Source organism: Neoarius graeffei, chromosome 4 (genome assembly GCF_027579695.1).
Source record: "Neoarius graeffei isolate fNeoGra1 chromosome 4, fNeoGra1.pri, whole genome shotgun sequence".
In the NCBI taxonomy this organism is placed as follows: Eukaryota; Metazoa; Chordata; class Actinopteri; order Siluriformes; family Ariidae; genus Neoarius; species Neoarius graeffei.
The window spans coordinates 62,749,409-62,821,497 of NC_083572.1; the positions used below are offsets into that span (position 1 = coordinate 62,749,409).

The 72,089-nt window shown below is 44.0% G+C and overlaps 1 protein-coding gene across 1 annotated transcript; it reads left to right on the top strand.

Moving 5' to 3' along the window:
• Positions 1-36,073: 36,073 nt before the first annotated feature.
• LOC132884598 (monocarboxylate transporter 1-like) lies at positions 36,074-58,463 on the top strand. Its single transcript, XM_060918445.1, has 4 exons — positions 36,074-36,287; positions 37,386-37,529; positions 37,644-38,429; positions 58,213-58,463. The coding sequence occupies exons 1-4, from the start codon at positions 36,074-36,076 to the stop codon at positions 58,461-58,463; spliced, it is 1,395 nt and encodes a 464-aa protein (XP_060774428.1).
• The last annotated feature ends 13,626 nt before the right edge of the window (positions 58,464-72,089 follow it).

The following is a 72,089-nucleotide window of genomic DNA, read 5'->3' on the forward strand; positions in this document are numbered from 1 at the left end:
CGGAGCACCCGGAGGAAACCCATGGGGAGAACATGCAAACTCCGCACAGAAAGGCCCTCGTCGGCCACGGGGCTCGAACCCAGACCTTCTTGCTGTGAGGCAACAGTGCTAACCACTACACCACCGTGCTGCCCCGACTTTATCTCATCTCTCATTCATCTCATTATCTCTAGCCGCTTTATCCTTCTACAGGGTCGCAGGCAAGCTGGAGCCTATCCCAGCTGACTACGGGCGAAAGGCGGGGTACACCCTGGACAAGTCGCCAGGTCATCACAGGGCTGACACATAGACACAGACAACCATTCACACTCACATTCACACCTACGGTCAATTTCGAGTCACCAGTTAACCTAACCTGCATGTCTTTGGACTGTGGGGGAAACCGGAGCACCCGGAGGAAACCCACGTGGACACGGGGAGAACATGCAAACTCCACACAGAAAGGCCCTCGCAGGCCACGGGGCTCGAACCTGGACTTTCTTATTGTGAGGCGACAGCACTAACCACTACACCACCGTGCCGCCCGGAACATAACATACAATCTGTATTTGTGAAAGAAGGCAACTGGACTTGCTTGAAATCTTTGAAGATGTTTCACCTCTCATCCGAAAGGCTTCTTCAGTTCTGTTTGACTAGTGGGTAGTTCCAGGTATTTATCCCTTAGTGGACCAAAAACAACCCTAAGGTGGGGTTTACATTAGACCATATCAGCGGACCATCAGATTAACATTTTTAAAACGATTAGCGTGCACACAGCAACACCAATACACGATTCGCGTGCACACAGCAACACCAATACACGGATACGCTCGGCTCCGCAGGCATCCTGCGCTCCAAATCACTCCGCCCTGAACAGCGAGTGCCCTCTGGAGGGTGCGCACTCCGGCCCTGCGCAGCTCACAGAGCGCGCAAGTGAAGTGCACGAGCCACGATTCGGGACTGAGCCGCTGTGTGTGTGATCCCAGCGCATATCACTTATCACTTGCAAGTGGAAGGATGGCAAGCCTAAAGACAATCATAACTACACAATGGGCAGTATTTGCATCAGTATTTGCAGTATTTTGATACTTTTATACTCTTTAATGAAAGGTGATACAAGGCGGAAGTCCGCGCCGTTTTTCAGCAGTCGCGAATCAGGAAGGTGGATGTCACAGTGACGTTGTCCAATGACGACGCCAGCTAGAGCTCAGCACAGCGTATCCGCGTATTCTCAATGTTTACACTGCACCGGACCAGACACGATCTAGACTGAATACGTGGACCCTGGCGGATTCCCATTTCCCGGCGTTTCCAGGCGGATTAATGTAAACGGACAGTGCATCTGTGAAAAAAACGAGACAGATACGGTCTAATGTAAACTTGGCCTAAGGAGAGTCATTGAGGTCACATGGGTCGCTGACCCCCTCAGTCATCCTGTAGGTTGTTAGGGTCACTGGAGGCTGGGTGTGAACAGTGTTAGCAGCCTAGAGAGTCATTAGGGTGATCTGTGGGTCATTGGCTCTCTCTACCATCATGTGAGTCTTTGCAGTCAGCTGAGCCTTAGGGTGGATGTGTATTCAGTTGTCTGGGAAGTGTGCCAAGGACTGCATTGTAGGTGGCTGATAAATGGTGTCTCAGGTGGGGTTTACATTAGACCGTATCAGCGGATCATCAGATTAACGTTTTTAAAACGATTAGTGTGCACACAGCAACACCAATACACGATTCGCGTGCACACAGCAACACCAATACACGGATACGCTCGGCTCCGCAGGCATCCTGCGCTCCAAATCACTCCGCCCTGAACAGTGAGTGCCCTCTGGAGGGTGCGCACTCCAGCCCTGCGCAGCTCACAGAGCGTGCGAGTGAAGTGCACAAGCAGTGATTCAGGACTGAGCCGCTGTGTGTGTGATCCCAGCGCATATCACTTACCACTTGCAAGTGGAAGGATGGCAAGCCTAAAGACAATCATAACTACACAATGGGCAGTATTTGCATCAGTATTTGCAGTATTTTCATACTTTTATACTCTTTAATGAAAGGTGATACAAGGCGGAAGTCTGCGCCGTTTTTCAGCAGTCGCGTCACATGACCAATGCCAGCGAATCAGGAAGGTGGATGTCACAGTGACGTTGTCCAATGACGACGCCAGCTAGAGCTCAGCACAGCATATCCGCGTATCCACGTATTCTCAATGTTTACACAGCACCGGACCAGACACGATCTAGATTGAATACGTGGACCCTGGCGGATTCCCATTTCCCAGTGTTTCCAGGCGTTTTAATATAAACGGACAGTGCATCTGCGAAGAAAATGAGACAGATATGGTCTAATGTAAACTTGGCCTCAGACCATCACCTCTGTTCAGTGATCAAGTCAAGTCAACTTTATTGTCAAATATGCTATACATGCTCGACATACAGCACAGATGAAATTTCAGTCTTCTCTGACCCATGGTGCAAACAGGCAATGCAATAAATAAAAATAGAACACTCTAGATAAGAACTAGACATAGACTAAACACTCATTTATATATATATATATATATATATATATATATATATATATATATATATATATATATATCAGGGGTGATTTCTCAGAGACAACAAGGGAAGCTGAGCTTCCCCAAAAATTCTCTCCCCAAACTGCAGCGTCTACGACGTTGAATTCTCATTAAAACAATAACTTGCATAACATAATATATGCCCAAGATTGTATTTATGTTCATAACTATCCTGTAACTTATTTGAGTGATGTCTGACGAACTTGCAGTTCGCTACAAGAATCACCTTTGCTGCCTGGCTGTAACCTTTCTTATTTCAATGGGCTCTATGGACTGGCAGCAGTGTTGCCAGATTGGGCGGTTTTAAGTGCATTTTGGCGGGTTTTGAACATATTTTGGGATGGAAAACGTCAGCAGTATCTGGCAACACTGACTGGCAGCCAGGTATCCGTTGCAGTCTACGAGACGGCTCTGAACAGCCAATTTTGGCTAGTTGTTATTGGTTAAAATCAACAAAATCGTCACTTCCAGGGAAGCCGGGCTTCTCTGGGACTAAACGAGACAGTGGGAGGGACAAGAAGTCGGGCTGATAAAGGATTATTGGAGGTAGTGTTTGAAAGACATGAGGAGGGCGGTACTTCGGCGAGGAACACGGAAGTATGATCAGTCAGTCCCTAGCGGATGTCGAGAAAGTGTAGTCGTGTGCCAAAGTGCTGTCCGAATTTCTTTTCATATAAACGGTTCTTCTCATTGATGTCTCTGTACATTACTCTGTAAATAAATGCAAATATTACTCGTTGTGCTCCTTTAACTTTCATCCATTCTATCAGTTTGATCATTCGTGAATTCACTCGTTTATTTCATTTGTAGTTCATTCTGGTTGTAGGCTAGCTTGAGCCTTATTGGGATCTGCAGTGCTAGCTGCTAACAGAAATTGGTAAAGTCTCTGGAAAGCACAACTAGCTGGTATGACAGGGTCACAGACCATTTTCTGGAAAAGGAGCGGAAGGCAGAATTTGTGTATAAATAGTGTTCATGTTCATGAATCTGAAGTATGTATATTGTTCAGTAATGTTAAGAGAATGGTGGGCTCTGTGTTATAGGTTATACCTGGGTATAATATTCAAGGTTCTATGTGTTGCATAGCCTACCTGGTTATGGATTTACAGACTGTGTTGCAGAAGATGTTCAAGGATGTATTGCACAGCTGGGTGTTGTGTTAAAGACTCTGTGTTGCATATCAGGGTATGATGTTCAAGGCTCTTCGTTGAATAGCCAGTGATTTTTGGATGTTTGATATTTTTGATTAAGGATATGAGGCACTAGCCTGGCAAGCCAGACTATAACATGAAATGTACAAGCAAAAATACTTTCTGCCACTAGGTAGGGTTGTCTAGTTCACTATGCTAATGGGGCACACCTTTCTATGCTTTGATATCCGGCCTACAGGTTTTACGATGAATGCGTAAAATGGGCTTCCCCTGTTTTAAAAACCAGCAGCCGCCACTGATATATATATATATATATATATATATATATACGGGCGGCACGGTGGTGTAGTGGTTAGCGCTGTCGCCTCACAGCAAGAAGGTCCTGGGTTCGAGCCCCGGGGCCAGCGAGGGCCTTTCTGTGTGGAGTTTGCATGTTCTCCCCGTGTCCGCGTGGGTTTGCTCCGGTTTCCCCCACAGTCCAAAGACATGCAGGTTAGGCTAACTGGTGACTCTAAATTGACCGTAGGTGTGAGTGTGAATGGTTGTCTGTGTCTATGTGTCAGCCCTGTGATGACCTGGCGACTTGTCCAGGGTGTACCCCGCCTTTCGCCCGTAGTCAGTTGGGATAGGCTCCAGCTTGCCTGCGACCCTGTAGAAGGATAAAGCGGCTAGAGATAATGAGATGAGATATATATACACACACACACACACACACATACCCACACATAAATTGGAGCAAATAAACAGTCAGGTAAACATGAAATAAGCAGTATAAACAATAAACTAATAGCTGTTAAGGTGAGGTAGTATGGAATAGTGCAAATGAGTGAGGTAAATGAAATGTTCAGTCCCTGAGTTCAGTGTGTGAATGAACGTTGAGAGTATGTGTGTGTGTTGGGGGGGGGAACTGTGAGGGTGACATGTCAGATGCTGAAGGGGGGGCAGGGGGGTGTGCGGGCAGAATCTGTGGCAGGGGGCAGAGGGGGGAAGAGGGGCAGAACAGGGAGGGAGTTGAGCCTCCTGACCGCCTGGTGAATGAAACTGTCCTTGAGCCTGCTGGTTTTGGCACGGAGACTCTGCAGTCTCCTCCCCAATGGCAGCAGACTGAAGAGGCTGTGAGATGGGTGGGTAGGGTCACCTGCAATCCTGATGGCTTTGTGGGTGAGGTGGGAGTTATAGATATCCATAAGAGAAGGGAGAGAGACACCAATGATCCTTTCAGCTGCTCTCATGATGCGCTGCAGAGTCTTGCAGCAGGACACAGTGCAGGCACCGTACCACACGGTGATGCAGCTGGTCAGGATGTTCTCAATGGTGCCTCTGTAGAATGTGTGCATGATGGGGGCCGGGACTCTTGCTCTCCTCAGTTTGCGGAGGAAGTACAGACGCTGTTGGGCTTTTTTGGCCAATGATGCGGTGTTGTTGGTCCAGGACAGGTCTTCAGAGATGTGCACATCCAGAAACTTGGTGCTGCTCACCCTCTCCACTGCAGCACTGTCGATAGTTAGTGGAGCATGCTGGGTGTGCGCTCTCCTGAAGTCCATAACAATCTCCTTCGTCTTCTACACATTCAAGTGGAGATTGTTGTCCTTGCACCACATGGCCAAGCAGCTCACCTCACTCCTGTAGATTGTCTCATCGCCGCCATTGCTGATGAGACCCACCACAGTCATGTCATCCGCAAACTTAATGAAGAGATTAGAGCTGGATGTTGGTGTGCAGTCGTGGGTCAGCAGAGTGAAGAGGAGGGGGCTCAGCACACAATCTTGGGGGGCCCCCGTGTTCAATGTGATGCTGCTGGAGGAGTTGCTGCTGACCCATACAGCCTGTGGTGTCCCCGTCAGGAAGTCCAGCAGCCAGTTGCACAGGGAGGTGTTGAGTCCCAGCTGGTCCAGTTTATGAATGAGCTGCTGAGGAATGATTGTGTTGAATGCTGAGCTAAAGTCTATGAACAGCATTCTGACATTCGAGTCTTTTGTCTCCAGGTGGGTGAGGGCTGAGTGGAGGGCAGTGGAGATGGCATCATCGGTCGAACGGTTGGACTGATATGCAAACTGGAAAGGGTCCAGGGTGGGGGTGGCAGACTTGATATGCTGCATGACTAGCCGCTCGAAGCACTTCATGAGGATGGGAGTGAGTGCGACAGGGCGGTAGTCATTGAAGCAGGAGGGAGACGGCTTCTTCGGGACCAGGATGATGGTGGTGGCTTTGAGACACATGGGGACAACAGCCTGACTCAATGAGATGTTGAAGATGTCTGTAAAGACATCTGTGAGCTCCTCGGCACAGTCTCTCAGGACACGACCAGGAATGTTATCAGGACCCGGGGCTTTCCATGCATTTGTCATCCTGAGAGCTCTCCTCACACTGTCTGGGGACAGCATCAACACCTAGTCACCGGGAGGTGGTGGGGTCTTCTGTGCCGTGGTGCTGTTGTCTGCCTCAAAGCGAGCGAAGAAGTCGTTCAACTGATTCAGCAGAGAGGTAGAGTTATCACAGGTCTGCAGCGAGGGCTTGTAGTCTGTGATGGTCTGAATCCCCCGCCACAGGTTCCTGGTGTCTCTGCTGTTGTTGAAGTAGACAGCAATGTTCCTGGAATACTGTCTCTTGGCCATCCTGATGCCTCATGACAGGTTGGCCCTAGCTGTCCTCAGGCCCACCTCATCCCCAGCTCTGAAGGCGGTGTTCTGAGCCCTCAGGAGCCTGTGGACTTCCCCTGTCAGCCATGGCTTCTGATTGGCCTGAATGGAGATGGTTCTGGTGACTGTAATGTCGTCCATGCACTTCCTCATGTAGGCAGTGACGGTCTCCGTGTACTCCTGGAGATCTGTGGTGTTGTTTTAGGTGGCCGCCTGTCTGAACATGCTCCAGTCAGTGGTGGAAAAACAGTCCTGAAATGCCTCTGAGGACCCCTCTGGCCACACACGTATCTGCTTTGTAGCTGGTTTGGTGACTTTAACCAGCAGCCTGTATGCTGGCATTAGCATAACAGTGGAGTGATCTTAGGCCCCAAAAGTGGGGGAGGGGTTGGGCTTTGTAGGCGTCTTTATGCATGGTGTAAAAATTGTCCAGAGTATTGTTTCCACGTGTGGGAAAGTTGATATGTCCATAGAGTTTTGGAAACATGCTCTTGGGGTTTGCATGGTTGAATTCCCCAGCCAGGATGAGGAAAGCATCTGGGTGGGCTGTCTGCTGCTCACTGATGTGCTGATAGAGTTAATTCAGTGCTTCACTCCTATTGTTAGTGGGAGGGATGTATATTGCTACCAGCAATATGGCTGTAAATTCCCTCAGCAGGTAGAATGGCCAGCACTTAATAATGATAAACTCCACCAGTGGTGAGCAGTGTTTGCAGACCACAACAGCATCACGGCACCAGGCATCACTGATGTAAACACAGAGTCCTCCGCCGTGAGTCTTCCCCCCCCTCGACTAGCACTCTGTCTGACCGGTAGCATGTTAGCCAGGCTAGCTGAATGGTACAGTCCGGGATGCTGTCGTTAAGCCATGTTTCCACAAACATGAGGACACAACACTCACTCACAGACTTAGAAGATGAGTGGAGTAGGCGGACATAATCCAGCTTGTTGTCCAGCGAGCGTACGTTGGCCAGAGTGATGGTAGGGATAGCTGGCCGGTGAGGGCTAGCTGCTAGCCTAGCCCGGATACCTCCGCGCTTGCCCCTCTTCTGCTTCCGCATGTTCCGCCTGTGGCGCCTCCACTGTGGGCTGGATGCAGGAGTGGGGGTCAGCGGTTGAGCAGGCCTCCGGAGCAAACCATAGTCACATAGCACTTCCGCGTCCACTGGATTTATATCTGTGAATATAGTTCTGTGGATGTCGAGCAGAAACTCACGGGAGTATGTGCGCCTTAAGACTGATGCATGCAACAAAGACGAACAGATTAAAACACAAAAAACATGAAAACACCATTCTGTCGGGACAGAGAGGAGCCGCTGCGTGTGTACGCGCCGCCATCTTGCAAGTAATTTTGCAGCTTACAGACAAAGTTGTTCCAGGTTGACAAAGATGGCTTCTTTTACTCCTCTTTCATACCACCATTCTTCTCTGGCTAAAATGTGTACATTGCAGTCCTGAAACAAGTGTCCTTTGTTATTAAGATGAAGCTAGACTGCAGAGTCCTGGCCTGAGGAATTGGCTCTCCTGTGTTGAGCCATGCGCTTGTGAAGTGGTTGTTTCATTTCCCCAATGTACAGGTCTGTGCATTCCTCACTGCATTGAATTGTGTACACTGGTGCCCCTTTTCCACCAAAGCAGTTCCAGGGCTGGTTCGGGGCCAGTGCTTAGTTTGGAACCAGGTTTTCTGTTTCCACTAGCAAAGAACTGGCTCTGGGGCCAGAAAAAACAGTTCCAGGCTAGCACCAACTCTCTGCTGGGCCAGAGGAAAGAACCGCTTACGTCAGTGGGGGGGCGGAGTTGTTAAGACCAACAACAATAACAAGACCGCGAAAGATCGCCATTTTTAAGCGACGAGAAGCAGCAGCTGTACAAACGCGAAGTCATCCATTATTATTATTGTTGTTGTTGCTGCTGCTGCTTCTTCCGCGTTATTTTTGCTTCGATATTCGCGCCAAGGTTTATGCAAACGTAGCGACATAACTGACATATACAGTGACGTAATGACGTGTACAGTGACGTAACTGATGCATACAGCGACATAATGACGTGGCACCGCGAGCTATGGAAAAGCAAACTGGTTCTCAGCTGGCTCGCAAGTTGAACGAGTTGTGAACCAGCACCAGCACTGGCCCCGAACCAGCCCTGGAACTGATTTGGTGGAAAAGGGGTATATGTTGTTCTGTTTGTGCCCAGGTATTCTATCCTTAGTATGGACCAATTTCTGCCTCAGAGTGTTACTAGGTCTGAAGTGTATAGGGATGTTGTATTTGTAGAAGATCCTCCTGAGTTCCTCAGATAGTCCAGAAATGTAGGGAATGACAATGTTCTTGCATTTGTTGCTGTTTTCTTCCCTGTCAATTGTGTTTCTTTTCCTGGTCTTGATGAAAGCCGAGTTGGGATACCTGCTCTTCTGAAGTGCGTCTTTGATGTATTTTTGCTCCTTCTCTTTCTTGACGCCCGGGAGGATGTCAGTGGAAACAGCCTAGCCTTTTTGGACTGCGGCATGCACACTGAACAAGACAGAAGCCTTAGCATTGAGGTCTACTGGAAACCCAAACACACAGACCAGTACCTACTGTTTGACTCTAACCATCCACTGGAACACAAAATGGGGGTCATTAGGACCTTACATCACAGGGCTCAGAAAGTTCCAACAATGCTAGAGGGAAAAGAGAAGGAGCAAAAATACATCAAAGAAGCACTTCAGAAGTGTGGGTATCCCAATTGGGTTTTTGTCAAGACCTTTACATGGGATTCAGTTTAACTTGTCAGCCAGTTTTCTTGTCTAATACAATCAGGATGAGGTTGTGAGTAAAACACTCACCAAATAAATAAATAAATAAATAAATAAATAAATAAATAAATAATCACAAATTAATAATGCAACAAGAGGAGTTTCCATAGCAAGTAACACATAAATATGGCCTGTAGGGACAAAGCTTAAATTAACATTTCAAGATAGGTCTCCAGGCAGCAAAATAACAAATCACAGGTCTCTGTCATTGTAACAGATGTTGGTTATGCAGATAGAATTGTTAGGCATTTTATGTTTGTTATTGTGAGGCACAGTCTCCTGTCCTCAGTGCATGATGGCTAATTCCATTATGAGAACTGACCCTGACCAGAATAAAGGGCACAGGTGAGGGCTGAGTGAAGAAAAGGTTTTATGATCACAGTACAGTAAATGTCAGAACAATAACAAAGATTTACCATGCCAAACAGCAGTGTCAGATATTTCATTCACATTTACAGCATTTGGCAGATTCTCTTATTGAGTGACTTAGTGTTTCTCTCCATCAGTAACACATTGTCATTGTAGTATAAATTTACAAATACATAGATCAGGTATCAGGAATACTATCAAGCTAAAGCCATGTAAGAAAGGAATTAGTACACCAAGTTAATACAGCAAAGAAAGCAATACAAGTTATTTTTTAATTTAAGAAGAGGTGAAGTGTTTTTTTTTCTTTTGAAGTCAGCCAGGCGGAGTTCAGTCCACCACTTGCATTCCACACCTTTAATTGCATCAAACAAATCACTGTTATATATGTTGCTCATGTATGTTTTTGTGATATACTGTAAGTGAATAAAACATTCAGTAGATAAAGATTTGACCACACAATTTTAACCCATAGAGAGAAATATAATATTTATCAGTTAGTGGCTTCTCATTCACCATACCATGCTGCAAAACAGTGGGTGGGTGCATGCGTGTGTGTGTGTGTGTAAGTAAATGGCAGCTTTGCACTTCATTTGCATCAGCTGTACTGCTGTCTATCAACTTATGTGTTGACAAGTGGAGCAGTGATAGCTCCTGCACCTGCAACTCACTTTCGTGATCCCTATTCATGTAAAAAAAAAAATTTAAATAAAGCGAACCTACTGTGCATGGAAACAGCATTGAACCAATTATGTAAAGCCCTCCATGCAGAAAATAAAGAAGGTTTAGATTAGAAACAAATGCACATCCCAAACTGTGTTCTGTTTTTACTTTATGATAATGTGTGCTACCATGAAAAAATTAAATCACATTGCCACTGAGCCAATAGTAGTGATGGGCAGTATTTCTGATACATGCACATATCCAAACTACACATTTAAATGCATGCAAAATACTGTATACTCAATGTTGTAATTTGCATTTTTTTTTTAAATCATATAAAATGCTTTTGGCGGCACAGTGGTGTAGTGGTTAGCGCTGTCGCCTCACAGCAAGAAGGTCCTGGGTTCGAGCCCCGGGGCCGGCGAGGGCCTTTCTGTGTGGAGTTTGCATGTTCTCCCCGTGTCCGCGTGGGTTTCCTCCGGGTGCTCCGGTTTCCCCCACAGTCCAAAGACATGCAGGTTAGGTTAACTGGTGACTCTAAATTGACCGTAGGTGTGAATGTGAGTGTGAATGGTTGTCTGTGTCTATGTGTCAGCCCTGTGATGACCTGGCGACTTGTCCAGGGTGTACCCCGCCTTTCGCCCGTAGTCAGCTGGGATAGGCTCCAGCTTGCCTGCGACCCTGTAGAACAGGATAAAGCGGCTAGAGATAATGAGATGAGATAAAATGCTTTTGTGTTCTGTATATTTTCTTTCCTTTTTTTTAATGTACCAAAAATACTTTGTGTGCTGTCATCATGTGATTTTTGTAGATTTTAAAGTAGACTGGCATTGCTGACTCTCATTTACCTCCCACTGTGGTGACTGAATAATTCATAGTGTTTTATGAATAATGTGCTTTAAGGTGAATCACTGAATGGTAAATTGGGATTTCGAGGGCTAACATTTTGTTAATTCAATTGGTATGTCACTGGAGTTAGAAATTCAGGAGCACACATCATTACAAACAGTTTTGTCTCAGTTTTACAAAAAAGGTGATTCTTGGTTACGGTACTTAAGAATACAAGTATAATAAATATGGGATTTTCTGGGGGAATATTTAGAAACACAGCCAGAGTTAACTTAGTATCAAATGGATATTTCACGATTTATTTACCTCAAAAACAACTGTACTAGCAGTTCTGTATTAAATGTGAGGCTATGCGCTACTGTGTTTAAACATAATGTTTCGAATCTCAGGCAGTAAATGCCAGTCACACATAAATTTCCTTTGTGAATTAGAATTTTAGCATGACCCTGACCAGAAAATGCAGTTACTGAAGATGAATGAATTTGAATTTGAATTTTTCAATATGTAGGAGGTTATCAGGGTTTTTGGATGAAGCTAGACTATCGTATAGAGTCCAAAGGACAGCAGCAATACAATGATTAAATGAGTTCCCCAGGGTTTTGTTAAATACCCTGACCACAGGGTGAACACTTATCCCTGTAATAGGGGAACAATTTAATGCCAGTGTGGGGGAGTGGAGGCTGGTAATTGCTGTGCTAAGGCAGGGGTATATTAAAGTACTTAGAAGAAATGAATAATTAGGTTACATGGGGAAATAGTAGTTGTGGTTAGAAGGGAATCTAATATTCTGTGAAGGGAATATAATATTTTGGCATTACACAACTTTTTCAGTCTTTTGAAGCCCCTGTCCCATTCAGAAATTCAAGTGAGCATATATTTTTTTCAAAAAACAATAAAATTTCTCAGTTTCAACATTTGAAATGTTGTCTTTGCAGTATTTCAATAAAATATAGGGTTTCCATGATTTGCAAATCATAGCATTATATTTGTATTTAAATTTTAAACAGTGTCCTTTTTACAGGTATGTATAATTTACACAGGATATTCAAAGAACACAATTTTGGAAGATTCCACAATAAGCAGATTAATTAGCAACAGGTGAGAGTATCATTGTTTTGTATAAAAGGAGCACACACCAAAATTCGTGAGACAATTTTTAGTCAATTAAAAAAGAACATTTCTGAATGCAAGCTTTAGGTCTTTCAAAATGTGCAGTACATAATATTGTGAAAAGATTCAGGGAATTCAGAGACGTTTAATGCCAGTGTGGGGGAGTGGAGGCTGGTAACTGCTGTGCTAAGGCAGGGGTATATTAGAGTACGTATATTAGAGTGTGTATATTAGAGTGCATATATTAGAGCTCATAAATGGCAAAGTCAGAAACCACTGTTGAATGTGTGTGATCTTCGAGCCTTCAGGCATCGCTGCCTAAGAAACCATCATTTTATTGTGACAAATAGAGCCACATGGGTTTGGGAGTACTTCAGCAAACTGTTGTCACTTAACACAGTCCGCCACAGCATCCAGAAATGCAACCTGAAACTGTATTACACAAGGAGGAAGCCATTCATCAGTTCTATGCAGAAACATTGCCAATTTCTCTGGGCCCAGATTCATCTCAGATGGACTGACAGACAGTGAAAATGTGTGCTGTGGTGAGATATCAGCTTGTTTTCAGGAAAACTGGATGTCAAGTTCTCAGTGCCAAAGGTAAACATGACCATCCTGTTTGTTATCAGAGAAAGGTACTAAAACCAGCATTTGTGATGGTATGGGGTGCATCAGCACCCACGGTAAGCGTGAGTTGAATGTATGTGAAGGTACCATTGATATATTGGGGCATATATTCAGATTTTTGAGACACATATTCATCAAGGCAACGTCTCTTCCTGGGAAGTCCATGCTTATTTCAGCAGGGCAATACCAGGCCTCATTCTGCATGGGATACAACAGCATGGCTTCATAGACACAGAGTGCGTGTGCTTGACTGACCTGCTCCCAGTCCAGATCTGTCTCCTATTGAGAATGTATGGTGCATCATGGAGAGGAGAATCAGATAATGGCAACCACGGATTGTTGAGCAGCGGAAGTCTTGTATCAAGCAAGAATGGACAAAAATTCCAATTGCAAAACTGCAATAATTAGTATTCTCAGGTACGATATGATTAAAAAGTGTCATTAAAGGTTTATTAAAGTATTAAAATACAGTGGCAATAATGCCTCTGTCCCAACTTTTTTTGAGTGTGTTGCAGGCATCAAATTCTAACTTTGTTTATATTTACAAAATACAATTAAGTTGGTCAGTAAAACTATTGAAAATCTTTTCTTTGTGCTTTTGACAGTTAAATAAAGGTCCACATAAATTAACAGATTTTTGTTGTTATTGCATTTTGGAAAATATCTCAATTATGGGTTATATACACACACACACACACACACACACACATTTTATATATATATATATATATATATATATATATATATATATATATATATATATATATATATATATATCCAGTATCCTCACTAGTGAGGATATTGATGAATTTTTTTGATTAACTTGCATAGTTTTTGTTTGTGTGTCTACTACATAATAAAAAGAAAATTACACATTGGCCTGAAGATATGAAGTTCATCTCCTCATGTTGAAAAACTCATATTTTTCACACGAAATAAATCCCGGACCTGAGTAACATTTTCCATATTTATCCGTGAGGATATCAATGATGTCACTTCCAGTGTTTTCCTGCTGACTTGACACATGCTGTCAAAAGGGCAAACCAGTTCAAAATAAAAAATTTTTTGATTAACTTATATATATATATATATATATATATATATATATATATATATATATATATATAAATTTTTTTTTGTGGATGTGTCTATAGAACATTACATGGTGGAATGAAGATATGAAGTTCACTCATTAAATACTTAGACTATTCATTGATAAACTTCATATCTTTGTGCCATCATACACACACACACACACACACACACACACACACACACACACACATTATATATACAGTAAATTTCACTGGCCCTTTCATGTTGCTCCAAAGCATTATCAGAAATAGAGATCTAATAGTGAAGTCCCTCTAAGCGCATGTGGAGTGGAGCCCCATACTTAAAAGAAATGCATTGTAGTATTATACCAGGTGGGTGTAGCACAGAAGCACAGCAGGCCAGAACTGAGTTCTCAATAACTTTTATTTTCAGCTTTTCAGCGTTTGCTCATACACACATACATGTGTTCTGATAGGGAGAGCTTCCTTCCTCTGCTCTCCCTCTCCTCTTATAGGGCGCGGTCACTGAGGAAGACTAGGGTGACCAGATTTCCCGAGTCGAAAACCGGGACACTTTGCGCGTGACCATGATACTCGTGCACGCACACGCGTTTTGATGTAAACATGCGCCGGCTCAAACCATGGCTCAGACAGGTGTTTTTATCATTTTGTAGAAGCTCACTTTTATCAACATTTCAGAGAATAATCAAGTATTTTCTTGTTATCTACATGTACTTCTATCACAATTCAGTTAAAGTAAGAAAATCAGACAACAGATGTGATGATAGGGAATAGGCCAATAGCCTAAATTTCAACTGATTTATTTCACCTTTGTGAAAATGCCAAGAAAATGCATTGCTTGCATATTAACATCAACATTTTATGCAATGAACTTTTTTTTAAACAATAAGCTATGCATTGTAACAGGAACGAGCGCATGAGTCTAATCATTGTCACCTCCGAACCTTTAGCCCCTCATTTCACAGAGTACGATCTGGAAAAATCGCACGCGACCACGCGTGACTATGATCGCAGCTATGTTTTCCCGTAGTCGCTGGCAAAATCTGTACAACCTAAACCCATTATTTTCTGTGTACGCTCTATGTTCGATGTTATCTCGTTCGACCTTCAATGTGTATGCTCTACCTGCGTCCTATACGCTCTGTAGACGCTTTACATACGCTCTACTTGCATCTATCCACTCAATCTGATGCGATCTTAACGACCAAGTCTCGTTCTGTCCGACCAATCTGCGACATAGCGTCGATCTCTCGGTAATCTATCCTCGTAAGTGCGCGACCTCGGCCGATCAAGGCTCAATCTTGGCCGATCTAGCTACGTACGAGTTGCAACGTACCCTCAATCAATACGATTTAGCCTGCAATATAAACATTCTAGCCTCGCTCTGTACACTCAATTCTCGATCTTTTCTAGACAGATTCTTGCCTGAGCTACGCGCAAATTTGTCAGTCGCCCGGATTTGCGTGCGACCCACTGTGACCGTATAAAAAGGCCCGGTGATCGGTGGCCGACCATCAGTTTTTGACCAACCTCCGAAGGGACAACATGGACCCAATCGCTCTGCATCATGCTATGTTATTACAGCACCATCAGGGGTGAAAGTAACTTTTATTTCTTGCCGGTACTATTATTTTGAGTCATAGTGCGTGCGCACAGCATGTGCCGGAAAATACACCTAATTATTTATTATTGTCTACTTATCAAGCATTCACTAGGACTTCTTATCACTCAGTAGTACTAGTATAGTACTTTTTTATCACACTATCACGCTTTCATCCACCTGTATCAGTTTTTGATTACAAATAAATTGCCAACACATCATTTCAACAACACAATTTAATAATATTTTTTTTAGCTGAACAGTTGAAAACTAACTTTTCATTTTAGACATTGGACACAGAACAGTGTAACAGAACAGAAAAGTGAAAGTTTTTAGGTAAAACACTTAAAATAAATTCCAAAGAGGCTTGAACGTTTGAGAAAGTGCATGCATTCTACAGTAAGTGTGTGTGTGTGTGTTCTCAGTGCGCATGCCATGCATTGGTAGCCTAGTTACTATGCTCGCTCCAACCAGACAGTAATCTAGAATCTTTTCCCCAACTTCCACTCGATTTACGAATTCTGATCAAAGTAATTTTTAAATAGTCTATCATGAAACATTAACATGTTTCTTTATATGCCTTTTTATTTGGGAGACTTTGCAACTAACGTCTGTCTGCTAAAACACTTTGATTACCAGCTATTACCACATTATAGCATAAGATCTGGTTAAGCCGTATGCATGCTGTAACCAGCGCGCGTACGGCTTAATTTTTTTTTTTAAGTTTTAAAAAAATTTTTTCAGAGACAGTATATTTTTCTTTCCGGTACGGCCAAATCTTTTAGTGGTACACCGGACCAGCCAGGACCGGCTTACTTTCACCCCTGAGCACCGTGCCCTGCAACTGCAGCAAGACTCTCTGGTTATGCTTAATGCACCCTATTCATGCGCCCTATTTATATGACATTCAGGACGCATAGCTTTAACAGGATTAGGCGAAGGTAGGTCGCAACTTAAGCGATGGTTGATCTTTATTGGTTGTAGAAGGTTGCACCTTAATCCTCTTTAGAATCCAATCGTTCCCATGGGAAGAATAGGGAGCGTACGGGTCTAGGGAAGGTCTGGGACAGGTTGCGCGGAGCGAGGCTTGATCGCAAAAGGGTGAAGCTAGATCACACGGATCGAGTGAGTGTCGAGGACGGGCTGAGCAGCACAACCATGCGCGCAATCAGTTCTCGCTGGAGAAGACTGAGCACCGCTCATCCCCGTTCGAGCCTCAATTGTCTCTCAACCAATGCATCCTTTCCTCAACCTTGTTCGCTCTTTTGACGCTCTCTGTGCGACTTTTAGGTCGAGGCTCAGTATTTTGACATGTCAAAAAACTGAGCTATGATCTCTTTGTCAGGGAGACCATTCCTCGACCACATGCAACCACGGAAGACCAAGGCGTGACCAACCCTCGGTCAACCGTCGACTGCGTACGACCTGCGGCAACCAAGCCGCGCTCTGAGATCGCAGCTCGGTCTTCCGGGAAGATTTCTCGGTCAAATGACCCCCTTACCCAAAATGCCTCTGTTTAATCTTAACTATTAACTATTAACTATTTTGAAAATGTGAACCCTGAGTTGACAACAGCATCAAACAAGTCAAGACAATCTGTGATACAGATTAAAGACAGATGAAACAGATGAAAGACAACAGAAAATGTTTCAGAAACACAGCCACCCAACCCACCCACCCTAAAGAAGATGCCATTTTATTGCATATATTTACATGATGAGTGAATTTGCTCCAGTAGCACTTTATTGCCAGAGAGTCTGCTGTGAAACTGCGAGCAAGTAGCATCGAAATTGGCCCGGGTAATGAGCAAGGCTTTGAGAGTAGGCACAGTCATGCGATTCCTCTCGTCAGTCCAGGTGTTGCTCATGAGTGAAAATATTTGCTCAGCTGGAGCATTGGTGTCAGGTAGGCACATGGCAAACTGGCAAAACTGGCTGACATTGCTGTAAGGAATCTCCCTGCTCTTGAAGTGTGTGAACATCTCCGCCCAGCACTCATCTGTTCGGCATTGCCGCTAGCGAAAAAAACGTTATAACGCAGCCTCTATATTGCAACATTGTACAAATAGATACATTGTAAGGTTGACTGCGCACACACGCACATTGATGCTGAATTGCTAGAAGCTTTATTGACATCTCGTTGGCTATATATGATCGCTGTAACCGGGACAGTTTGTTAGTGTTTGGTGTAAACCAGGACATTTCAGTGTCCCGACGGACCTTTGTCGGGACTGGGGACACGCAACTCAAAATAGGGACTGTCCTGGTCAAACCGGGACGTTTGGTCATGTTAAGGAAGACACACAAACACAGGTTAATTACCATCAGGTGCAGTGATTCTGCCACTTATCTTCCCTGACTCCACCCACTCTTCACAGACCAACGCTTGACCACGCCCCCGCTGCCACATACCCCCACTGCCCGACTCAGGCCAGGCAGCCGTCCGGCCTGCAGCCGACTCCCCCCCCACACACACACCTTGACGGGAGAGAACGTCCGCCACGACCATCTGCGCCCCCGGCCTGTGGACCACCTCGAACTTAAATGGCTGGAGTGCCAGATACCAATGGGTGATCCATGCGTTGGCATCCTTCATGCGATGGAGCCACTGCAAGGGCGCGTGGTCTGACCAGAGGGTGAAAGGGCGCCCCAGCAGGTAGTAGCGGAGGGTGAGGCATTCCTTCTCTATGGTGCTGTACCTGCCCTCGCGCACTGACAGCTTGCAGCTGATGTACAGCACTGGATGATCCTCCCCCTCCACCTCCTGGGACAGAACAGCCCCCAGCCCTCTGTCCGATGTGTCTGTCTGCAAAACAAAGGGGAGAGAAAAGTCAGGGGAGTGTAATAGTGGCCCCCCACACAGTGCAGCCTTTACCTTAGAGAAAGCCCGATGGCATTGCTCCATCCACTGGACTGGATCTGGTGCTGCCTTTTTAGTGAGATCAGTCAGCGGGCTGGTGACGTCCGAATAATTAGGCATAAACCTACAATAGTAGCCAGCCAGCCCCAGGAACTGTCTCACCTCCTTTTTGGTCTTAGGCCTCAGGCAGGCCGCAATCGCTGCTGTCTTATTGATTTGGGGACGCACCTGCCCATTGTCCAAGTGGAAGCCCAGATACCGTACTTCCACCCGCCCAATTGACACTTCTTTGGGTTGGCTGTGAGTCCCGCTCGCCTCAGCAAACCAAGGACGGCCCTTAGGTGTTCTAGGTGCCGCAGCCAGTCATTACTATAAATAATGATGTCGTCTAGGTATGCAGCCGCATAGGTGGCGTGGGGCGGAGGACCCAGTCCATAAGCCGCTGGAACGTAGCGGGGGCCCCAAACAGCCCAAAAGGAAGTGTGACAAACTGGTGTAAGCCAAATGGTGTGGAAAAGGCCGTTTTCTCTCGGGATAGCGGAGTCAAGGGGATCTGCCAATATCCCTTTGTCAAATCCAGTGTCGAATAAAAGCGAGCCGTGCCTAGTCGATCCAGCAACTCGTCAATACGAGGCATTGGGTACGCGTCAAACTTAGACACCACGTTGATCTTTCTATAGTCCACACAGAACCGGACCGACCCATCAGTCTTGGGAACCAAGACCACCGGGCTGCTCCAGTCACTGTGGGTCTCCTCGACGATGCCCATTACGAGCATGGCCTCGAGTTCTTCCCGAACCACCTTTTTCTTGTGTTCGGGCAGTCTGTAAGGGCAGCTGCGCACTACTACCCCCGGGGGCATCTTAATGTGGTGTTCTATGAGGTGGGTGCAACCAGGTAGGGGTGAGAACACGTCAGAAAATTCTGTTTGCAACTGGGCTACCTCCGTGAGCTGGGTCGGGGAGAGGTGGTCTCCACAGGGGACCGGAGTGGTGGGCGATGTCAATTTTCCCTTTTGAACTTCCGGCCCCAGCTCCGCCTTCTCTGGAACCACAGACACCAATGCCACGGGGACCTCCTTGTTCCAAAGTTTTAACAGATTGAGGTGGTAAATCTGTAACGCCCCACCCCTGTCCATTCGCCTCACCTCATAGTTGATGTCCCTGACTCGCTGTGTGACCTCAAAGGGTCCTTGCCACCTGGCGATTAATTTGGAGCTCGATGTGGGCAACAACACGAGTACTTTATCTCCTGGTGTGAACTCCCTAAGGCGCATGCCCCTGTCATACAGACGGACTTGACGTTCTTGGGCCTGCCGCAAATTCTTCTGGGTTAAGTGCGTGAGGGTGTGGAGTTTGGCGCACAGGTCGATAACATGCTGAATTTCATTTTTACTTGTTGAATGTCCCTGTGGCAGTGGGGGCGTGGTCAAGCATCGGTCTGTGACCGGAGGGCGGAGTCAAGGAAGGTAAGTGGCAGAATCACTACACCTGATGTGAATTAACCTGTGTTTGTGTGTCTTCCCAGCAACCACGCTCTATATAAGGAGAGAGAGGGCAGAGGAAGGGAGCTTTCTCCCGCACCAGAAGACTTGTGTGTGTGTGTGTGTGTGTGTGTGTGTGTGTGTGTGTGTGTGTGCGCGCGCGCGCGCGCGACTGGGAGAGTGTGAAAAGTTAAAGCTGAAAAGCAAAAATAAAAGAGTTTTGGAACTCAGTTCTGGCCTGCCGTACTTCTGTGCTCCACCCACCCAATCTGACTTTTACAGTGGTGCTGAAACCCGGGACCGGGCACAGAAGAGAATAGCCCCATGGAGTCCTCCCCCTTAGCAGACCTGATCCACGCCCTCACCACAGCCCAACAGAGCCAGCACCAGGCGCTGCTCACCCTCCGAAAGGAGCAAGAACAACGGTTCGAGGCCCTGGTGCTGGCGCAACAGGAAGATCATCAGGCGTTCCGGCACCTCCTCACGTCGGCGGGGGCCACCATCTCCACCGCTGTGGGCCCACTCCACCTCACCCTGACGAAGATGGGCCCGCATGACGACCCGAGGCCTTCCTCACGCTATTCGAACAAGCAGCAGAAGCCTCGGGGTGGCCGGTTGAACAGCGCTCGGTGCGCCTCCTCCCCCTGCTAACAGGCGAGGTGCAGCTGGCCGTGATACAGCTCCCCGCCAAGAAGCCGGCTGGTCTACACGGACCTGCGCCAGGCCGTCCTCCAGCGTGTGGGGCATACCCCCGAACAACATCGTCAGCACTTCCGCGCTCTGCGCCTAGAGGAGATCGGCCGCCCGTTCGCGTTTGGCCAGCAACTCCGGGACGCCTGCAGGTGGTGGCTGAGGGCTGACAACCGCGATGCTGAGGGAGTCATCGACCTGGTGGCGCTGGATCAGTTCATCACACAACTTCCCAAAGGAATGGCGGAGTGGGTCCAGTGCCATCGCCCGGCGTCACTGGATCAGGCCATCGAGTTGATGGAGGATCATTTGGCGGCTGTTCTCGCAGCAGGATCACAGATCCCCTCTTCGCTTCTCTCCTCTCTCTCTCTCTCTCCCTCCCCTTCTGTCTCGTCCTTGCCCCGTTCCCCCGCCACGGAGGCGGGGGCCGGCTCCCTCACAGCAGGTTAATTCCCGTCAGGTGCAGTGATTCTGCCACTTATCTTCCCTGACTCCGCCCTCCCTTCACAGACCAATGCCTGACCACGCCCCCGCTGCCACATGCATCTATTGCATCCTATGTCTTACAGTAGAAACCAATCTGACTCAGGAATCTAGAATCTTGCTTTAGATTAAGGCTGAATCAGTTGTTGGCCATAATTGCTTGAAATGATAGCAAGCTGTGGAATTTTCCATGTCTTCTTCCATCCATGGTCATTTAATGAATAATGCATGCAATTGGCATATTCCAAGTAATATTACCAAGCATGAAAATATTGCCAGTGAGGGCACAACATGGACATTTCTAAACAAATGAGTATTTATTCTTAACTGACATGAAAAGGCCACATGACTATGCAGTGATTAGCACTGTGGTGGATTTGAGAAGATATGTGCTTCACCAAAAAGCCAAGAGGTTTGCTTTTTCAAAACATACAGTGGCAGGAAAAAGTAAGTGAACTCTTTGGTATTACAGTACCTGCATTTATGTATTTATCTGTGGAGGCTGAACCAGGTGGAAATTGCTGTGTTCAGGTAGGGGTATATTATGTAGAATAAGTGAATAATTTGGTTAAATTTAATGGGGAAATAGTAGTTATGGCAGATTGATGGATAAATCCTGACTACAGAAACATCTGTTGTAAACATACTACAACATCACCAGTTATCTTAAATCATCTGATGAAGAAACTTTTGCTTTTTAAGTGTGAGATTTACCAACATTTTTTTTTTGGCTTCTTACAGCAAGTGTTTTAAAATCATTTTAAATTATTAAATATTCAAGTTGTTTATGGGATGCTATTTTCTGGACACACATTATTTCTCATTTAGTATAATCGCTGAAGGCTTGATTTTTCACTAACAATTTTGGTTAGAAGGGTATGGAAGCCCATTTCCACCAGTAAAAAAAAAAAGGTGGTCAGAAAAAGTCAACTTTATGAGATAAGTCGAAATTATGAGATAAAAAGTCGAAATTATGAGATAAGAAAGTCGAAATTATGAGATAAAAAGTCGAAATTATGAGATAAAAAGTCGAAATTATGAGATACAAAGAACGCATGCTCTAACTGCTGCCATGGCAACGAATGGCCACTGGAAAGGGAAGTCGTGGAAAGTGGCTGCCAACCGGCCTGGCCCTGAACATGTGAACTTAGCGACGTTGACTCTGAATGCAAGACACAAGGGATGCAGTTGAAAGGTAAGATTATCATTCTGTTCTGTTTGATGTTACATTGCATTGCGGATATCGTTAAGGGTACGTAATATCAATTAGGATCAGAAGTGACACTTACAACCATGCAGGCTGCATGCTACAACCACAAGGTGTACTGTCTCTGCTAGTTTAGAAATGCTGCACTCACAGTGATCTTACAACTACCTAAAATTTAGTTACATTATACAGATTTAGCAAAAGTGTTTGACCATTGAGTAATGCGGAGAACGTTGTTGAAACGTGTACCTCAAGCCGCTTTCAGATAGAAATTGAATCTCTGATATCTCTCGACAATCAAACGGTAGGCTGAAAGGACGGAAAACATTTCTTACCTGGACATGACACTACCCTTAGTAGCCTATCATGTCCGAGTGCTAAACGTTTGTGCGTACAGTGAAACGACACAATTGGTGTCTGTATAACGACTGCAGAAACCCATTTCATCTCGCTAGTATTGCTAATATTATGCTAACGCCACTACAGTAGGCCTAAGTCTCGTCTGTAGAGCAGAAGGGTTTCCAAGTCACCTCTAATATTTCAATCTAGAGACATCAAACATATAATTTGCCTCGGCAGGCTAGATGAATAATTCCACTTGTACTGTACCTACCTGAAGTGTCATGAGTCCAGGAGTTACCGGTAAATTCCTATTAAACATTTTCTGGTGAGATTAGCCCACTGAATTGTTTTCGTTTTGGATTAATTGGCTATGAAAGTAGTTTAATCAAGGAAGATAACGTTAGCCTAAATTTGGGCTCAGCATGGGATGACTTTTGATGTTATCAGGGAAACCTGTGGGGATAAGATGGAACAGGCATATCTGTCCATACAATGTGATAGTAAAATATTGTGATTTCTACAGAAAGTATCATATGTGAACGTTCTGTTATGACTTTTCTCAGTTTAACGCACTGATTTTCATATTTTCCTGTATGAAGTAGTGTTATCACACATGAAAATTAAATACATGATGTCAGAAGCACTTTGCAAATATTATCTGGTGCTACTCAAATTCTTCAGTGTTATAATTTAATGCACTTGATCTGAGAATTCATAATGTATATATTTATTGTAGATTGATTCCAGCATGGGGCGGCACGGTGGTGTAGTGGTTAGCGCTGTCGCCTCACAGCAAGAAGGTCCTGGGTTCGAGCCCCGGGGCCGGCGAGGGCCTTTCTGTGTGGAGTTTGCATGTTCTCCCCGTGTCCGCGTGGGTTTCCTCCGGGTGCTCCGGTTTCCCCCACAGTCCAAAGACATGCAGGTTAGGTTAACTGGTGACTCTAAATTGACCGTAGGTGTGAATGGTTGCCTGTGTCTATGTGTCAGCCCTGTGATGACCTGGCGACTTGTCCAGGGTGTACCCCGCCTCTCGCCCTTAGTCAGCTGGGATAGGCTCCAGCTTGCCTGCGACCCTGTAGAAGGATAAAGCGGCTAGAGATAATGAGATGAGATGATTCCAGCATCATAAACCTAATGACAGATGACCAGCTAAGGGAATATCTGCCTTCCTATGGTGACCGACTGGCTGTTTTTGGATACTGCAGACGGAAGGAAAAAGAACCATTTTGTACTGGATCAGACTTGTTCATGGGAAAAAACATCACTGTCAGCTTTACACAAATTCAGGGATTTCAGAGGAGACTAGTCACTCAGACATGTGGCTGTTACCTGGAGTTACCAGTCACTTATGACAGCTACCCAGATTTCAGAAGTGAAATGAACAAAATCTTAGAAAGCAACATATGGGTCATGGATATTATGTAGGAATTTAGTCAATAGGAACGTCCTTTACGCTTGTGAAGGAAGTATAACAGCTGTTTATTTAGTGTCGCCGCCTTGTTGACCACTTTTTTTTTTTGTATTTTGTTTTTGAGTTTACTTTACGCACTTTAAGTGGCATGAACTTTAAGTGGTATGCTGCAGAGAATTGTGAATACCTGTCGTGTGCTTTAAGGACAACAAAACGCCTTCTAATAATGGATTAGGCCTACTGTTGTACTGTTGTTGTTTTGTCTGCCTGGGAAGAGTTATTATCAGCAGAAAATTCCAGTTATCTTTATAAATAATTTCAGATGAGATGTCATGGATTTTAGTCGGAATTACCAATGTATGACTACTTGTTTACATTTCTCATGGCAACCACTGTTTTACTCCATACAGTTGCTGTTGTTGTTTACAAAAAAATCTGTTGTTACTTTTGAAGGCTTCCTTCTGTAAAGATTTTAAGGTGGCATTACAGTTCCAATGAAATTATATAGTTTTGCATTCTTTGTATTGTGATCTTTTAAACATCTGAATAAATAATTCAGTTAAAACTTGTTAGGATTTTGCATTTTTACTCATATTTGCACATGTTGAATGGTAGTAGAACAAAATAACTTGACTGCTAATACATTTGATGTGAAAATAAGAAGCTACATCTTTTAAAGCAGGTATTACAAGTAAAAAACATTTTAATTGGCAATCAGTTAAACTGCAATATTTCAAATTGTGAATAAAATGGGCAAAGGAAAAAACAAAAAGACATCTCTGAAATGGCCTGTGCCTGTTGAGGTGTCCCCGACCATGGCAACCTTGACATCATGTTGTAGCGTGAATCGCGTGTGGGTGGAGCACAGAGGACGGCAGGACAAAGATCAGGTTGGTTTTACGGCTTTATTGCCACACTTTTCAGGGTTGCAACACAGTTTCAATAGCGTGAGAGAGACACACACACACACACACAGCGTCTCGTCCGGCCCCCCTCTGCTCTCGCTCTCCCTCCTTAAATAGGGCGGTTTACTGGGGAGAACACACAAAACACAGGTTAATGACACTCAGGTGAAGCGATTCTGCCACTTACCTTCCCCAACTCCGCCCTCCTGTCACAGACCGGTGCTTGACCACGCCCCCGCTGCCACATACCCCCACCGCCCGACTCAGGCCGGGCGCCCGTCCGGCCCGCAGCCGACTCCCCCCCCCCTTGACGGGAGAGGAAGTCCGCCACGACCATCTGCGCCCCCGGCCTGTGGACCACCTTGAAGTTGAAAGGTTGGAGCGCCAGATACCAACGGGTGATCCGCGCGTTGGCATCCTTCATGCGGTGGAGCCACTGGAGGGGCGCGTGGTCCGAACAGAGGGTGAAAGAGCGCCCCAGCAGGTAGTAACGGAGGGCGAGGACCGCCCACTTGATGGCCAGGCACTCCTTCTCGATAGTGCTGTAGCGCCCCTCACGCACTGACAGCTTCCGGCTGATGTACAACACTGGGCGGTCCTCTCCCCCCACCTGCTGGGACAAAACGGCCCCCAGCCCTCTGTCCGACGCATCCGTCTGCAACACAAAGGGGAGAGAGAAGTCAGGGGAGTGCAAAAGTGGCCCCCCACACAGTGCAGCCTTTACCTCAGAGAAAGCCCGCTGGCACTGCTCCGTCCACTGGACCGGATCTGGCGCCCCCTTTTTAGTGAGGTCAGTCAGCGGGCTGGTGACATCCGAATAATTAGGTATGAACCTACGATAATAGCCAGCCAGCCCCAGGAACTGTCTCACCCCCTTTTTGGTCTTGGGTCTCGGGCAGGCCGCAATCGCTGCTGTCTTATTAATTTGGGGACGCACCTGCCCGTTACCCAAGTGGAAGCCCAGATACCGTACTTCCACCCGCCCAATCGCACACTTCTTCGGGTTGGCAGTGAGCCCCGCCCACCTCAGCGACCTAAGGACGGCCCTCAGGTGTTGCAGGTGCCGCTGCCAGTCATTACTATAAATGATTATGTCGTCTAAGTAAGCGGCCGCATAGGTGGCGTGGGGCCGGAGGATCCGGTCCATCAGCCGCTGAAACGTAGCGGGCGCCCCAAACAGCCCAAACGGAAGTGTGACGAACTGGTGTAAGCCGAACGGTGTGGAAAAGGCCGTTTTCTCCCGGGATAATGGAGTCAAGGGGATCTGCCAATATCCCTTCGTCAAATCCAGTGTCGAGTAAAAGCGAGCCGTGCCTAGTCGATCAAGCAGCTCATCAATACGAGGCATTGGGTACGCGTCGAATTTAGACACCGCATTGACTTTTCTATAGTCCACACAGAACCGGACCGAGCCGTCGGCCTTAGGAACCAAGACCACCGGGCTGCTCCAGTCACTGTGGGACTCCTCGACGATGCCCATTTCGAGCATGGCCTGAAGTTCTTCCCGAACCACCTTTTTTTTGTGTTCGGGTAATCTATAGGGTCGGCTACGCACTACCACCCCCGGGGGCGTCTCTATGTGGTGTTCTATGAGGTTGGTGCGTCCGGGCCGGGGCGAGAACACATCCGAAAACTCGGCCTGCAACTGGGCGACCTCCGTGAGTTGGGTCGGGGAGAGGTGGTCTCCACAGGGGACCGGAGAGGTGCGAGATGCCAATGACCCTTTTTGGATCTCCGGCCCCAGCTCCGCCTTCTCTGGAACTACCGACACCAACGCCACGGGGACCTCCTCATTCCAGAGCTTCAGCAGATTGAGGTGGTAGATCTGTAGCGCCCCCTCCCTGTCCGTTCGCCTAACCTCATAGTCGACATCCCCGACTCGCCGTGTGACCTCGAAGGGCCCTTGCCACTTGGCGATTAATTTGGAGCTCGACGTGGGCAACAGGACGAGTACCTTATCTCCCGGAGTGAACTCTCTAAGGCGCGTGCCCTTGTTGTACAGGCGGGTTTGCCGTTCCTGGGCCTGCCGCAAATTCTCCTGAGTTAAGTGGGTGAGCGTGTGGAGTTTTGCGCGCAGATCCATAACGTATTGAATTTCATTTTTGCTCTGCGAAGGTCCCTCCTCCCAATTTTCCCGCAGTACATCTAAGATGCCGCGCGGCTTACGCCCATACAGTAATTCAAATGGGGAGAACCCCGTGGAGGCTTGGGGGACCTCTCGCACTGCAAACAACAAGGGTTCGAGCCACTTATCCCAGTTACGTGCGTCCTCACTTACGAATTTTTTGATAATATTCTTGAGGGTGCGGTTGAACCGTTCGACTAAACCGTCCGTTTGTGGGTGATACACGCTGGTGCAGATCGGCTTAATACCCAATAGCCCATACAGTTCGGCCAGTGTTCGTGACATAAACGAGGTGCCTTGATCAGTCAGAATCTCTTTCGGGATTCCGACCCGGGAGATGACGTGGAAGAGGGCCTCTGCAATACTACGTGCGGAGATATTGCGAAGAGGCACCGCTTCCGGGTATCGCGTTGCATAGTCCACCAGAACCAATATAAAGCGGTACCCTCGTGTTGACCGATCTAATGGCCCGACGAGATCCATCCCAATTCGTTCAAACGGGGTCTCGATTAATGGTAGGGGGCGCAAGGGCGCTTTTGGAATGGCCGCTGGGTTTACTAACTGGCATTCGCGGCACGCCGTACACCACTTACGGACGTCGCCGCGAATCCCCGGCCAATAGAATCGGGCCATTATCCGGGCGAGTGTTTTATCCTGCCCGAGGTGTCCCGCCATGGGATTAAAGTGAGCCGCCTGGAATACCAATTCCCGACGGCTCTTTGGAATTAACAACTGGGTGACACGCTCCTTCGTCTGAGTGTCCTGCGTCACTCGGTATAACCTATCTTTTAAGATGGAGAAATAGGGGAAGGTCGGGGTGGCATTCGGCTGGAGCGTTTGACCATCGATTACTCTCACTTGGTCAAACGCGTGTCGCAGAGTTTCGTCTCGCGATTGTTCCAATGGGAAATCCGCGAGGGATTCCCCAATAGAAAGAGGAGGAGCCGGGGGCCCCTCACTCTGTCGCGGAGATGACGTAGACGGCCCTGCGACCGCAGCTCCAGCCAAAACGACACCGGGACCCCCCCCCGGCTAACCGGCAGGACCCACTCTTTACTAGGTGTGCCATCAACCCCCGGAATCCCGGCCAATCAGTCCCCAAGATTAAAGAGTGGGTAAGGCGAGGATTAACCGCCGCCTTCACTATAGATTTGTCCCCTCTGAAATGTATGTGGACCGACACCAACGGGTAGCAGTGAACATCCCCGTGCACACACAACACCTTCACCCCTTGTGCTCCCCCCAATGCCTCGTCTTGCACCAGGCTTTGGCGGATCGAGGTCTGGTTGCAACCCGAATCCACCAACGCCTGATAGGTCGCCCCTTGTACACTTACCGGTATGCGATATGCTCCGGCCTGATCGAGGGCAGCCTCTGGCGCGTCGGGGATCCGCACCACCGCCCCCACCTCCATCGCGGCACACTGTTGCTGCAGGTGGCCCGGTTCCCCGCAGCGCCAGCAAACCGGCCCGGGCCTCCCCTCTGCAGCTGTGGACTGAGGGTCACTCACCTGAGGGGGGGGAGAGACAGACATAGAAGGGAGAAACGGGAGGGCACCACGGGTGCGGCGGGCCGGCTGGGGTGGGGCCGGCCCCCGCCTCCGTGGTGGGGGAATGGGGCGAGGACGGGACACAGGAGGAGGGGGAAGAGAGAGAGAGAGAGAAGAGGAGAGAGAAGAAGACATCCGTTGTCCTGCCGCCGGGACAGCCACCAGATGATCCTCCGCCAGTCCTACGGCCTGATCCAGCGACGCCGGGCGGTGGCACTGGACCCACTCCGCGGTTCCGGCGGGTAGGCGGGCGATGAACTGCTCCAGCGCCACCTGGTCGATGATCCCCTCGGCGTCGCGATCTTCGGCCCTCAGCCACCGCCAGCAGGCGTCCCGGAGCTGCTGGCCGAACGCAAACGGGCTGCCGACTTCCTCCATTCGCAGCGCGCGGAAGCGCTGGCGCTGCTGCTCCGGCGTGCGCCCCACGCGCTGGAGGACAGCCCGGCGAAGGTCGGCGTAGGCCAGCCGGTGGTCGGCGGGGAGCTGTAGTGCGGCTAACTGCGCCTCTCCCGTCAGGAGGGGGAGGAGGCGCGCCGCGCGCTGTTCCATCGGCCACCCCGAGGCTTCAGCGACCTGTTCGAATAATGCGATGAACGCCTCGGGGTCGTCCTGCGGGCCCATCTTAGTCAAGGTGATGGGAGATGGGCCCGCGGCCGGGGCACTGGGGGACCCCGCCGACGCGAGAAGGCGCCGGAACGCCTCACGGTCTTCTTGTTGAGCCAGTACCAGGGCTTCGAAGCGGCGCTCCTGCTCCTTCCGGAGTGTGACGAGCGCCTGGTGCTGGCTCTGCTGGGCCGTGGCGAGGGCGTGGACCAAGTCCGCGAACGGGGAGGATTCCATGGGGCTGCAGGACAGGTGCTCCACGGTCCCGGGTTTCAGCACCACTGTAGCGTGAATCGCGTGTGGGTGGAGCACAGAGGACGGCAGGACAAAGATCAGGTTGGTTTTACGGCTTTATTGCCACACTTTTCAGGGTTGCAACACAGTTTCAATAGCGTGAGAGAGACACACACACACACACAGCGTCTCGTCCGGCCCCCCTCTGCTCTCGCTCTCCCTCCTTAAATAGGGCGGTTTACTGGGGAGAACACACAAAACACAGGTTAATGACACTCAGGTGAAGCGATTCTGCCACTTACCTTCCCCAACTCCGCCCTCCTGTCACAGACCGGTGCTTGACCACGCCCCCGCTGCCACACATGTGTATGTGTATCTTGTTGTGGATGTTACGGGATGCTTGAATACAGTACTATCTTATCTTACAACAGGTGACACAAGACCGGGTCCAATAAAATTAATGATTTACACCAAGATCATTGTTTATCAGCTGTTTGAGTGTGAGATACAGGTTAACTGTTTCAAACACATCATTTGTTAATGACAGATTATGCTCTGACATTAGGTCCACACAAATGTGAAACACATCCTCATCACATGGAAAGTCTTTGAACATACACTTTTCAAGGCAGACTTCAACTTTCTCCAGGTCCACATTCTGCAAATAGTCTCTGCCTCCGTACAGCTGAGGGACTGCATGTAATATGGAGGGACATCCATGAGGTGAACGAGAGTCGTGGACTTGACGGACTCTGTGGTCATTCCAAGTCGATACAACCCCATCAACTTCTTCCTAGAGATCAGACATAATATTCAGTATATAAATTCTGTATTACAGTTTCAGTAACGGGGCGGCACGGTGGTGTAGTGGTTAGCGCTGTCGCCTCACAGCAAGAAGGTCCTGGGTTCGAGCCCCGGGGCCAGCGAGGGCCTTTCTGTGTGGAGTTTGCATGTTCTCCCCGTGTCCGCGTGGGTTTCCTCCGGGTGCTCCGGTTTCCCCCACAGTCCAAAGACATGCAGGTTAGGTTAACTGGTGACTCTAAATTGACCGTAGGTGTGAATGTGAGTGTGAATGGTTGTCTGTGTCTATGTGTCAGCCCTGTGATGACCTGGCGACTTGTCCAGGGTGTACCCCGCCCGTAGTCAGCTGGGATAGGCTCCAGCTTGCCTGCGACCCTGTAGAAGGATAAAGCGGCTAGAGATAATGAGATGAGATGAGTTTCAGTAACAGTATCCTGATTATTTAAGATGGAGTGGTTGAAATGGTTTCATTTGGGTGGGAGAGGGGGTGGGCACAATACAAACAAACCAGGAGCAGGGGTGTTGAAGTGGGAGGCAAAGTGGGATTCATTATCCAGGACCCTGGTAGGGGTAGTAGGGGCCCTGGGCTAGGGATGGGGTGGGACGGTTTTTTAGGCCTAGGCACTATTGTATAATGCCATGTGTAACAAAGTGCTTATTTGATAAAGGATAAGGCCTCTATAAGGGTAGTGTGTATAGACTTAGGCTACTCTCTGGATTCTCTGTGATAAGAAGCTATATGGCAGCACCCAAAATTTATTGTGAATTTGATGACTTCAAGATTGCACATGCCTAGTGAATTTGGCTTAATATTTATGGGAAAAGCTGTGACAGTCAATGCTGTGTCAAAATGGTAATTTAGGCGAATTATGTTCTCCTGTCTTTGTCGAGTAAGTGGGATAAAGCGAACTGAAACATCAGGTTTGATAGGAGGAGGGGTGCTGTATCCACACTTCAGAAATTGCCTTCCATCTATTTTAGTAGTCAGTCCCACTTTTTATCCAGCTGATAAACGTAGTTACCTTGATCCATATTCTGTGACACCTGTTGCGCTGGCTTCCTCAAGAGGGTGATTAGATATACCATGCAGATAATGATGCACAGTAGCCTACAAAGCCCGTCTTGCATAGGCTATAGGCCTAAGTTACGAAATGATAACCAAAGGTAAAACAACATCAACAATTACATCTGCATAAAAACGCTAGGCTTTAAGTGCGTAAACACTGCTTAGAGGTGGGTAAACTATATTTTCAGGTGGGTAAATGCGATTTCCGAAATCTAGGAGATGCATAAATGGCATTTACATACGTTTATGCACCACTACATCCCTCCTATAGTTGAATATTAAATTACATTATTATAGAAGATGCGATAAATTGTGAATGCCTACCTGGATTATTTGAAGAAAACAAAACTGAATCAAGGATTTGTCCAAGAAGTTGTCTGAAAAGAAGCCATCTTCCCGCAGTTTGTCAAATAGGTCTATCCAGAATTGGGCACACTGACTTCGCAAGATCAGCCACCAACGTTCAATTCACTGGTTTGCAGTGGCAGGACCCAAGGTTACGCTGTGTGTATTCTCTGAGAGGAAGTGCTGCATATCAGCTACATGGCCATTTTCTGTAAACCATGATAGGCTACTAAGGGTAGTGTCATGTCCAGGTAAGAAATGTTTTCTGTCCTTTCAGCCTACCGTTTGATTGTCGAGAGACATCAGAGATTCAATTTCTGTCTGAAAGCGGCTTGAGGTACACGTTTCAACAACATTCTCCGCATTACTCAATGGTCAAACACTTTTGCTAAATCTGTATAATGTAACTAAATTTTAGGTAGTTGTAAGATCACTGTGAGTGCAGCGTTTCTAAACTAGCAGAGACAGTACACCTTGTGGTTGTAGCATGCAGCCTGCATGGTAGTAAGTGTCACTTCTGATCGTAATTGATATTACGTACCCTTAACCATATCCGCAATGCAATGTAACATCAAACAGAACAGAATGATAATCTTACCTTTCAACTGCATCCCTTGTGTCTTGCATTCAGAGTCAACGTCGCTAAGTTCACATGTTCAGGGCCAGGCCGGTTGGCAGCCACTTTCCACGACTTCCCTTTCCAGTGGCCATTCGTTGCCATGGCAGCAGTTAGAGCATGCGTTTTTTGTATCTCATAATTTCGACTTTTTATGTCATAATTTCGACTTTTTATCTCATAATTTCGACTTTCTTATCTCATAATTTCGACTTTCTTATCTCATAATTTCAACTTTTTATCTCATAATTTCAGCTTTTTCTGACCACCTTTTTTTTTTTTTTTACTGGCGGAAATGGGCTTCCATAGAAGGGACTATAATGTTCTGTGCATTTTTTTTTTTAAATTACAATACTTTGTATTAATTGGGCAGGGTGCCTGCAGTGTCCAGTAGGGGGCATTCATCTCATGCCAGAAAGCTCACATTTCGCTCCCATGGTAAAGTGCTGATTATCTAATATCATGCAGAGTTTAGTTTTCTCATTGGCCCAACATATCTGAGAAATGAACTAACCACCGAGACTGTAATGAGTTAAATCAGGTATGTCATCCACCGAGATTAAAATATAACAGAGAGATCTGGACTGGTCTATGCCTTCTTTTCATCAGAGCTTGACCAATTATGTTGTAATCTCTATCCAGAACAAGGCAGTCTTAGGAACAGCTAAGATACTGCACAGAACCCTCAAGCTCCCAGGCCTCTGATAGAGGACCCGAGCTTGAGGAAGACACACACACACACACACACACCAGGGGGTGAGAGGTAAGTGGTTTGTTTGTTTGTTTGTTTGTTTGTTTGTTTGTTTGTTTGTTTGGGGGGTTGGGTTTTGTTTTTTGTTTTTTTGTGTGTGGTTTTTTTAATGCTATTTTTGGGTGAAGAATTGAAAGAAAGGAGTTTTATGTGCTCATCAAAATTTCACTGGCCATTTGATCTCAGACTCAGGACAGGTATCTAGAGTCTCTCTTTAGATTAAGTTTGAATCAAATGATAACCCTATAATTGTTTGAAATGATAACAATCCATAGGCTTTTCTTTACAAAGATAGACTGTTTTAGTCTATTTGTAACAATTACAAATCGCTATAACAATTGTGCAGTTTCTGAAAGCCAGTAGGTAAATAGTAATAACAGTTAGAAAGCACTGTTCTCTTCTTTTAGTTACTTTATTATGTCTCTTTATTTCACGGAATGAACAGAATATTTAGACTTGTTAACAATACTGCATCAACTGTTGTTACGATCAGGATGCTTGATATACGGAAAGACAGTACTAGTTGCAAAAGGGAACTGTTGACTGGCACATATGGATATCATTGGTGAAAAAGATTTGGTTTATCCTTCACTACCTGGAACAATTATAAATAACATTCACATACCACAGAAATATCACAATATTCATATATTATTTTAATTGGCTCTGTAGTCAGGATTTATCCATGTCTTCTTGCATCCAAGGTCATTTAATGAATAACGAATGCAATTTGCCAGTGAGGCACAACATGGACATTTCTAAGTAAATGAGTATGTATTATTAACTGACATGAACAGGCCAGATGACTTATGCAGTGATTAGCATTGTGGCTGATTTGAGAAGAATTGTACTTCAGTAAAAACCAAGAGGTTTGCTTTTTCAAAACAGTGAAAATACAGTGGCAAGGAAAAACTAAGTGTACTCTTTGGAATTACCTGCATTTATGGCTAAATTTATCTTAAAATATGGTATGTATGGTATCTAAGGTACAATAATGAACAAACACAAGCTATCTTCACTAATAACACACAACATTTATAATCTTTCATGTCTTTATAGAACGCATTAAAAATTCACAGCGCAACTCAACTATAGAAAGCTTTTTTAAGTAAACAAGAATGTATTGGCTACATAAACATAACTTATTTTTTAGTAAACAAATAGAAATGTTAATTCAGATAAAATATAGATCAAAACTAGTTGCATGTTATAGTACAACAATCAGTCTTATCTAAATATTTTTCTTTTAGTGCTGACAACAGAATGTCAGTCAGTATAACAAATTATTTACAGAAGTTGAACAAGTTAAAAAAGAAAAGCCTAGTGGAAATTGTTACAAAGGTTTCTGTTCCTTAGCAGCTCTTCTTTTTTTTTTTTTAATTACAGTATATGTTTGTGAAACACTGGTCTGTAAGAACTGCTTATTGTCTAAGCTGGTTAACAATTAAACCAAAATGTTCCTTCCTGAATATAGAGGTAAGAAGAAGGGTATTATATTTAACTATACACTCACTGGCCACTTTATTAGGAACACCCATATATCTGCTGTTTTATGCAGTTCTCTAATCAGCCAATCCATTGACAGCAGCACAATGCATAAAATCATACAGATATAAATCAAGAGCTTCAGTTAATGTTCAGTTCTAACATCTGAATGAGAAAAATTGTGATCTCTGTGACTTTCACTGTGGCATGGGTGTTGGTACCAGATGGACTGGTTTCAGTATTTCAGAAACTGCTGATCTCTTGGGGTTTTCACACACAACAGTCTCTAGAGTTTACATAGAATGGTGAAAAAAAAAATTAGTGAGCGACAGTTCTGTGGGTGGAAATGTCTTGTTGATAAGAGAGGTCAGAGGAAAATGGCCAGATTGGTTCGAGCTGCCAGGAAGGCTATAGTAACTCATAGCAACTCTTTACAACTGTGGTGAGCAGAAAAGCATCTTCTGCAACAGCAGAAGACCTCACTGGGTTCCACTCCTGCCAGCCAAGAACAGAAATCTTAGAATCAAGAACAAGTTCCTATTAAAGTGGCCGGTGCGTGTAATACCTCGAATAACCTAATAATGTAGCACAAAATGCAGGTATTTCTGTATTTTGTCCACAGTTTTTTTTTTTAACTTGTCGTCTGAACCTGTAAATATACAGTATATTTCTTGTTTTCATTATAATGCCTTTCTAATGTTAACAGAAATTATAACAATGAACCATGTGCTGTTGACCCTATTTCTTGGAAATAGTGAATAAGGGCTGTATTGGTACATCAAACTGCCTGACTCTCATGTATAATAAACATGATGCAGATAATTGCAGGATGTTTGACTAAAGGTTTGTGGACACACGACTATCACACCCATATGTGGGTCTTTCCTAAACTGTTTCTGAACACCTTTGGAATGAACTGGAACGATGACTGAGCCCCAGGCGTCTTCGGCCAATATCAGTGCCTGGCCTCACTCATGCTCCTGTGGCGAAATGGGCAAATGCCTACAGCCATACTCCAAGGAAAACCTTACCAGAAGAGTGGGGGTAATTATAACTGCAGTGGATACTAAATATTGAATGGGATATTCAAGAAACACATATGGGTGTGGTAGTCAGGTGTCCACAAACTTTTGGTCTTAGAGTATATGTTTTGTATTAGTCCAAACTGCATCTGATGAAGGAATTGGAGGTGACAGCCATACCAAGCAGCAGAGTGGGAGTGATAATTAACAAGACTAGCAAGCTAACAAGGGGACCTAAGACAAGCCAGTAGTCAGAAAGTTCTGAATGGATTCCAAAAAGTATGAAATACACTCATATACAACCCATTAAGAGAAGAGAGGAGATGATAGGAGTCTATCATGTGTGTCCATGAGTTCCAATGATTATGAGGTGAGAAGAATGGGGGGGGGGGGGGGGGGAGAAGAGATGATATCTGTATTTGTATCAAACACTACATCACTCCATTAACTTGTGGAAGGTATTGGCATGCTTGCAGACAGGCACAAATATACAGGTGATATTCATTGCCCCAGTGATTAGGAGTGGTGAACTATAACTTTGTGATATTGATCTCTTAACTAAGGAAATATTTGTTAATTATTTTTTAATTAAATATTTAATTATATCATTGCTGTCTAGATACAGAAAACCAGTTGTTTCTCTGTATGCTGTGGGTCCACCAAAGAGCTAAAGACAATGGCAGCTGTCAAAGGTCCTGTGGATTACACTCCTCCAGAAGGGGGATGGGGTTGGGCAGTGGTGGCTGGTGCCTTCATCTCTATCGGTTTTGCCTTTGCCTTCCCAAAGTGCATCACTGTGTTCTACAGAGACATCGAAGTGATTTTCAGTGCTAGCACAAGCCAAGTCTCATTGATCTCATCCATCAATGCATCCTTTATATATGCAGGAGGTGAAACATGAGTTCTATTTCAGTCTCTGATGTTGCTTAAAGTCAAATAAAACCCAAAAATAAACATCGTTTGCCAATCACGGTAAGTGTCCAGATGTGCCCTCCACATGATTAAATTAAAAATAAAACTTTATAACAACAATGTATCCATTTTAAAAGTTATGATATTGCAAAAAATGTATTTAGGTGCAACCATTTTTCAGTACTCTATTATATTTTATCCTGTGTAGGGTGTAAACAAAGTTAATAGGTTAATTTGCCCCAATTATAATCCACTAGAAAATAAAATGCTGCTGGAAAACAGTGAGAAACTTTGGCAGACAATACACAAGCCCATTACTGAACAATACTGAAGAGTACAGATCTGCAGTAGTTTTAGCTCACTTACATGTCCTGGCATGGGTTAGGGTTAGAGTGTGGTTATCTAGATCTGACAAAGATTGTAAGTTTAGATTTTTTTTTTACTTTTATTTTTTTAAATGTCTAGTACATGACCCCAGTACTGGATTGTCACCAACTAACATAGTGTTTCATAAGACCATGAGCTGTGTTACAAAAAATGAGAGTAGCAGTAGGATGGAGATTCACCCTCAATAATAGTCTGATTATCAGTAAAGAAACACTTGGACATCTAGCAATTCAGTGACCATAACCTTCTGTATACCACCACATTGTGTCAGCACATATTACAGTCGACTGTAGGCCTTATATTAGACCCTACATGGATAACTATCTTAGAAGACCTGTATATTATGTTGTGTTTGTTACATTTTGTTGCATCTCTAATTTCTGACCCCAGCTCAGTGATATTGTTCAATAAAAAAAATAGCACACAATTACACAGAGTTTGATTAATCCACAGTATTTTTGTAGGGCATTTTTTGAACTAGTTAAAAATAATAAATAAATAAATAAATAAATAAATAAATAGAAAACACCTCTGAGATGACGCATGGAAGAAACTTTGACCCAGAAAGGAATCCATTCTTTTCTGGGAGATACCAGAACAGTTTTTCCTTTAATGATTGCCTTACCTTATCTTGCTGTATACCTATTAGACTGTTTAATCACTACACTTCCCTATCTTATTATCCACAGGTCCAATTAGCAGCATCCTGGTGAATAAGTATGGCAGTCGTCCGGTAATGATACTGGGGGGTTGCCTCTCAGGAACTGGACTCATAGCTGCATCTTTCTGCAACACAGTGGAGGCTTTGTATCTCTTTGTAGGTGTGATAGGAGGTGAGCTAAGTGAAACAAACATGTTTTACCCAATAGAGCAATAAATTCAAAATGAAACTATGTTATTATAAAGCGGCAAAATTTTCATCTTGTCTGGTTATGCTGTCTTAACAGGTCTGGGACTGGCATTCAATCTCAATCCATCCCTGATAATGATTAGCAAATATTTTTACAAAAGAAGGCCATTTGCTAATGGAATTGCCATGGCTGGTTCTCCAGTAATTCTACTCACATTAGCTCCTCTGAACAGTTGGTTTTATAACCAGTTTGGTTGGAGGGGTAGCTTCCTAATCCTGGGTGGGATTCTGCTCAACTGTTGCGTAGCTGGATCTCTCATGAGGCCGATTGGGCCAAAGCCCAAACCTGCTGTGAAAGAGGTTGGTAGTGATGAAGAAAAGAAAACAGTGATGGAGACTATCAACAGTTTAATTGATTTGTCTCTTTTCAAACACCGTGGATTCCTCCTGTACCTCATAGGCAATATTGTGCTGTTCTGTGGTTTTTTTACTCCTCTGGTATTCCTCAGTAATTATGCCAAGACAAAGAATATTTCAAATGAGAAGGCCGCATCACTGCTTTCAGTGCTGGCCTTTGTGGACATGGTGGTGCGGCCATCAATGGGAACAGTGGCCAACACCAAATGGGTGCGACTCAGGATACAGTATTTCTTTGCAGCTTCAGTTCTGTTTAATGGTGTATGCCATTTGCTTGCCCCCCTTGCCCTGGATTTTTTAGGGTTTGTGATCTATTCAGCATTCTTTGGGTTTGGGTTTGGGTGGCTGAGTTCTGTGCTGTTTGAGACCCTGATGGATTTGGTGGGAGCCCAGCGCTTTTCCAGTGCTGTGGGCCTGGTCACCATCTTGGAGAGTGTGCCAGTGTTACTTGCCCCACCCTTGCTAGGTAAGTCTGAATATTAGAGTTTTTTTGTTTTGTGTTTTGTTTTGATGGTACTTAAGCAACAGTACAACGCAAAGATGCTTTTGGATTTTGAGCAAGCTATAAAAGAAACTATAGAACACATCCATTAAACATTCACAGTGCTGGTGTAAACCCTTGCATTTAATAACTGGTTGAATCTCCTTTAGAAGCAAAACCTCAAACAACTGATTCCTGTAGCTGCAGATCAGACCTGCACAATATTTGGAACATTCTGTACAGAAGTGCTTCAGCTCAGCCATATTCTTAGGATATCTGGTGTAAATGGCTCTTTATTGCGTTAATGTCTGGGCTCTGACTGGGCCACTCCAAAAGGTGGGTTTTCTTTTTTAAGCCTTTTTCTGTTGTAGATTTGCTCCAGTGTTACGGGTCATTGTCCTGCTGCATCATGCAACTTCTACTGAGCTTCAGCTGGCAGACAGACAGCCTGACAATATCCTGTAGGATACTTTGCTAAACCTGGGAATTCATTTTCCTCTCAATGATGGCAAGCTTCCCATGCTCTGAGACAGCAAAGCAGCCTCAAATCATGATGCTCCTTTCATCGTACTTCACCATTGGGCTGATGTATTCATGTGCCCATTTTACACCATACATAGTGCTCTGTGTTCTTCCCTAATTATTCAACCTTTTTTCATTCGTACACCAAACGTTTTCCCAGTAGCATTGTGGAGTGTCAGGGTGCTCTTTTGTTTAAGTCATTAGCACAGGGGTTTACATACTTTTTCCAGGATACACTGTGAATGTTTGAATGATATATTCAAGTTTGGACCTTCAAATTCAATTCTTTATTTTTATGGGTTATGGACTGCAAAATAATAAATAATAAGAAAATGAAAAAAGAATATGAACATAATGCATATATATATATATATATATATATATATATATATATATATATATATATATATACATACATACATACACACACACACACACACACACACGTGTATATACACACACATCCATCCATCTTCTACCGCTTATCCAGATCCGGATTGGGGGGGGGTAGCAGCCTAAACAGAGCAGCCCAGACTTCCCTCTCCCCGGCCACCTCCACCAGCGCTTCCAGGGGAATACCGAGGTGTTAACATCTGGGCTCTGACTGGGCCACTCCAAAAGGCATGCCCAGAAAACCTCCCTTGGGAGACATCCAGGGGGCATCCTAACAAGGTGTCCAAACCACCTCAACTGACTTCTTTCGATGTGGAGGAGCAGTGGTTCTACCCTGAGTCTCTCCCGAATTACCAAGCTTCTCACCCTGTCTCTAAGGGAGAGCCCAGCCACCCTGCATTGAAAACTCATTTCTACCGCTTGTATCCACAATCTCATTCTTTCAGTCACTACCCATAGCTCGTGACCATAGGTGAGAGTGGGAACATAGATAGACCAGTAAATTGAGAGCATTGCCTTTTGGCTCAGCTCTCTCTTTACCACAACAGACCAGTTTAGCATCCACATCACTGCTGACGCTGCCCCGATCCGTCTGTCCAACTCCCGCTCCCCCTTACCCTCACTCATGAACAAAACCCCAAGAGATTTAAACTCCTCCACTTTATGTAGCAACTCCCCCCTGACCTGGAGTAGGCACTCCACCTGTTTCTGGCTGAGTGCCATGGCCACAGACTTGGAGGTGCTGATCCTCATCCCAGCCACTTCGCACTCGGCTGCAAACCGTCCCAGCGCATGCTGTAAGTCACAGATTGATGAAGCCAACAGGACCACATCATCCGCAAAAAGCAGAGATGTGATCCTGATGCCACCAAACCGGACACCCTCTGCCCCTTGGCTGTGCCTAGAAATTCTGTCCATAAAAGTTATTAACATAACCGGTGACAAAGGACAGCCCTGGTGGAGTCCAACATGCACCGGGAACGAGTCTGACTTACTGCTGCCAATGTGAACCAAACTCCTGCTCCGGTCATACAGGGACCGAATAGCCCGCAGTAGTGGGCCCTGAACCCCATACTCCCGAAGCACCCCCCACAGGGCACTATGAGGGACACAGTCGTAAGCCTTCTCCAGGTCCACAAAACACATGTAGACCGGTTGGGCAAACTCCCATGCACCCTCCAGTACCCTTGCAAGGGTAAAGAGCTGGTCCAGTGTTCTACGACCAGGACAAAAACTGCATTGTTCCTCCTGAATCTGAGGTTTGACTATTGACTGGACTCTCCTCTCCAGCACCCCAGCATAGGCTTTCCCAGGGAGGCTGAGAAGTGTGATCCCGCTATAGTTGGAACACACTGTCCGGTCCCCCTTTTTAAAAAGGGGGACCACCACCCCAGTCTGCCAATCCAGAGGCACTGTCCCCGACCCCCACGCAATGTTGAAGAAGCATGTCAGCCAAGATAGCCCAACAACATCCAGTGCCTTCAGGAACTCAGGATGAATCTCATCCACCCCCGGAGCCCCACCACCGAGGAGCTTTTTAACCACCTCAGCAACCTCAGCCCCTGTGATGGGCGAGTCCTCCCAAGCACCCTCAGACTCTGCGTCCTCCTTGGACAACATGAAGGTGGGATTGAGGAGATCCTCAAAGTATTCCTTCCACCATTGGATGATGTCCCCAGTTGAGGTCAACAGCACTCCATCCTCACTGTAAACAGTCAGGACAGAGCACTGTTTTCCCTTCCTGAGCCGCCGGACGGTTTGCTAGAATCTCTTTGAGGCTGACCAAAATTCACTTTCCATGGTCTCACCGAACTCCTCCCACACCAGAGTTTTTGCTTCAGTGACTACCAGAGCCGCATTCTGCTTGGCCCGTCAGTATCTGTCAGCTGCCTCTGGAGACCCACAGGCTAACGAAGCACAATAGGACTCCTTCTTCAGCTTGATGGCTCCCCTCACCACAGGTGTCCACCAGCGGGTTCGGGGATTACCGCCACGACAGGCACCAACAACCTTGCAGCCACAGCTCTGCATGGCCACCTCAGCAATGGAGGTGCAGAACATGGTCCACTCAAACTCAATGCCCACATCCTCCCCCGGTATGCAGTTGAAGTGCTGCCAGATGTGACAGTTGAAGCTCCGATGGACGGGAGCCTCCACCAGACATTCCCAGCATACCCTCACTACTCGTTTGGGCCTGCCCGGTCTGTTTGGCCTCCTCCTCCGCCATCTGATCCAGCTAGCCACCAGGTAGTGATCAGTTGACAGTTCTGCTCCTCTCTTCACCCAAGTGTCCAAGACATATGGTCGTAGATCAGATGAAACGACTACAAAGACAATCATTGATCTCATGCCATGTGCACTTATGGACACCCTTATGCTTGAATATGGTGTTCGTTATGGCCAAACCATGCATGGCACAAAAGTCCAACAACTGAACACCACTCGGGTTCAGATCAGGCAGGCTGTTCCTCCCAGTCACACCCCTCCAGGTCTCACTGTCATTGCCCACATGAGCATTGAAGTCCCCCAGTAAAATAATGGAGTCCCCTCGTGGTGCACTGTCTAGCACCCCACTCAAGGACTCCAAGAAGGAGGGTATATATATATATATATATATATATATATATATATATATATATATATATATATATATATCATCAGCAGTAACAGCAGAGTGTTCTGGAATAGGCACAAGCACTGACCTTGGGGAGCCAAACATAGAGCTGGGTGCCACACATTTCATTCAATGACACTTTCCCTATATTTTACTTATTTTGACTGAGAAATGTTTTATTGACAATTTTGATAACCCTTCACTTTTAATCCAGGTCTGTAGTGTAAAATGTTCTCGGGTGTGTTTTTGTTTAAAAATGTTTTCCAAATTGTAGCTGTGTTTAATTCATATCCAGAAAAATATATATTTCAATATAATATACTCAGCATAAACATTTTAAATAGATTCTATATTTTTGGTCCATCCATGACATATTACTAAAGTAGCCTATTTACTGTTGTTGATGTGGGTCACTTGCTGTTAGCCAATTCACTTTCTCGTACCAGGAGAGCTGAAAGGAACGAGTATTATTCCCTACCTTTTTCACCAAGTCAATTTGAGGCGTTGGTCTACCCTGCTCTTTAATTTTAATGTTTTCCTCGAAAGGAAGACTGGCAAATGGCTTCGCCAAAATTAAATCAGCAATGCTTGGCATCCGTGCACAGCTTTCTTGCTAACTGACTAGCCCCCTCAAGTTCAAGTTCAGTCACTCAAATAAACGAAATTTCTGGAACTAAGATAGCAAACTTGACAACACTATATTTACACTTTATTTACAATGAAAATATATACAAACTAAAAAAGCTGGTAGAAACCGTATGTAATGAATGAAATTGAAATGTAAGCTGATCTCTTACAATACACCACAGCACTTGCGAATCTGCATGGGACTGAACTGAGATTCACCGCTGCCTGTCTATAGTTGAAATGAGCTGTCAATCAAAGAAAATATCCAGTCACTTTCACCAATCACCAGTCTCCTCGCAGAAACTGCCATGTCCCTCCCACTGTGAGGCTCGGAGTCTGTAGGCGGGCATTTTCGCAGTATTTGTCCAATAACCGTCTTGCATTTTGAGATTGAAAAGTGCATAACTCCCAAATGCCATTGAAGTCCACTGAGGTTGGGAGTCCGTGGGACTCCGTGGGCGGGCGTTTTCACAGTATTTGTCCAATAATCGTCTTGCATTTTGAGATTGAAAAGCGCATAGCTCCCAAATGCCATTGAAGTCCACTGAGGCTGGGCTGCATCACGCTGTCACGAGGGGGAAAAACTCACGCACACATTAGGCGAACTGGGGAAAGTTATAACGGAATGATTTTGCACTGTAGTTGGGTTGAGCACATATATTTTTATGATTCTGGATCTGAAATAGCAATGTTATAACTTATAACATTGCTATTTCAGATCCAGAATTTTTAGAGGAGGCTGAGCCTCCCTCGTTGACTTAGTGCAATCGCCCGTGATATATATATATATATATATATATATATATATATATATATATATATATATATATATAAATAAAAGTATGATGTTGTACTGTTTTTGAATTGTATATGTATGTATAAGGAATATGAAATACACTGGAAGCTCAAAGTTAGAGCAGAGCCATCATGTGTTCTGCCTAGGAACAATCAATGTTAGAACTTGTAAATACGAAAGCAAGTTGGCAGATTTTGTAACGCAATGTAAAAAGTTAATGCGGGATATAACTTGCATGCAGGAGGCCCACTTGAGGGGTGAGGGTGAGGTTTGTTTTAATGATCAAGTTCTGAAAGGTTGGCAGGTAGTATATAACAGTATGAATGTCACACAGGCAGGTGTAACCCTTGTTCTTGCACCACATGTTCGACTCTTAGATGTGGAGCATATAATAGAAGGTAGGATGATCATGGTGAGAGTTAAGGTGAATGGAATAAAGCTAGGAATATACTGCTGTTGTTGCCCAACTGAAGAATACAGTACCTCCTTCAAAGAGAGTTTCTATCAAACACTGAATAAGGCTATTCAAAAGCTGAGGAAAGATCACCCATTGTATAAAATAATTGTTGCTGGTGACTTCAATGCAACCATTGGAGAGGACTGTAACCATGTAAGTTGGAGAGGAGTGGGACCATACAATGATAAAGACCCAACAAGCTTTAATGGTGAAAAACTTATTGAGACCACAGAAAGCAACAAGCTCTACATTTTAAATACTATGTATGCAACAAGATCAGACAAACACAGACGGTCGTTCCAGTCCAACCTCGGTTATAAACACAGGCTTGATTATATAATGGCTGACTGGTTTGCTAAACATGCTATTACAAACTGCCAAGTATACCTGATGCACAGTGAAGTATTTGAGACTGATCACCGTATAGTTGTAATGCATGTTGTGATAGGTGCCATCCAGGGGGCATCTAAGGAAACAATACCACCCAAGTCCAAGAAGGAAATCGACAAACCGTGGACAAACCACACCTATCAGGAACTCACACAACGATATTGGATGAAGAAGGACCCGGTAAAGAGGAAATCACTGTCTTACGAAGTGAGAAAGCTGCATACAGATTTGAAGAATGCCTATTTCAAAGCTAAGGCAGATCAGTTGAATTTTGCAAGTCAACAAAGGAACACAGAGGAGGAATTCAGGCTAATGAAACAACACACATCAATGAGGCAGCTCAACACTCCATTAATTTCAACTCGGAAGCGAGAGGAACATTTCTCCGTGCACTTTAATAGTCATATGTATGAGCCTCAGCCCAAATTGGAACAACCTGAGAACTATCCGCACATACTGCCGCCGGATGATATACTGTACCTGACATAAGTGTACTGGCACCTGACCGTGCCAAAATTAAGAAAAGCATGAAGAGACTTAAGAATGACATATGTCAGGGGACAGATAAGATATATGCAGAACAACTAAAATACTCAATGTCAACGGGACTGCTGAACTATATCATGTTTCTGACTGGAATAATATGGACAAGTCTCCAAGTGCCATCCAAGTGGCTGATAGCTAGCATTACATGTTTGCATAAGAGGAGGCTCAAGTTGCTTGTGGAGAATTATAGAGGGCTGAGTACAGTTGCGACAGTAACCAAGGTGCTATCCGGGATTGTTGTTAAGAGGATCAGGGAAGTTTACGAATACATCTTGCTGTCATCACAATTTGGCTTCCGATCGAATAGGTCAACATCGGATGCTATATATATTCTATGCTAGTTGATTGAAAATGCAGGAAATCCAAAACCCTGATTTATGTAGGCTTTGTAGACCTAAAAGCCGCTTACGATTGGATTCCGAGAGATGCTCTATTCAAGTGCTTAGAAGTCCAACTCAAGTGCCCCCCACCTGGTATCCATATTATGTGCATTATACACCTGCAGGGTGCCGTCAAGGAGCCTTGGAGTCACTTCTTGTTTTCAACATATACATGGACTTTGTGGTACGAATTGCATGCAATGAAACATCCAAAAGCAGGCCTTACAGTAGAGTACTACATACCTAATAAAGTGTCAACGAGGCAATATCGTAAGAAGGCCCCACCAGCTGGTGTCACTCACGTCACTGAACTCCTGTACGCAGATGATGAGGTCATTTTTGCTAACTCTGTCCAGGAACTGAAGTACATCCTTGAAATTTATGACTAAACATTCACATGATTTGGGTTGAAGATGTCATACAGCAAAACTGAGACAATGGCCTTCAATGTCGACGAAGTCAAGAACCAGGAATGCCTGATAATTGTCAGTAACAATAAAATAAAGAATGTGCGAAGTTTCAAATATCTTGGATACACCATTGCAAATGATGAAATAAATACTTCTTGTTTCCTGTATGCCAGGATTGGAGCTGCCTTCCAGAAATGGAATGAGCTTAAACACATGTTGACAGACCATAGTTATCTATAAGAGTGGCATTTCTGACCACATGTGTGCAGTCTCCCTTGTTATATAACATCCAAGCATGGCCTTTAATGGAGAAGGAACTGGATAAGATTGAGACTTTGTGACTTTGTGGCATGGTTTCTTAAGGAAAATGGTGAGAGGTAGATACCAGCATAAAAATGCCCCAAGCAGAAAAGAACAGAGTGATATTCAGCTTGAAGGAGAGATAGATTGGAGCTTTACAATCTCAAACCAACGCCTGCGGGAGATCATCAACACATTACCTATCCGCAAGTTCTGCTACTGCCAACATTTGAAGTATATTAGCCATATCTGCCAACTTGACAATGATGCCCTGCAAAAACAGACATTCTTTGATGTAAGAACGTCTAGGAGAGTATGGATGAATGTTGAAAAGCTACTGGGAGTTGATGCCCAACAGGTAAGAAAAGCCATGATGGAAAAAGCAGCCCTTCTGCGACTGATGGATGTCAGATTTTCACCTCCATCCATTCAGAAGTGCCCCAAGGCCAGAAAAGCGCCAGGCAGGAAACTATGATGATGATGATTACCCTTTTGACACAGTGCCATAGTGCCTACATATAAAGGAGATATGCTTAAACAAAATTAGCACTTTCAATCACTTATTCAACAAAAATATCAATAGATGTAATATTCTTCTGTGGAGAAAATAAGTACACCCTTGGCTTCAAAAGCTAATATTGCCCCCTTTAACAGAAATAACTTCTTGTAGGCATTTTGCATAATTGTCCACCAGTCTCTGACATCGGCTTGCTGAAATTTTTGACCACTCTTCCATCAAAATTCCTTCAGTTGCAAGATGTTTAAGGGTTTTCTTGCATGTACTGCTCTTTTCAAATCTAGCCACTGAAGGTGCAATTAGTAATTAAGTGATCAATCTCATTAAATCAGTCTCATTAAGTCATTAAATCAGTCTCATTAAATAATACCTTTAATTTTGGTGCTTAATAAGAAATTACCAAACAGCTAAATTATGGTATATTCCAAATTATTATGATCACTTACCATATTACACAACTCATATGCACCTTGGAATTCTTTGAGGTTGGGCGACTTCAAGGAATATGGAAGCAACACAGACACAGTTTAACAGAATAATTGAATTTATTATAACAAAGATAAAAATGAATAGCAGTTGAGATATATACAAATATGATATATACTTGATGAGCGTGTGTGTGTGTGTGTGTGTGTGTGTGTGTGTGTGTGTGTGTGTGTGCATGCATGCGTGTGTGTTTTATCTGAGGTATGTGTGTCACCACGTGGAAAAGAATTAGCTCTGAGTTGCTAGCTAAGATGTGTGTGGGTGTGTGTGTGGGGGTGTCCACATGGTGTAGGCCTTGTGGCCTACAGTGGTGCCTGAAAGTTTGTGAACCCTTTAGAATTTTCTATACTTCTGCATAAATATTACCTAAAACATCATCAGATTTTCACACAAGTCCTAAAAGTAGATAAAGAGAACCCAGTTAAACAAATGAAACAAAAATATTATACTTGGTCATTTATTTATTGAGGAAAATGATCCAATATTACTTATCTGTGAGTGGCAAAAGTATGTGAACCTTTGCTTTCAGTATCTGGTGTGATCCCCTTGTGCAGCAATAACTGCAGCTAAATGTTTCCGGTAACTGTTGATCAGTCCTGCACACCAGCTTGGAGGAATTTTAGCCCATTCCTCCATACAGAACAGCTTCAACTCTGGGATGGTGGTAGGTTTCCTCACATGAACTGCTCGCTTCAGGTCCTTCCACAGCATTTTGATTGGATTAAGGTCAGGACTTTGACTTGGCCATTCCAAAACATTAACTTTATTCTTCTTTAACCATTCTTTGATAGAATGACTTGTGTGCTTAGGGTCATTGTCTTGCTGCATGACCCACCTTCTCTTGAGATTCAGTTTGTGGATAGATGTCCTGAGATTTTCCTTTAGAATTCGCTGGTATAATTCAGAATTAATTGTTCCATCAATGATGACAAGCTGTCCTGGCCCACATGCAGCGAAACAGGCCCAAACCATGATACTACCACCACCATGTTTCACAGATGGGATAAGGTTCTTATGCTGGAATGCAGTGTTTTCCTTTCTCCAAACATAACGCTTCTCATTTAAACCAAAAAGTTCTATTTTGGTCTCATCCGTCCACAGAACATTTTTCCAATAGCCTTCTGGCTTGTCCACATGATCTTTAGCAAACTGCAGATGAGCAGCAATATTCTTTTTGGAGAGCAGTTCTTTCTCCGTGCAACCCTGCCATGCACACCATTGTTGTTCAGTGTTCTTCTGATGGTGGACTCATGAACATTAACATTAGCCAATGTAAGAGAGGCCTTCAGTTGCTTAGAAGTTACCCTGGGGCCCTTTGTGACCTCACCGACTATTACATGCCTTGCTCTTGGAGTGATATTTGTTGGTCGACCACTCCTGGGGAGGGTAACAATGGTCTTGAATTTCCTCCATTTGTACACAATCTGTCTGACTGTGGATTGGTGGAGTCTAAACTCTTTAAAGATGGTTTTGTAACCTTTTCCAGCCTGATGAGCATCAACAATGCTTTTTCTGAGGTCCTCAGAAATCTCCTTTGTTTATGCCATGATACACTTCCACAAACATGTGTTGTGAAGATCAGACTTTGATAGATCCCTGTTCTTGAAATAAAACAGGGTGCCCACTCACACGTGACTGTCATCCCATTGATTGAAAACACCTGACTCTAATTTCACCTTCAAATTAATTGCTAATCCTAGAGGTTCACATACTTTTGCCACTCACAGATATGTAATATTGGATCATTTTCCTCAATAAGTAAATGACCAAGTATAATATTTTTGTCTCATTTGTTTAACTGGGTTCTCTTTATCTACTTTTAGGACTTGTGTGAAAATCTGATGATGTTTTAGGTCATATTTATGCAGAAATATAGAAAATTCTAAAGGGTTCACAAACTTTCAGGCACCACTGTAAACAAAAGGTTAGCCTAGCTTGCCAACGAGACAAAAGAATTAGCTGTGTGTGGGGTGGGATTTGAGGAGAACAAAGGATTAGCCGGTAGCTAACCCATGTGGTGGAGACAAAGGAATTAGCTCTGTGTTGCTAATTAAGATGTGTGTGTGAGAGGCCTGTGGCCATGTGTGGAGACAAAGATTAGCCTTGGTAGCTAACTCCACTAGCTTATAACACTATTAAATCCACTGAAATCTTGATGAGGTCAAAATATGTGTAATAAGGAAATTAAAGTGTTAGAAAGGAAAAGAGAGAAAGAGAGCATGCAAAACCTTATCTATTAAACAAACGACTGAGAGAACATAGAGCAATTATGGAACACAAAATCAGTGTGCACACTTAAACAGTTCCTGAGTTTAAATTCACACTACTTCATAAGCTAATTCCTAAGACTAGTCTTTTTGCCCAAAAATTGCCAGTCTTACTTCAGTATCTTGCTTATAGCAAGATTATGGAGATATGTTCCGAGACTTTTGGAGTTTCACCGTTGTGGAGCACGTGAGTCGCTTCCGTGGAAAGCAGAGGATTTCTTGGTCCGACGCATGGTCGCTCATGATGAAAAGAAAGTCTCTGATTAAAACAATGTGCACAGCGCTTTGTTAGAGGGAGCCGGTCGCCTCTAACTTTAAACTAACTGCTTGGGCTGCAGTTTGGTAACGTTACTGATAGACAAACAAAAACCGGTTGTAACTCTACCTGAGTTTAAAATCGCGCGATTCTGGATTTTTACCGTGGCCAAAGGTAAACAGAAAGAAAACGCGCTAAATCGTGGATCTTGCAAGAAAGACGTCTTTTCTTGGGTTTTCTGGTGCAGGGTATCTCTTTGTGTCCAGACGGCTTGAAGTCCAAGACGAGAGAGAGAAAGAGAGTAGCGTGTCTTAGTTTCTTATGGAATCATGGAGGAAGTGACGTAGGTGATCCCGCCCACTCGTGCCGTAGGTCAACGCGGAAGTTGGCTGATGGGAAATGTAGTTCTTAAAGGGATTGTACCTACATTTCCCCTTTTGGTCTCAGGGGTATGATGGAGTTGTAGTACTGAGAGCACAGTACCGTACAGTCCATGTGTCCATAGTCCTCGAGGTAGCCTTGCTGTGTACAGTCCATGGTGTCCTGTGAAAACTGTGTAAACTCATGAGTTCCAGTAAGACAGTTGGAGGCAGAGGCATTTTGGGCATATACTCAGGCTATAGGCATTTTGGGCATATAATTACTCTATCTAACTAGGTCACAATCACATCTATAAAAGAAATTAAACATTAAACATGAAACATGTAGTGTTTAATTTCCTATGCATAAAAACAAGAAAAGAGAAGAAATGAAGGAAGAAAAGAAGTATTAGTGTTTGGGTTGGTAAACCTAATCTTCTGGAAAGGTATTGGGTTGGTGAATGTGACTGGGAATGTCAGTGTACGCTTATGGGTGAGTGAGGCGTACAAACTAGGTGGGCAGGATGGGCCTAACTATCGCCCCCCCTTTTTGGAGTGAAAACTGTTCAAAGGGCTTGATTTGATTGTTATGGACCCATCGATATGAGAGCGTTTGATTAGGCCTGGATGTCCTAATGCGATACGTGACGGGGGACAGTTTTCCTATGATCGAAAAATCCCGACCAATGTGGTAGGAACTTTTTTTTTTTTTTTAAACTCCTATCGGCTTGGTAAGGTTAAAATATAGGACTTTGTCGCCTATTTGATATTTGTGATGGGAGGCTTTTCAGTCGTAGTAGGCCTTTTGCCCTTTTACGCTCGCTTCTATTTATCTGTTGAGGGGTCTGACCTCTTTTGTAACAGTTCTTTAATCTCAGCCAACTGGGCTTTTAAAGAATCCAGCTCTGAGCGGAACTCACCAGGTTGGTCTGAGTCACTGTGTCGGTCATCTCTACCCCTACGTTTAGAGCTACGGTCGGAGCGCTCCTGCCATCTCTGGCCAGAGCGGGGATGACGATCTTGCTGCCAACTGCCTTGTTCCCTACGACCTTTTTCATGTGATGAGCGGTTGCCATAGTCACTGTGGACTTGCCTTCGGTCCCTCCTGGCCTTACCTTGCCGATTCTTCCACTCACCCTGGTGATGGCTCAGCAAGGGGTGGTTCGGACCGGGATTTCTCCAGGGGGGTCCCCCTTTTGAAGCTTCACCTCCTTCTAAGGCTAGCGGGGGCCCGTCTACATCCTGGAGCCTAAGGACTCTGGGTTCATCATCGTTCCCGTTTGTGGTTTTGACAATGGTCTCCCAGGTCATTTGGGCTAGTTGCCTAGTTTCCCTCATCGAGTAGAACCCTTGTCGACACGCCAGTGTGACTTGAGTCCGCACACTTGGGTGGAGGTTATGTAAGAAGAGGGATTTGAAGCCTCTATCTTCTTCCAAGCCTGGTGCACTACTACCCTGGAAATAGGCAGTACGTAGCCGTCTATAATATTCACGAGGTGCCTCAGACCATTTTTGTCTGATTTGTATAGCACTCAATGTCGCGGAGGTTTCATCCGTGTACGGCGCATATTCTTCCCTCATGTAATTGCGAAGTTTTGAATAACTATCGTGAATGTTTGGGGGTAGTGTCTCTAAAAAGGCACGAACGCTGCTACTGGAGGTTTTCCAGATCAGCTTAAGTTTCTCTCGTGTTGTGGCTTTCGGTAGGTCCATCAGGCATCAGTCAATTTCTCGTAAATAATCATTCACATTTGTTCTTTTATTCTCAGGATCGAATCGCTCAACATCGTTGGCAAGTAGGTCAATTTGCCGTAAGCGAAGAGTTTGGTGCACGCCCTTGTGCGGCCTTCTTGGCTCTCCTGAGTACTCACTATCTAAGCTACTCTGGTGTTGCTCCCGTTTCGCACTAGATTCATAGCCTGATTCATCCGAAGATGGATCAGGGATACTGTAGCACACTGACCTGGGTGTGCTATGGTTCTGGGCTCGGGATGAGCACAGTACGGTTCCACCTTGGCTAAACGATGAAGTCGTGTAGTGAGTTGATGGAGCTTGGCGGGGTGTCTGGTCCTCGACCAGGTAATCTACGGTGTCCGGTTCGGATGCCTCTTCCCGCTCTGAGCTTCAGTGCATTGTTGGGGGTCTTTCACGCCCCTCGCGCTCTTCTTGGGGGGTCTGCTCCTCGGCAGCCCTCTTGGCAGCCTTTTCGGCTTTCTCTAGCCTTTCGGTGCAATCATCAAGGGAGTTTTGCAAGAGCTCATGCTCCCTATATAAATCATTATTATCAGCTGCCAGCTCGGTGTTGCTGGTGGTCAGCCTTTCAACCTCTCTGCGGAGGCGTCTGATTTCTGAATCAGTATCTCGGAAGTATGACAGGAATAGCTTACCTAGTGCCGCTTGGTCACTAATAGTTGTTCCTTTTGGATCTCTCATATGTTTGTTCGAGTTATCTATGTTATTTTGGCATTCACTCTTACTCGTGGTCCTAATGTTTGCCTTTTCGGAGGCAGAGCAGTGAATGAGGTCTGCTATGACCTCAAGGAGAGACACGTCTTGAGCGTTGTCTTCAATTTTTGAGACACGAGGGGATGTCATTTTGCTTAGGTTGGATATTATGTAATTAATTAATCAATGAGTTAATTTATAAATTAATTGTTATTAATTAATATTAACTACATAATTAATTAATCAATTGATAAAGTTTGTTTTTGTTTGGAAATGCTATCTCTTATCCTAAATTAAGAATAGGTTGTTAGTATTTTGTGATATGGTTATCACGCTACTGTTAACCATTTAACACACCTGGGGATATACCTTGGCAACTGCTGAATCAAACTGATAGTTTATCTGTTGTTGCAACAATATTCAAGAAGTCAACACCAATCTCCTCACACGGGGCACCAATTTAATTGTAGGTGCAATTAGTAATTAAGTGATCAATCTCATTAAATCAGTCTCATTAAATAATACCTTTAATTTTGGTGCTTAATAATAAATTACCAAACAGCTAAATTATGGGATATTCCAAATTATTATGATTACTTACCGTATTACACAACTCATATGCACCTTGGAATTCTTTGAGGTTGGGTGACTTCAAGGAATATGGAAGCAACACAGACACAGTTTAACAGAATAATTGAATTTATTATAACAAAGATAAAAATGAATAGCAGTTGAGATATATACAAATATGATATATACTTGATGAGCGTGTGTGTGTGTGTGTGTGTGTGTGTGTGTGTGTGTGTGTGTGTGCGTGTGTGTGCGTGCATGCATGTGTGTGTGTTTTATCTGAGGTATGTGTGTCACCATGTGGAAAAGAATTAGCTCTGAGTTGCTAGCTAAGATGTGTGTGTGTGGGTGTGTGTGTGTGTGTGTGTGGGTGTGTGTGTGTGTGTGTGTGTGTGTGTGTGTGTGTGTGTGTCCACGTGGCGTAGGCCTTGTGGCCTAAACAAAAGGTTAACCTAGCTTGCTAACGAGACAAAAGAATTAGCTGTGTGTGGGGTGGGATTTGAGGAGAACAAAGGATTAGCTGGTAGCTAACCCATGTGGTGGAGACAAAGGAATTAGCTCTGTGTTGCTAATTAAGATGTGTGTGTGAGAGGCCTGTGGCCACATGTGGAGACAAAGATTAGCCTTGGTAGCTAACTCCACTAGCTTATAACACTAGTAAATCCACTGAAATCTTGATGAGGTCAAAATATGTGTAATAAGGAAATTAAAGTGTTAGAAAGGAAAAGAGAGCATGCAAAACCTTATCTATTAAACAAACGACTGAGAGAACATAGAGCAATTATGGAACACAAAATCAGTGTGCACACTTAAACAGTTCCTGAGTTTAAATTCACACTACTTCATAAGCTAATTCCTAAGACTAGTCTTTTTGCCCAAAAATTGCCAGTCTTACTTCAGTATCTTGCTTATAGCAAGATTATGGAGATATGTTCCGAGACTTTTGGAGTTTCACCGTTGTGGAGCACATGAGTCGCTTCCGTGGAAAGCAGAGGATTTCTTGGTCCGACGCGTGGTCGCTCGTGATGAAAAGAAAGTCTCTGATTAAAACAATGTGCACAGCACTTTGTTAGAGGGAGCCGGTCGCCTCTAACTTTAAACTAACTGCTTGGGCTGCAGTTTGGTAACGTTACTGATAGACAAACAAAAACCAGTTGTAACTCTGAGTTTAAAATCGCGCGATTCTGGATTTTTACCGTGGCCAAAGGTAAACAGAAAGAAAACGCGCTAAATCGTGGATCTTGCAAGAAAGATGTCTTTTCTTGGGTTTTCTGGTGCAGGGTATCTCTTTGTGTCCGGACGGCTTGAAGTCCAAGACGAGAGAGAGAAAGAGAGTAGCATGTCTTAGTTTCTTATGGAATCATGGAGGAAGTGACGTAGGTGATCCCGCCCACGCGTGCCATAGGTCAACACGGAAGTTGACTGATGGGAAATGTAGTTCTTAAAGGGACTGGACCTATACCACAACATTTCAATGGGGTTCAAATCTGGGCTTTGACTAGGCCATTCCATAACCATCTAGTTCTTCTTTTTGAGCCATTCCTTGGTGGATTTGCTCGTGTGCTTCAGATCATTATGTTGTTGAAAGGTCCACCTCTGGTTCAACATAAACTGTTGAACAGATGGCCTCACATTATCATCAAGCACTCTTTGATGTGATTCATAATTCATAGTTGAATCAGTGATTGCACACTTCCCAGTCCCTGAGACAGCAAAACAACCCCAAACCATAACATTTCCACCACCATGCTTCATAGTTGGTATGAGGTTCTTCTCCTGAAAAGCTGTCTTTGGTCTGCACCATACATGGACTCTTACTGTGGCCAAACAACTCAACCTTTGATTCATCTGTGCAGAGCATGTTATTGCAAAAGACCTGGTCTTTGCCTATATGTTCACTGGCAAGCTGTAGTCTTGCTATAATGCTCCTTGTGGACAGCAAAGGCTTTTTCCTGGTACGCCTTCCATGCAGGTCAAATTTGTCCAATCTCTTTCTGATTGTAGACGTATGCACTTTCCCACAAACAGTTACCCGAGTTACCTGCAGATCCAGTGATGAAACTTTGGGATTCTTGAAGACTTCTTTTAGCATCAAATGATCTGCTCTTGGGCTGAATTTGCTGGAGCAGCCAGTCCTGAACAAACTGGCAGTTGTTCAAATCTATGCCACTTGTAGAGGATTTTCCTTACAGTGAAATGATTTATTTCTAATTATTTTAATGATCTTTTTAAATCCCTTGCCAGACTCATAGGCATCCCCAACCTTTTTTTCTGAACTCCTTAGAGAGTTCTTTAGATCTTGGCATGATGACAATACACACTTCAATAGCAAAGAGAACACAAGACCCTAAATGTCAGGTTTAAATTAGACGAGTTCCACCTGCACCTCCACCTGCATGAGTTTCTGAACAAGGGCACCTAATCTGGAACATGTGATTCTAATTCCATGGACTTGAAAGTGCTATAAATGTAAGGGGGTACTTACTTTTTCCAGGGTGTCCTTACTTTTTGATTGACATTTTTTTAAACAAAAATGCCTCGGTATTCCCCCGGAAGAGCTGGTGGAGGTGGCCGGGGAGAGGGAAGTCTGGGCTGCTCTGCTTAGGCTGCTACCCCCATGACCCGGATCTGGATAAGCGGTAGAAGATGGATGGATGGATGGATGGATGTCAATTTTATGTGTCATTTCTTGGAGTATATCACTTTTATCTGTAGGCATTGTATCAAATAGATTGAAATGTTTGCTTATTTAAATATGTTGAGAAAAGTCGACAATTTCCATGGGATGTACTTTTTTGTATGATTTTATATATATCAGTTATTCCACAAAATCTAGTCATACATAAGCCATTTACAACAAAATTGAGTGGAATAACTGTTTTATCAGGGGCGTAGCTAGGATTTTTCAAAGGGGGGGGTCACACACTGACTGGCAGCCTGAGTACATACCCGCAGGTTTGCAAATGAAAAAAATACATTGAATACATTTGAGAAAATAACATGGTCTTTGCATCATTCTTTCATCTCATGTTGCGAGCTGTTGAGATGTTGGACAATGATTAGGTCAAATCAACTTTATCCAGCAGTGTATGAATAGTGGCTCGACATCTTACCCTAGTCAACCAATGCAGATCTCTCTATTCTTGTTGTCTTGTTGTTCCATATAACCATGGCTCGTGTCAAAAGCAAATGTTTGACATGCATGTTAAGTTTGGACAACGCTACTGCCCACTCCACTTGTTTAGCACAGTCTTAGTTCCTCAAACATGTTTTCTAAGGAAGTCCATTCTTGTAAAGAATGGCAATCTAAATTTGGCGTCATGCAAATCTCGAACAGTGACAACCACAGAGAGTTCAAAATAGCCAAAGCTGATACAATCTCAACATTGCCACAGCTGTCTATCTTATAAATATGAAGACTTGGGTGGCTTAACGCAATAGCAATCAGTAGTTCTGAATCAAACTGTCTGCAGATTCGTAAACTAAGTGTTTCCAGATCTTGCAAATAACTACAGTTGCTCAGAATGTTTATAGCAATTACATCATTTACGTTACGGCAATACTCTAAATACAACTCTTTCAAATGCACTAAATGTATTACAAAAGAAATGTCTTCTATGAGAAAATCTGTCGACAAATTTCAAATAACAAGGTTTGCGCAATTTCCCAATATTTGTGTAAGATTGAATTTAGTAAAGTGAAAGGTGAAATGTTCAAAATTGCCATTAAAATAAAGATGGTAAAAATGAGTACAATGCCTCTCAAAAATGCTCTTAAAACTATGGATGGTGTAGAAAGGAGGACGTTCTGTATCTTCTAACATGAAATGTTTCCATAACACGGCCGTGTGAGATAGCTGCAGCAGCCTTTTGCAGGTACTCAACAAGCTATGGAACACTGCCGAGAGCGGTAGGTGCTTCATAATCTACAAGATTATTTCATCTGACAAATCAAGAAAGCCTACTGTACATCAACCAAAAAGAATGGTTGAGCTTACTGACCGTACTAATGTTTTGGGCTAATTTTATCAAACCAAACAGTGACCATAGCATAAGCCAACCAAGCTCACTCACCGGCAACTGCCGCTTGGGCTGGTGTTTCTTGGTCTGCCAAAGGCGACAATGCATCTTGTTTTGAGTCTGTTTTATCATAAAAAAAATGATTTAGTACTAGAATAGAACTATGAAAAATAATTACCATTGCCAATTTTAGGTAGCTTAGAAACTGGCTCTTCCATTATTGCTGTTTCTTCCACATTTTCTTGATGTGTTCTAGAAATGGCACACTAAAACTTAGCTTCAAAGCCACAAAATGCAACTTTGATGGAAGAAATATATAAATTGCTTACCTCTCTTCACGTCAAAAGAAGGAGGAAAGTTTCACTTGTTTTGACATGGCAAATTATTAACACAAGAGGAAATACTCGTAATTCAGAAGTAAAAAGACTGCAGCTACACTGGCAGCTTGACCAGGCTTTCTAGTGCAATTGTGTTGCACTTGTGCAGAACTTGGTTTTCGCGCCCAAACCACAGGAAGTCCATACAAGGTTATAGAAACCCTAATGAGGCTGAGGTGACAATCTAGTTTAAAAAAAAGTGTTAGGGAAATTACAGTCAGTGCTTTTCTAATATCTTATGCGGCTATTGAAAAAAAATGTATGGTCCGACAAAGGGGGGGGGGGGGGGGGGGGGGGGTCACGGGCACCCCAGCTACGCCCCTGTTTATTCTCTCAACATTCACTGGATTTTGAGAAACAGAGCATTTTTCTTTTTTCTTTTTGGCAAATTTGATAAATAAAAACTTTGTACAAGATGTCTGACAAAATAATTTCCGCTTAGAATGTAAACAAAACAGCAACAAACAGAATGTAAACAAAAAAGCAACAAAATATGGAATGAAAGTATTTAATGGTAAGAACATACCTTTTTATTTTTCAAGAATTATTATTGTAGCATTTTTCACAAATTGCTACTGTCATTTTGCCGTTTTGTTTACATTCTAAACGGAAATTATATTGTCAGACATTTTGTATAAAGTTTTTATTTATTGAATTTGTAAAAAATAAAAATAAAAATGCTACTTCTCAAAATCCAGTGAATGTGGATATAATAACACAATTATTCCACTCAATTTCATTGACCATGGCTTATAGCCGACTTGGCGCTACGCACCTCGTCAGCTATCAGCTCATGTACACACACACGCACGCACACACACACAGTAAAATCCCCAGTGTTGAATTAACACCCAGGGTGTTGATTTAACACCCTACTGTGTTTATATATGTCCAGTCGGACACAAATGAACTCTGAAAGTGTTAATTCAACACTGGGGAAATCAGCAATAACACAATTGTTAAAAGTTAAGTAAAAAAATATTGTTGAATAATGTGAAAGCAGAGTAATTTACATTATACTGTATTTGCATTGACAGGAATGTTTAATGGCATCTACCATGACTACAAATACACTTACATAAGTTGTGGAATACTCCTGTTGGTTGCAAGCATGTTCCTCTTCATTGGCATGGGCATTAACTATAGGCTGCTGGAAAATGAAGCAAAGGAGGAATCTAGAAAATCACAGAAGAAAGGAAAAGAGGAAGAATCCACTACCGACATTGCAAACAAGGATAGTAGCAATGAGACAACAGTAATGATAGAATGCAGCACAGTGACCACCTAATCATACTAAAACTGCAGGAGATTCTGTATGCACAAAGTAAGTGATCTAGTCTGTGAATGACAAGCACAGCAAACTGAATTCAAATGAATTCACTGAAAGAAAAACAAAATTAATCATTGCACTTTTGCTGCTTATATACCCAGATTAGATTTTAAAGCATATTAATCAACTGCCCATAATTTTTATCACAAATTGAAGTGTATGCAGTTTTCATTTAATGGTGTGCAACAATGTTGGTTAATGTAAGGTCATAAACTGATTCACCTGTTAGTAAAATTATAAAATGTGGCAAGAAAAATTATTGAGACTATATGCTGAAAAGAAAAAAAAAGAGGAAAAGCAGGGAGCTAGTTTTCTAGTCCTTTCACATCAACTTGCACCACTTCCATGCCCACAAACAGCTCTTCTCTCTCATAACTGCTTTTTTTCTAACAGGAAGAAATCTAAGAGTTCTAAGGGGCAAAATTACAGATTTTTTCCATTAAACTGTGAAAATGACCTGTTAATGTCCAAATAAAAGGGTCTTTTTTAAGTAAAACACACACACACACACACACACACACACACCAAATGCCCAACTTTCACTCACCCTTAAGTCAGTGACTCACACTCCCTTGCTTACTCACTCACCCTCACTCCACTCAATCACAACCTCTTTTTCTGACAAAACAATTAAACTATAATTAAATAAAAATTGACAATTGTATTCAAAATATATGACTAAATGCAATAAACAGCAAAATGTTATTATGAAAAATGTCCTCTGTTTTCTTTGTTTGTTTCTGCATTCTTTGATTGTCTTACAGTACTTATACAGTATTATGTACATACAACCCCAAATCAGAAAAAGTTGGGACAGTATGTTGAAATTGAAATTAAAGTTAAAACTGAAAATAATGATTTGTAAATAATCTTTGTTTCTGTTTTGCACTCAAAACAATACAACAAAACATTTGAAGTTTGACCTCATGAATTTTATTGTTGGTTTTTTAAAACCAAACAATTCTTTCAATTTTGATTCTTGCAACACGTCAAAAAAGTTGGGATGGTACCACTTTGTAATGTTGCCATTCCTTCTCACAACACTTAAAAGATATTTAGGGACAAAAGACACCAAGTGATGAAGCATTTAAGGTGTTATTTTGTCCCATTCTTTATGCAAACAGGTCTTAAGGTGTGCAAGAGTATGAGGTCATCATTATCATATTTTTCATTTCAAAATTCACCACACATTCTCTATTGGGGACAGAGGGGACAGACACCCTCTCCTTTTCCATCCATGCCTTTGTAAAGTGTGCAGAATGTGGTTTTGCACTGTCTTGTTGAAATATCCCTGGAAAAAATATCGTCTTGAAGGCAGCATATATTGCTCCAAAATTTCAATGTACTTTTCTACATTAATGCTGCCATCACAGAAGTGTAAGTTACCTTTGCCAGGGGCACTGACACAAGCCCATACCATGACAGACCCTGGCTTTTGGACTTGTTGCTGGTAACAGTCTGGGTGGTCCTTTCTCGTCTTTGGTCCGGAGCATACGGCATCCATTTCTTACAAAAAAGACCTGGAATACTGATTTGTCTGACCGCAATACACATTTCCATTGTGTGATGGTCCATCTCAGATTTCTCTGAGCCCAGAGAAGTTGACGGCACTTCTGGACATGGTTAACATAAGGCTTCCTTTTTGAACAGTATGTGGATGTAACTCCATATTATAGTGCTTGACAAAGGGTTGCCAAAGTAATCGCAAGCCCATGTGGTTATATCAGCTATAGATGAATGGCGGTTCTTGAAGCAATGCCATCTGAGTGATTGGAGATCACAGGTGTTCAGCTTTGGCTTGCACTTTATTTACTATAATTCCTCCAGATTCCTTGAATCGTTTAATGATATTATGCATCATAGAGGGTGAAATATCCAATTCCCTTCATCTCTTTCTTTGAGGCTCTCTCCTTCTGGCTCTCTCCTTTTAGTTATGCTGTCATAGTTAGTTGCCGGAGTCCCTGCTTGTACTCGGTGCAATATGTATACTGCTCCTACTTATTCAGGTGACATTGGGCATACCTAACAACCTGTGTTTTCTTTCCCTCCCCCCCACCCTAAATCTGTCCCTCTGAGTTACATGGAGTCAACAGGAAATCTTTTGGTGGAGAGGGTGGAGACCTCGACTGGCTATCGTAGCCTGCAGGGAATCGGCCGTCAGACATTCTGTCGCATGTCCCAGACCCGGTGAAATGTAACTGAATTGTCTTGGCTAGCCCTAAGGGTCCCATCTGCATCTCATCATTGCTGAGGAGTGTGCTCCCATCACCCAATCAAGCATCCAGCCAGAGCAGGTCATGATATTTTTTACCATATTAACATGCCATTGTTGTGTGTTATGCCTGATGTAAAGATTCTCGTCTCTGTGAGTCTACCACACAGATTTAATACTTGTCATTTTTAGGGCATACCTAACAACCTGTGTTTTCTTTCTCTCTCTCTTCCCCCCCCCCCCCCCCCCCCCCAATCTGTCCCTCTGAGTTACATGTTGATCCTGGGATTGAGATGCTGGCCTCTTCTGCCCCTCGGACCTGCTTGATCCATCCTGGTGCCCTGTGTCTGGTCAGAGTTTTATCACACCGCTCCTGTGAAGGACGGCCCCATGAGGACAGTTGAGGGTTATACCTGTTAAAACTGTTAATATTATAGTCAGGCTGTCTGTTGTTGCCCAAATGAGGATGGGTTCCCTTTTGAGTCTGGTTCCTCTCGAGGTTTCTTCCTCATGTTGTCTGAGGGAGTTTTTCCTTGCCACCATCGCCACAGGCTTGCTCATTGGGGATAGATTAGGGATAAAATTAGCTCATGTTGTAAGTCGTTCAAATTCTGTAAAGCTGCTTTGCGACAATGTTTATTGTTAAAAGCGCTATACAAATAAACTTGATTTTATTTGATTTGATAAACATTGCTTTTAAACATTTCAATAATATTCTCATACATTTGTTGACAAACTGGAGACCCATTGCCCAGCTTCTCCTCAAAACTCAGCCTTTCTTGGATACTGATTTTATACTAAATCATGATTACAATCACCTCTGGACATCAACTGTTTCAAAACACATCATGATTTCATTGTTTTACCTCATTACTAGCCCTACAGTAAGTTGCCTCAGTCTCAACTTAATTTTGAATGTGTTGTAGGCCTGAAATGCAGGAATGGATGTATTCACCCCATTTCCAGAAAAGTTGGGATATTTTCCAAAATGCAATAAAAAACAAAAATCTGTGATTTGTTAATTCAGGTGAAGCTTTATTTAACTAACAAAAGTACAAAGAAAAGATTTTCAATAATTTTACTAACCAACTTAATTGTATTTTGTAAATATAAATGAAGTTAGAATTTGACGCCTGTAACACACTCAAAAAAGTTGGGACAGAGGCATTATTACCATTGTATTACCTTCCCCGATAGCAGAGGGTCGTTGAAACGACGTAGAGTTTTGGTCAGAATGGTCGGTTTCCGTCGTACGTCAGAAAATCAACGTTGAAACGGCGCCGTGAAACGTCGATTTCTCCACCGTCTGAGAGGGTCGATTTATCACCGTTGAATCAACGTGGGTAAAGGTTGATCTGTCGACCGTCAGAGAAGGTTGAATATACGACGTTGAACCATCGTCACTTTTGCCGGCCAGTTTTCAACATTGGTAGGATGAGCAACTGGCCCGTAGCCAGGGGGGATCGGAGGGTTCGTTCGATCCCCCCCCCCGCGACACCGCGCCCCGGACACACACGCCTCAAGATTACTCAAGATTTATTCATTTGTTCATGTCCGATGAATATACATTGATTCACATTTAAATTTACAATATCAAATCCAGACTAATCAAAAAAGAAAAGTAGACTAAGTGAGGACGAGTTAGAAAAACGGGTTCATTTCTCCTATGTTTATGTTTACACGTTTTGTTCAGACTGCTTTACACCCCAATCCAGTGGGTGGCGGTAATGCCCCCATTAGATCCCTTTCACTGACGTCACCCGAAACCGGAAGTAAACAAACCCTGCGCCACATTGGAAGACCAACAAACACGTGATTTGGGGGAAATAACGGCAGCGCGCGGTATGTGAACCCACGAGGCACTTGATTCATCATAAACCTACAGTGGTAAACTTTTGTGCTGTGTTAGGGTTCTAACAAAGCTGATGGGAAAGGTGAAAAGAAGTCTTTCTACAGAATACCAGCTGTGATTGAGACAACAAGCAAACCAAGGAGCTTTCTGCCAGGAGACAGAGAGAGGATTTAGCTGCTTTATGCAGAGCGGATCTGAATACTTCAAGTCTATTTTGTTACTGGTAAGTCACTAGGCTAGAGTGTTGTAGAACATTTTTTAAATGTTTACTGAATAAAAACATCCTTAATTTTATCAAATATTCTCTACTCTATATTTCATTTCTTTCTTTTGTTTTAATTTTCCTCCCTCCATCCCTCTTTGGATTTTAAATATAGTTTTTCCCCATGTCCAAATAATGAGGTAGGGTGGCATTTAGAAACCCATAGCCTACTGCTGACTTTCTTTATCAATGCTGCATCAAATTAATTTTGGTTATGTTTTTCTGTTTCCATGTACAGGTCTGCGCCGCAGGAGGAATAGGCCACAATTATAAATAAATCATAAAATGTTTCTAAGAACTTGTTCAAGTGTGTTCTGTTCCTTATAAATGTTAAAAGTTATGCCTCATTAGATAGCTTGACAAACATTAGGAGAGGTGCATTGTTGCATGCATTTTTATATCCTGTTGTACATTAAACAGGATGTAGCCTACGCACATTGATATAAATTAAGTTTCACTTTCATGGTTGAAGTATGCATGTGTGTGTTCATCCTAGGCAAGAGCCCCGATGCTTTATTGTTAGCTAGTTTAATTTAGCCTGTTTTGCTTAATTTGTAGCCTTCCTGTTGTACATAAAACAGGAAGTAAAGTTGGATGAATCATCGCCGAAAATTCAACTATAAATCGACCGAAATACGTAGTTGAATAAAGGGTGAAAGGGGGTCTATTCTCTGTCGACCACCAGCCACTTTTCAACGTCGTTTCAACGGAAACTCGTATGAGCAAAGCGGTGTTGAATCAACGTCGGTGATCGACGGTGATTCGACGGCGTATAGGTCGAAGAACATGCCGATGATTTCACGTCGAATCAACGACCCTCTGCTATCTGGGTTACTGTTCCTTTCACTTTTTAATCATATGATAACTGAGAAAACTAATTGTTGCAGTTTTGGAATCAGAACTTTTGTTCATTCTTGCTTGATACAAGACTAAAGCTGTGCAACAGTCCATGGTCACCATTATCTGATTCTCCTCTTTATGATGTGCCATATATTCTCAATAGGAGACAGATCTGGACTGGCAGCAGGCCAGTCAAGCACATGCACCCTGTATCTACAAAGCCATGCTGTTGTACCATGTGCAGAATGAGGCCTGGCATTTTCCTGCTGAAATAAGCATGGACTTCCCAGGAAAGGACATTGCCTTGATGAATCCTTCTCTCTAAAATCCCAATATATGCCTCAATATATCAATGGTACCTTCACACACATGCAAGTCACCCATTCTGTGGGCGCTGATGCACCCCATACCATCACAGATGCTGACTTTTGAACCTTTCTCTACAAAATGGAGGGTCATGTTCACCTTTGGCACTGAGAATTCAATGTCCGGTTTTCCCGAAAACAAGCTGAAATGTGGACTCATCTGACCACAGCATGTTTTCACTGTCTTTCGGTCCATCTGAAATGAGTTCAAACCCAGAGAAATTGGTGGCGTTTCTGCACAGAATTGATGAATGGCTTCCTCCTTGCGTAATACAGTGTCAGGTTGCATTTCTGGATGCAGTGGAGGACTATGTAAAGTGACAATAGTTTTCTGACATACTCCCAAGTCCATATGGCTATATTTGTCACATTAGCATGATGGTTTCTCAGGCAGTGCCACCTGAGGGCTCGACAGTCACGCGTATTCAACAGTGGTTTCCGACCTTGCCCTTCACGTACTGAAATGTCTCCAAATTCCCTGAATCTTTCCACAATATTAGGTACTGTAGATTTTGAAAATCTTTCAATGAGAAATATTCCTTTTGAATTGACTGACAATTCTCTCATGAATTTTGGCACAAAGGGGTGAGCCACAACACATCCTTGCTTACAGAGACTGAGCCTTTGGTGTATGCTCCTTTTGTACCCAATCATGTTACCAATTAACCTGCTTATTGTGGAATCTTCCAAAATAGTTGGTCAGTAAAACTATTGAAAATATGTTCTCTGTACTTTTGTGAGTTAAATAAAGGTTCAAGTGAATTAACAAACCACAGATTTTTGTTTTTATTGCATTTTGGAAAATATACCAACCATGGAAATGAGGTTAGCATATTAACAAATTAAATGAAGTTGATCAGACAACACATGATATCTTGGGTTCATACCGTCTGTAGTGAAATATAAGTCAAAGTAAATTTAGAAATCACTGTTTTCTTTGTTTATTTGCATTTTCCATACCATAATAACATTTTCTGATTTGGGGTTGTCAAATGATTATGACAGCCATCTCTGTATGTTTGCCTTATAGACCAGTGTTTCTCAACCACTGAGCCATGGCACATTAGTGGGCCGCAAAGCGCCATGTAGTTGGCCGCGATTTTTTTTCAAGTTTGAAGCCAAATGCTGAATAGTTCAGGATGTTGTAGTGTCCCAAATCCGGTAGCTGGTTTGCTATACACTTTTCAAGTGGAATAAATACATTTGTGGGTAAATTAAGAAGAACAAGACATTATTTTTGTCACATTCCTCCTCGGCATTTAACCCGCACGTGCATGCACATACATACAGAGAGAGAGAGAGAGAGAGAGAGAGAGCGTGTGCACACATACACACACACACACACAGAGTGCCCACAGAATAAATAAATACATTTGTGCATAAATTATATGGATCTGTGGTGCCTGCATGACGCCTACTGGAAGAGAAAAGCAGGGAAGCAGGGAGGATTGAAAATCGAGCGGCTGTGGTTTGTTTACACATGATACTAAAAGTTGTAGCATCCTAGCAACCATCTCAAAGATATGGACAAAAAGCCCAGAAATTCCTCCTTACCCAGGCAAAAACGATACAGGATTTATCTTGTAGTGTCCTGATCCCCAGATCTTTAACCCAGCCAGATATAAAAAAAAAAGTTGTACACCTCCATGTTTTTCCAGGTTTTCATCTGTTTGTGCGTGTAGAACGATGTCTGCAGCACCGGATAGTTTGAGATGTCGGGGAACTCAATAGATGGATAATTTTCCAACTCATAATGAATGAATGAATGAATGAATAACTTTATTTAAACACGATAAGTTGATCAGCAGAGCTGATGGGGTCGTGCATGTACAGATACAAATAATTACAAATACAAAAGACTAAAAATATACACAATTTTTAAAAACAAACAAACAAAAAAACAAAAAAAAACTTTAAAATCTTTAATCCCTTTTGACTGAGAATTCCCTGCATGTTGTCAGTAATGCAATAGAGAGCGCTACTTCCAGTCAGACTACAAACATGGCCGATCTGAACTACAACACCCAAGAAGTACAGCGCCCTCTATCGCCTGCTTATTAATTACACCTGTCACTCATTTCCTGGTTAATCAGCCCATGCTATATAAACACCTCTCCCACACTCACTTGATGTGAAGTATTGTTCAGTGTCTTACCTGTCATACCAAGCCTTGTTATTCTGCCTGCCTTATCGTGTCCACGACCCTCGTTATTGTCTCATTCTCGTTACTCTTTAGTCTAGCCCTTATTACTCTGTCTGCCGATCGATCAACCCCTGCCTGTCCCTCAACTTCGAGTTTGTCTAGCATTTTAGATTTGTTTGCCAGTCTGCGATCCCCACTCTCCCCTGCACATACATCCGTAAGTGCCTGCAACCTGACAGGATACTTTGATGCATATGAATGCAGCAGAGGAGGCACAGCAGACTGCTTAGATCGCTCAGGGATGCCTCTTAGGAGAACATCAGCAGATGCTCACTGATCTCAACACCAAGATGGATCAGTTCGCTGCTATGATGCCACAGGCCCTCCTAACGTGCCCCAAAGCTCCTCCGAGTGCCATGCTCCCACTTCCATATCCCAAGAAGTACACTGGGGATGCACTCAGCTGCAAGAGGTTTCTGCTTCAGTGCTCCATGTACTTCTCCTCGCTCCCACACATCTCAGATGAATGCAAGATCACCGGATTTCTTTTGCTTTTAACTGGCAAAGTGCTACAATGGGCCAGCACAATGTGGAGGAGTGGAGGTGAACACACCACCTCCTACGACAGCTTTCTGGAATTATTCAAGCATGTGTTCAATCACGAACCAGAGGGAATTGAAGTTGGTGAGAGCCAACTCACCATCACCCAAGGTTCAAGGAGAGTCACCGATTATGCCCTAGATTTCCAGACTCTTGCAGCCACCAGTGGATGGAATGAGCCAGTGTTAAAGGTGGTGTTTCGCCAAGGACTCCATCCCTCAGTATTGAGTCAACTAGCATGCCACGATGAACATCTCACTCTGGATGCTCTCATTGATCTCGCCATTTGGCTAGACCATCTGCTATCCAGCTGCCCATCCCTCCAGGAGGAAGCCAAGCCTGCCATGGCCTCTGATTCTCCCTCTCCTATGGAAGTTTCTCGTGCTCACCTGAAATGCTCCGAGCAAGATTGGAGAAAGAAGGAGGGCTTGTGCTTCTATTGTGGGAGCTCCAGTCACCCTATCATCCAGTGTCCAGTATGCCTGCCACGCACCAGCTCCGAGGAGACCAAGGCTGATTCAGTGAGTCCCATGAGATCACTAGGAGCTCAATCTTTCAAGCTTCCATTATTACTGGAAATGTATTCCTCTACTCACGTGCTGTCTGCATTTATTGACTCAGGGACAGAGGGAAAGTTCATCACCAGCTCATTCATCCAGAGGTTCAGTCTGCCCACAAACTCACTGTAGAGCCCACTCAGCATCCAGTCCATCGATGGAGGCCCCATAGGGGAGGGCCTCATCACCTCCCAGACTGTTCCCGTGCATATTCAGGTGAGAGCTTTTCACTCTGAACAAATCTCACTCCTCATCCCAGCTACCAAGCATCACGACATCATCCTGGGCTATCCATGGCTACAGCTTCATGACCCACTCATCTCCTAGCAGAACAAGGAGATTCTCCAGTGGTCCCTGACATGTTTCCAGAACTGCCTCTGACGTCCTCAGTTAAATCTTTCCTCCACCTCCGTAGAGAATCCTCACCCTGACTCTCTGGAAGGAATTCCCGCATGCTATCTGGACCTAGGGGAGATCTTCAGCAAGAGCAAAGCATGCGGCCTACCCCTACATCATCCATACGATTGTGCCATCAACCTCCTGCCTGGTACTTCTCCCCCACACAGCCGCATTTACCCTCTGTCCCAGAACGAACAAGCTTCTATGGAAGAGTACATACAGGAGGCCCTCAAGCAGGGGTACATAAGTCCGTCCACTTCACCAGCATCAGCAAGATTCTTTTTCGTGGAGAAGAAAAAGGGCAGACTTCATCCATGTATAGACTTTCAAGGACTCAATCAGATATCAGTGAAATACCCGTATCCACTTCCACTTGTGCCCTCCGCATTGGAGCAGCTCCGCAGCGCCACAATCTTCTCCAAGCTTGACCTACATAGTGCCTACAACCTGGTCCACATCTATGAGGGCGACGAGCGGAAGACCGCCTTCAGTACCAGCACCGGCCATTTTGAATACTGGGTCATGCCTTATGGCCTCTCTTCAGTGCCAAGTGTGTTCCAGTGCCTCATTAACGACGTGCTGCGAGACATGTTGGGGAGATATGTCATAGCTTACATCGATGACATCCTGATCTACTCCCCTGATGAAGAGAGTCATCTTAACCATATTCGATCAGTACTCAAGTGCCTGTTTAAGAACCATCTCTATGTCAAGGCTGAGAAGTGTGAATTTCACATGTGTAAGATCTCCTTCCTGGGGTACATCATCGGTGCTGAGGGGGTCAGCATGGACCCCTCCAAGGTAGCTGCAGTCACGTCCTGGCCCGTACCCACCTCGGTGAAGGAGCTCCAATGTTTCCTAGGCTTTGCAAACTTTTATTGTCGTTTCATTAGAGGGTTCAGCACCTCCCTCCTGAAGAAGGGACCCAAACACCTCCACTGGAACCCCACAGCCGAAGAGACCTTCAACAGGCTCAAAACAGATTTCACCACAGCTCTTATCCTTCAGCATCCGGACCCCACCCAACCTTTCACGGTCAAAGTGGACACCTCTAAGATTGGTGTAGGAGAGGTTCTCTCCCAGCACTTTGGTGAAAGGCCCAAGCTCCACCCGGTAGCATTCTTCTCCAAAAAGCTTACTCCAGCAGAGAGAAACTATGACGTCGGGAACCAAGAGCTACTGGCCATCAAGCTTGCCTTAGAGGAATGGAGGCACTGGTTGGAGGGGGCCACACACTCCTTTGTCCTTTTTACTGATCATAAAAATTTCAAGTATCTCAAGAAGGCAAAGAAACTGTCATGCTCCGCCCTGGACTTCCACTCCGGAGATTACTTATCTCCCATTTCAGCGGCAATCCGGATCCGGGACGGGAATTCCATCTAGTCTGCATTTCACTTCCTGGTTCTCTCTGCTGTGTATAAATAAGCCATTCTCAGACCCTGACTTTGCTAGAATGGCTCATTTTGCTATTCTAGCTGTTTCTGCGCCTTTATTGCGTTTCATGGTTTTTGCACTAAGGGTTTTTTTTTTAATAGTTTATGGTTTTTGCACTTAGGGTTTTTTCTTGTTTATGGTTTTTTTGCTCTAGTGTTTTTGTCCTTGTCTGTCTTGTGTTTTTGTCAAGTTTTTTGTCTCTTTTTACCTGGACTATTTTTGCCATTTTGTTTTTGTCCTGTTTTTTGCCATGCCCTTTTCCCTGGATTAGAGCACCTTATTTATTGGATTACTGTCTGTGTTCTGCTTGTGGATCCTTATCTCACCACACCTCCACCACCCTGAACAGAAACTGAACCCATGCCAAGCCTGATGGGCACTGTTCTTCACTTATTTCAACTTCACAATATCTTATCATCCTGGCACCAAAAACATCAAGGCTGATGCCCTGTCATGCATCTTCAGCCCCTCTCTTCATGACCAGGAACCTCTCCTACACTCACTTGATATGAAGTATTGTTCAGTGTCTTACCTGTCCTACCAAGCCTTGTTGTTCTGCCTGTCTTATCGTGTTCTTGACCCTTATTATTGTCTTGTTCTCATTATTCTTTAGTCTAGCCCTTATTACTCTGTCTGCTGATCGATCGACCCCTGCCTGTCCCTTGACTTTGATTTCGTCTAGCGTTTTGCATTTGTTTGCCAGTCTGCGTTCCCTGCTCTCCCCTGCATGTACATCCGTAAGTGCCTGCAATCTGGCACATGCAAGGTTTGGCTTCTGGCACATCCATACAGTTTTAAATACAATACCTACATTTAAAAAATATATATATATATTGCATTTATTTAATGCCTGGGCTCTCATCTGCAACAGGGTGTTGCATTCCATTAATACACTTTACAATAGATTATTAGTTTGTGATAGAATAGATGAGCCAAAATAATTGATCTTTTTTAATGGGCCTTGACTTGTTACAAGTATGAATAGGTGGGCTGTAAAGCAGAAAAGTTTGAGAACCCCTGTTATAGACCAAGAGCTGATTCTCCCTCCTGTTTTTCATTCGAGGAGCTCAGGAACACTGTTTTTTACCTGCAACTGAGAGACATTTCTAGTCTGATATTGAACTGATGGCAGACACTAAACTAGCTGTGACAGCCATTGTCAAAATGTCAGATTGGCTCTAGACCTTTGGGGAACCTAAGCAAGATTTTAATTTCTGCCCCACCCCAACAAAATGACAAATTTTGCCACAGCACTTTCATCAGGTGAAGTTGAGATGGTGGAAGAATAAGCAGCAGCATTTGTCTGTGGTATCCCGACAGGATGAATAAAATGAATATAGTATAAAATTATCTTTTCAGGAAATGGAGTCCTGGAAAGTGCCCTAACTTTGACATTCGAAAATTTTCACATTTTTCCCGACACACAAATCCCACCTGTAGATCAAATGTGTCTACTGAATCAGTTTGGAATGCTTTTGAATTATACAATGATACTGATTAAACAACACAAATGCTTGCATTTGAGTGAAAATAGTTGTATCCTTCATGATCTCTGGGTGGGGAAAAAAGGAAAATGAATCTCTATTTTATAATTTATCTCCAAAAATAGAATCCTAAAAATTTCAAATGAGATGTGGTTATCCTGCAACAAGAGCCAATCCAGTGTATTACCGTATGTACATAATGTAAATATAGCTGCAAAAGCTTGTCCATCTGTCCAAAGGTATGAAAATAATTAAACTTATTTACTGTTTATAAACGATTCATATCAGCATGATTTTCAGCAGCTGTACCACTTACCTGTTCATTTTATGCCTTTTCTCTTTACAACAGTCTGTAAACATCTGAGGACTGAGGAGACAAGTTGCTCAAGTTTAGGGATAGGAATGTTAACCCATTCTTGTCTAATGTAGGATTCTAGTTGCTCAACTGTCTTAGGTCTTTTCTGTCATATCTTCCGTTTTATGATGCGCCAAATGTTTTCTATGGGTGAAAGATCTGGACTGCAGGCTGGCCAGTTCAGTACCCGGACCCTTCTTCTATGCAGCCATGATGCTGTAATTGACGCAGTATGTGGTTTGGCATTGTCATGTTGGAAAATGCAAGGTCTTCCCTGAAAGAGACGTCGTCTGGATGGGAGCATATGTTGCTCTAGAACCTGGATATACCTTTCAGCATTGATGGTGTCTTTCCAGATGTGTAAGCTGCCCATGCCACACGCACTAATGCAACCCCATACCATCAGAGATGCAGGCTTCTGAACTAAGCGCTGATGATAACTTGGGTCATCCTTCTCCTCTTTAGTCCGAATGACACGGCGTCCCTGATTTCCATAAAGAACTTCAAATTTTGATTCGTCTGACCACAGAACAGTTTTCCACTTTGCCACAGTTGATTTTAAATGAGCCTTGGCCCAGAGAAGACGTCTGCACTTCTGGATCATGTTTAAATACGGCTTCTTCTTTGAACTATAGAGTTTTAGCTGGCAACGGCAGATGGCACGGTGAATTGTGTTCACAGATAATGTTCTCTGGAAATATTCCTGAGCCCATTTTGTGATCTCCAATACAGAAGCCTGCCTGTATGTGATGCAGTGCCGTCTAAGGGCCCGAAGATCACGGGCACCTAGTATGGTTTTCCGGCCTTGACCCTTACGCACAGAGATTCTTCCAGATTCTCTAAATCTTTTGATGATATTATGCACTGTAGATGATGATATGTTCAAACTCTTTGAAATTTTACACTGTCGAACTCCTTTCTGATATTGCTCCACTATTTGTTGGCGCAGAATTAGGGGGATTGGTGATTCTCTTCCCATCTTTACTTCTGAGAGCCGCTGCCACTCCAAGATGCTTTTTTTATACCCAGTCATGTTAATGGCCTATTGCCAATTGACCTAATGAGTTGCAATTTGGTCCTC

Coding starts and splice junctions, on each gene's coding strand:
- LOC132884598 (XM_060918445.1), top strand. CDS start 36,074: ATGGCAGCTGTCAAAGGTCCTGTGGATTACACTCCTCCAGAAGGGGGA. Junction 36,288..37,385: donor ATCCTTTATATATGCAGGAG/GTGAAACATGAG, acceptor TATTATCCACAG/GTCCAATTAGCAGCATCCTG. Junction 37,530..37,643: donor CTTTGTAGGTGTGATAGGAG/GTGAGCTAAGTG, acceptor CTGTCTTAACAG/GTCTGGGACTGGCATTCAAT.